The sequence below is a fragment of the Protomyctophum bolini genome (assembly GCF_963924005.1).
Source record: "Protomyctophum bolini genome assembly, chromosome: 12".
In the NCBI taxonomy this organism is placed as follows: Eukaryota; Metazoa; Chordata; class Actinopteri; order Myctophiformes; family Myctophidae; genus Protomyctophum; species Protomyctophum bolini.
In genome coordinates this window covers 786,540-858,628 of record NC_137873.1, presented here as the reverse complement: position 1 = coordinate 858,628, position 72,089 = coordinate 786,540, and the positions used below count along the sequence as shown (strand labels likewise).

At 43.2% G+C, this 72,089-nt stretch overlaps 9 protein-coding genes across 9 annotated transcripts; 1 reads left to right on the top strand and 8 right to left on the bottom strand.

Annotated features, from left to right (window-relative positions):
- Positions 1–10,602: 10,602 nt before the first annotated feature.
- LOC308324926 (histone H2B 1/2-like) lies at positions 10,603–11,029 on the bottom strand (the record flags this gene model as incomplete). The annotated part of the gene is made up of 1 exon (XM_080777271.1): positions 10,603–11,029. One exon carries the CDS (start codon positions 11,027–11,029, stop codon positions 10,652–10,654), a length of 378 nt encoding a protein of 125 aa, XP_080633397.1. The 3' UTR covers positions 10,603–10,651.
- Positions 11,030–18,157: 7,128 nt separating this feature from the next.
- LOC308324933 (histone H4) lies at positions 18,158–18,489 on the bottom strand (the record flags this gene model as incomplete). Its single annotated transcript, XM_080777278.1, has 1 exon — positions 18,158–18,489. The coding sequence occupies one exon, from the start codon at positions 18,487–18,489 to the stop codon at positions 18,178–18,180; it is 312 nt and encodes a 103-aa protein (XP_080633404.1). The 3' UTR covers positions 18,158–18,177.
- A 1,091-nt stretch (positions 18,490–19,580) lies between these two features.
- Positions 19,581–20,198, bottom strand: LOC308324908 (histone H1-like; the record flags this gene model as incomplete). The annotated part of the gene is made up of 1 exon (XM_080777253.1): positions 19,581–20,198. The coding sequence occupies one exon, from the start codon at positions 20,196–20,198 to the stop codon at positions 19,581–19,583; it is 618 nt and encodes a 205-aa protein (XP_080633379.1).
- Positions 20,199–28,013: 7,815 nt separating this feature from the next.
- Positions 28,014–28,424, bottom strand: LOC308324957 (histone H3.2; the record flags this gene model as incomplete). The annotated part of the gene is made up of 1 exon (XM_080777308.1): positions 28,014–28,424. One exon carries the CDS (start codon positions 28,422–28,424, stop codon positions 28,014–28,016), a length of 411 nt encoding a protein of 136 aa, XP_080633434.1.
- A 17,942-nt stretch (positions 28,425–46,366) lies between these two features.
- LOC308325558 (histone H2A-like) lies at positions 46,367–46,750 on the top strand (the record flags this gene model as incomplete). The annotated part of the gene is made up of 1 exon (XM_080778091.1): positions 46,367–46,750. The coding sequence occupies one exon, from the start codon at positions 46,367–46,369 to the stop codon at positions 46,748–46,750; it is 384 nt and encodes a 127-aa protein (XP_080634217.1).
- A 1,442-nt stretch (positions 46,751–48,192) lies between these two features.
- On the bottom strand, positions 48,193–48,570 carry LOC308324850 (histone H2B 1/2-like; the record flags this gene model as incomplete). Its single annotated transcript, XM_080777162.1, has 1 exon — positions 48,193–48,570. The coding sequence occupies one exon, from the start codon at positions 48,568–48,570 to the stop codon at positions 48,193–48,195; it is 378 nt and encodes a 125-aa protein (XP_080633288.1).
- Positions 48,571–55,850: 7,280 nt separating this feature from the next.
- On the bottom strand, positions 55,851–56,774 carry LOC308325387 (histone H4-like; the record flags this gene model as incomplete). Its single annotated transcript, XM_080777874.1, has 2 exons — positions 55,851–56,161; positions 56,762–56,774. The coding sequence occupies 2 exons, from the start codon at positions 56,772–56,774 to the stop codon at positions 55,851–55,853; spliced, it is 324 nt and encodes a 107-aa protein (XP_080634000.1).
- A 1,284-nt stretch (positions 56,775–58,058) lies between these two features.
- Positions 58,059–58,676, bottom strand: LOC308324910 (histone H1-like; the record flags this gene model as incomplete). The annotated part of the gene is made up of 1 exon (XM_080777255.1): positions 58,059–58,676. The coding sequence occupies one exon, from the start codon at positions 58,674–58,676 to the stop codon at positions 58,059–58,061; it is 618 nt and encodes a 205-aa protein (XP_080633381.1).
- A 3,876-nt stretch (positions 58,677–62,552) lies between these two features.
- On the bottom strand, positions 62,553–62,957 carry LOC308325385 (histone H3.2-like; the record flags this gene model as incomplete). The annotated part of the gene is made up of 1 exon (XM_080777870.1): positions 62,553–62,957. One exon carries the CDS (start codon positions 62,955–62,957, stop codon positions 62,553–62,555), a length of 405 nt encoding a protein of 134 aa, XP_080633996.1.
- Positions 62,958–72,089: the final 9,132 nt, after the last annotated feature.

Genomic DNA, 72,089 nt, shown 5'->3' with positions numbered 1-72,089 from the left:
ACAACATGACGTCACTGAGACGCGGTGGTAAGAGACTCACCGCTCACCCAGACACATCTCTCTGTTTTTACTAAAACTACAACATGACGTCACTGAGCCGCGGTGGTATAAGAGACTCACCGCTCACCCAGACACACCTCTCTGTTTTTACTAAAACTACAACATGACGTCACTGAGCCGCGGTGGTAAGAGACTCACCGCTCAACCCAAAACATCTCCTGCAGTGTTGTAAAGAAATATATAGTCAGATAATCTATGAAGTCCAAAACATTACCATTAGTGTTAAATTGGAGTATTGTACTAACATTTTCAGAAAATAGTAGATCTACAAGCTCATAAGCTCATAATATCAGCTTTTATTAAGTATTAAGTAGTTCCAGCTCGTTTGCCAGGCTCGTTCAACAGTCATTAAGACATGTGAATCCCTTGACTCCTTCAAAACCGCTCTCAAAGGGCACCTACGGATGGCTGCAATTCGAAACTGGCCTCTGTAAAATCTGAATCCCCCCCCACCCCTTTCCCCTCACTGTATATTTTCCCTTTTTGCTTCCTATATGATGAATTCCTGTTCTGTTCTCTAAATGTTTTAATTGAACAATGTGGACCCTGTTGTAAACAAGTGTAATGCTTAATTGGGTCGTCCACTCACAGTTAACAGTCTCTGTATTGAGTTTGTGCTTGAAATGCACTGTGATTCTACAAACTGTTAATAAATATTTCAATCAATCAAAAAAAAGCCTGAGCTGGAACACCTGGAAATGCTGGAGGGAGCTAACCTGACTCCGCCAGATGGGGGCAGCAGAGAGTCAGGTTAGGAGGGAGCATTCTCACTGTCATACCCTTTGATCATGAAATGAACGATGAACGAGACAGTGTTTCTGCTTTATCTTATGCCGATATGAATGGCCCAAAGCCTACGTCAAACTGACGAAAAACACAAAGAATAAATCATGATTAACATGAGTATCAAATCAAACACATAACGACATAAATCATAGCGTAACAAACAAATGCTCAAAACAAACGTTATTTACCTCACTGGCTGGCTGCCCATAATTCAAAGGGCATGAGGAAAGGAACAATACAACTTCATCATAACAACCAGGACTGCAAAGAAACATAATAAACGAAAACGATCAATAAACCTTATAATGTTTTGCAATAAGGAACTCAAATGTTGACAAATGACTGAATGACATAACAACCGAAATAATAAAACGAACCTTTCATTGCTACACGCAGCGCTCCATAACAAGCGACTGCTCCCGTCTCAACACTGAACTGACTGACACTAGAACTAGAACTAGAATGCTATCTGGCCCTAAACAGAGAATACACAGTGGCAGAATAGCCTACCTGAGCACCGTGACCGACCCAAAACAAAGAAAAATCTTAACTAGGTACAGACTCAGTGAGCACAGTCTCGCGATCGAGAAAGGCCGTCATAGGCAGACCTAGCTGTATCCCGAGAGAAGACAGACTATGCACCCACTGCACACTAAATGAAGTGGAAACCGAGCTACACTTCCTAACCATCTGTCCATTGTACCAAGACATCAGAGACACATTCTTCCCACAGATTACAACCACACACGGAGATTTTGAAAACATGACCAATGACAAAAAACTCCCATATCTGCTGGGCGAAGTAGCCTACAACAATGTGCAAACACAGCAGCAAGATTTGTGAGTTGCTGTGATAGGAGAAGGATATCAAATGGAACACAACCACCCTAAAGACTAATCATTGTGTATATTCCTGCACTATACCTGCATCGAGTGATCTTGGTACATAGAAGTTGATCTATTGAAGACCTTCTGACCTTCAAAGTACATACTTTTTATTTTGATTGTATTGCTGTATTGTTGTATTGTTCTTTCTGCTTTGGCAATGTAAACGTATGTTTTCTCATGCCAATAAAGCCCTTTGAATTGAAAATTGAATTGACTGACAGACGGAAGCGCCATGACTGTTCTGTGAGGCGCCTAGTCTACGCCCGCCCCTATATGTTGACGTAACGGAAATGGGCGTCATATAAGTGAACTTGTACTCTTGAAGCCTGGTCATTATAACGATAGTGTACATACTATACATAGTAAATACCGGTAGATAATATAATGCATAGTAAATAGATAATATAGAAACGTAGTAAATAGATAATATATAAAATATGGCAGCCAAACTCACAAACAAATGACCAGAGACAAGAAGCAGGTGACAGGTCCTACCCATGGGTTCCAAGTCCAAGGAGGCCAATGGTCAGTGATGTTTGTTTTATTTTCAGTCATTATGTTTACAACACTTATAATGTGTAACTGTGTTTCAATGTTATCTAATGTGTTTAGTATATAGCCTACTGCTAGCTTGGATTGGGAAGGAATTCAACTTCAAGCAGAATTGCTTTCATTTTGTGTTGGAAGTTTTCATTTGTGTTTGAAAGTGTAAAAAGTATACTCTACAAAAGAATAAGCACAAAGTTAGAAATGTTAAAATTATTGACATTTATTTAATAATTTAAAAGACTTTTACTATGTTAGTCAATAAAGTACCATCCTACTATAAATCGCCACGTCTCTGCGTACGTGTGTGTGTGTGTGTGTGTGTGTGTGTGTGTGTGTGTGTGTGTGTGTGCGTACGTGTGTGTGTGTGTGTGTGTGTGTGTGTGTGTGTACGTGTGTGTGTGTGTGTGCGTACGTGTGTGTGTGTACGGTTGTAATGCACGTAACTCGAGAACCGTTCGCCCCGCCGACTTCACATTCAACACACGCGTTCCACACGCCCACAGGGGGTGCAGTGCCCGGTATCGAGTCGGTCGGACCGACGGTTCTCCAGAGCCACCACAAAAGGCTCTGCTCAGGCTCTGCCATGCAGTGGGCCTAATGAGGCCAACTTCAGCCAATTGAGGCTCAACCAATCAGGCTCTGCCAGTGGGACGAATTGATTGCCAAGTACACTTTTCAGTTTGCAGTCTTCACACACAGGCACATACACAGAACTCCATGTGGGACACCGGCTGACATAACAGTTAAAACTATGGGTGCTATGACAACGTATATCATTAGGTTCCCAAGTTGCATCGTTCCCAAGTAGGCCGGTGGCCGACTGCGACTGGCACGTACAGGTCTAGTATCAATCAATCAAGGAAGTGTTCTTAGCCAACCTGCAATTCATTAAAGATCCTATATGTTGCATAGACTATCGGTGAGAAATACTTGAAAACAGCTGATCTGCAAGCTCTGCATCTAAACTTGTAGGTGGTTTGCACTCTAAGGCCTGACTCACACCTTCGCATCTAGCATACAACATTGATGCATGCTAGATGTATACAAAGGTTTTGTTTACATCTTGCCCCAATGCATTTCCAATGGGAGTCACATGGTTTGACACAACATTTGTGTTGTACGGCTTTCGGCTGTGTTTCGACTGCCCCCCCTCCCCCCCTAATACAACACAAATGCTATGTCAAACCATGTGACTCCCATTGGAAATGCATTGCGAGCTTGCATCAGTAAACAAGTCTCATGCATCAGCAATACATCAATCTGTTGTGCATGTGTGTGAGTCAGGCCTAAGGGTCCATTTGGTTACAGACCCGTAAGGGTCCATTTGGTTCCATGTGTTACACTCTCAGATTGGTGACTGTAATACAGACATGCATCGTAAGGTAGCACCTGTGTTTAAGTCATTTAGTCGGTTTTGTGATCTGCATAGTATCAGTCAACCCAACCCACAAGAGTGTGTGATTCTACTCAAACTGTCATTGATCTCATTCTGACCACGGACAAATCCAGAATCTCCAAGAAAGGGGTTAATTGTATGTGGGCTTAGTGATCATTTTATAATTTTCTGTACCCGCAAAAAACAAAAACTAAAGTTTGACTGTCACAAAACAGTCATATCTAGGGACCTCAAAACCTGCGAGGAAACTAGTCGAAGAAGCATGGCTTTGGCTTTAAAACCAAATTTACATCAGTACTAAACAAGCATGGATGAATACGGACATACTGACTGCAATGAAAGCCAGAGACAACAAATGCTGTCCCACTCAAGTGATGCTACTGTCCCTCAAATGAACATGATGTTGGATGTGCTCACCCTACTCTATACATGTGTGTGTTTAAAATAGAAAATGTCTTACCTTTAAGAAAACAGAAGACTCAGCATGTGTTGGAGAAGACGTCTTGACTTCTCCTGTCTCTGTCTGTCTCTGTCTCTGTCTCTGTCTCTCTCTCTCTCTCTCTCTCTCTCTCTCTCTCTCTCTCTCTGCAGTCTGCTGTGTGTGTCACGGTGTGCGTCTCTCTCTCTCTCTCTCTCTCTCTCTCTCTCTCTCTCTCTCTCTCTCTCTCTCTCTCTCTTCCTATAGGTCGAGCAGTCAGTTACCCTGCAGGGCGCCATGAGGGGAGGGGGGGCCACCCACCAAGCATGCAACCCCCCCCCCCCCCCCCCTCTCTCTCTATGTGTGTTCTGAAACCCCCCCCCCCCCCTCTCTCTCTCTGCGGTCTGAACCCATCCCCCTCTTACCATGTGGGGGGGTCTCCCCCCTCTCTCTGTCTCTCTCTCTCTCTCTCTCTCTCTCTCTCTCTCTCTCTGTGTTCTGTGAATCTTATCTGTGTGTATCCTGAGAATAACTTATTGCCCCCTGCCAGGCCTGCCTGTAGCCGGACATTTATTGATTGGTGAGTCGTCTGTGTTTCTTTGTTTTTGAGCAGCTGATATTATGTTTGTTTGGTATATTGACCGTGTGACGTTCACTGACTATTTGGATTTGATCTGCAGACAGTCATTGTAAGCATGTATAGCTCTGCTGGCTGTGATTGTTATTATAACTTTGGATGTGATAAAGTGGCTTTTGTATAATCTCCACTCAGTGGTATAAAGTAACTGAGTAATTTTACTTAAGTACTGTACTTAAGTACAATTTTGAGGCATTTGTACTTTACTGGAATATTTCCAATTTCTACTCCACTACATTTCAGAGGCAAATATTGTATACTACAATTGTTTGAAAACTTTAGTTACATAATTTGATTATTATTAGAAAACATTACCCACTTCAGAATCAGCCCTATATGAGCTAGTAGTAGATCTGCTATTTTCTAAAAAAAAAAAAAAACTACAAAACTTGAAATGGGACATTCTGCATAATGAGTGGGTCTACTTTTACTTTTGGTACTTTAAGTACATTTTGATACCAACACTTTCATACTTTTTACTCAGGTACATTTTTAATTCCTGGAATTCCTACTTGTAAGTAAGTGATAGTTTTACTTAAAACCCATTTTGGGCGAGAACCCCTTTTGGTGTAAGCATTATGCTATGCTTTAGCTATTGAAAAATAGCAGATCTACAAGCTCATAGCGCGATACCGAGTGGCGCTGCTACGAGCTTGTAGGTCTGCTATTTTTGGAAAAATCGAAGAACGACTGACATAGAAACATAGCTTTTTCTAGAAAACTGTCAGGATGTGGAAGACATTTTTAGAATCTGATCTCAGGTCAACCATTAGTCTACGGACCCCCCATTTAATGGCATTTTTATCTCTGGGACCCACAATTAACAGAGTGTACAAATGGAACCAAAAGGACCCGTTTGGACCCTTATGGGTCAGAGTTACATGCAGACTGTCACAGCCCTGGCCACAGTCTGTGCCACACCCACTCATCCACTGCCCTGATGACTACCTGGACCCACCTGTGTGTCTCACCTCACCTGCTCCCTGATTAACCTAGTCTATATATAGCCCTTGATGCCCTCATGTGTTTGTTGGATTATAAGTTTGCTCTGCCTTGTAAATACGTTTATTCTTGCCTTGTACCTTATTTTCTAAGTAAAATACTTTAAGTTATTCCTGGTGTCCTGTGTTCTGCATTTTGGATCCTTACCTGGGAGAGAAGCCTGACAGTATAATCCAACCAAAAAGATGGATCCAGCGGAACTCGCCCAGCTTCGAACTGCTGTCACTTCACAAGGAGTGCTTTTGGGCCAGCACGAAGCTATTCTGGTTCAGATGAATGACCAACTCGCTCAGCTGGCCACCGCCGTTCAGACGCTCACTGCTGCGCCTCCCCCCCCGTCGCTCCAGGGGGGGGGCCAGGCAGCCGATGGCCAGGCTGCCGCCGGGGGTCCCCAGCCCCCCGTTATCACTCCCAGGGAACCAAACGTTCAGCACCCTGAGAGGTACAGTGGAGATCCCGGCTCCTGCCGTGGGTTCTTATCCCAGTGTTCCCTAGTGTTTGCTCTCCAGCCTTCCGCTTTTACCACGGATGGTTCCAGGGTGGCTTACATAATGACTTTATTATCGGGCCGAGCGCTCGCCTGGGCGAATGCGCTGCTAGAGAGACAATCACCATTGTGTCATGACTTTGATCAGTTTATTCAGGAAATGAAGAGAGTCTTTGATTGCCCAGTGAGAGGCAGAGACGCGGCTACGCGCCTGCTGTATCTTCGACAAGGACGCAGCAGTGTAGTTAGTTATTCCATCGACTTCCGCGTCTTGGCTGTAGAAAGTGAGTGGACCGAGGCGGCTTTAATTCCTACTTTTCTGCACGGCCTCTCGGATGAAGTTAAAGATGAGCTTGTTTCCCGTGAGATGAGTGAGGGGCTACCCAGGTGGCGAGTGTTGACGAGGAATTTACCATCCCTAAAGCTCATTGGAATACATTTAAATGAGCCTATACAGACCGAGCTTTGAAGCTCGGAGCCATGCTGTGATAACAACAGAACTTAACACTTTGGCTCTGTTGTCCTGGAACCTATCCTCACCTATATATCACCATCCCCGTCTGGGAGAGCAACAGTCCTCATCCTGTCCTCATCCTGTCTCCCCCCCCCCCCCCCTTTCCCCCCTCTCCCCCTCTCCTTTCCACTCAACTCTCTTCCTTTGTCTCAAAGATTCTCACACCTTGTGGGTGGGATCTATCTGTACTTAAAACTGTATATAAAGTGTACCTCTGTCTGTGATTTGTATGGCATGCTTGCCTTGGAGACCGGCCTGTGCGGGAGCATCCGTGTACTGGCTGTACACGTTAATAAAGATCTACAAAGGGAACTTGCTTGCCTCACGCGTTTAGGTCGCATTCTCACCAGAGAGCTTTGCTGCGATTAAAACGAATCCTGCTGCGCATTTTCAGAAAGCGCGCTTCGTTTGGCAGGTGTGAAGGCTCTTTCGAATCCTAATGCGCAACAAAGAACCGCATTTTACTCCGAGCAAAAACGGGGGTTTCGCTTCGCTTCCAATCACGCTTGACTACGATTCGGTGCAGGTGTGAATGCAATCCGCAGCAAATACAGGAAATGAAGCAAACATATGTGGCGGGTGAGGAGCTGAACACAGTTGGAGACGGAGAATTCATATTTTACGCAGCGCAAAGATGTCCCGTTACCGTGGATAGACGTGGTCGAATGAAGAGAGTGGAGACTGAAGCCCTGATCGAAATGAGGACGAGTACATTAATCAATTGCTTAAGAAAACACAAACACTGCAGTGCAGTGTAATAGTATTATAGCCTACAAAATATTCTGTCTGTCTGTGCGTGCCGTAAACATGGAGTGCTGTCACTGTGTGGGGACTAGTGGGGAGTAGGAACTTTCATCTCGATAAACTTGTAAACATTTTGCGCTGCTGTCTGTTATATCAGTGCGCTCAGCGCTGTGCCTCCATGCCCAAAAGAACAGTGCGTGGCTGCGTGCTTATAGTGAGAGAGCGAGAGAGGGGGGGGGCAGTCCCAGACGGCACGACACATAATGCACGTTATGAGTATAATTTTATCACCATAGATTTATCATTTCACTGTGTAGGCTAGTTTATGAATGTAACACATTGTAACACTTTGGTGGGCGGATGCCGTCGTAATGACTGATATTTCACTTTCCTCAGTGGAAAAAGGTATAGTCGACGAACATTTTTCGTCTTAGTTTTAGTCGACGAAAACAACACTGATCTGTATCGAGTTGTCCTTTCATTTGAAATGTAGCCATTCTGCATACTGTCAATCAATCAATCAATCAATCAATCAATCAGGTGAATCAATTAATCAATCAAGTGAATCATGCAGGAATTAGGCTACCAAATCTGTATAGTAATATGTGGTTTTAGATATTTTAGATTGTAGCAGTGTATAGCCTGTGAACCTTCCTGGACTGCAATTCCCATAATTCTTTGGTGCACTGCTCCTCCTTGTGGATAGGGGGGAGAGCTGTCTTACTGAGACAACATGTAGTCCAGGAAGGAAGTGAGTCCAGTGTCCATGACATTAGAGACACTGTGCTCACTGCTACAATCTAAAATATCTAAAACCACATATTACACACATAAAGACCCCCAGGAAAGTGTTCTAAAGCTCCTAAACGTCATTAACATATTGTTTTGCAAAAGGGGTGAAGTGTCCCTTTAAGTACTGTACTTAAGTACAATTTTGAGGCATTTGTACATATTTCCAATTTCTACTCCACTACATTTCAGAGGCAAATATTGTATACTACAATTGTTTGAAAACTTTAGTTACATAATTTGATTATTATTACAAAACATTACCCACTTCAGAATCAGCCCTATATGAGCTAGTAGTAGATCTGCTATTTTCTAAAAATAAATTAAACTATACATTTGAAAACTTGAAATGGGACATTCTGCATAATGAGTGGGCCTACTTTTACTGTTGGTACTTTAAGTACATTTTGATACCAACACTTTCATACTTTTTACTCAGGTACATTTTGAATTCCATTTTGAAAGTAAGTGATACTTTTACTTAAAACCCATTTTGGGCGAGAACCCCTTTTGGTGTAAGCATTATGTTATGCTTTGGCTATTGAAAAATAGCAGATCTACAAGCTCATAGCGCGGCACCGAGTGGCGCTGCTACACAGAAAAAAGTCTGGTGTTGAATTGACTCTCACAGAGTCAATTTTAACTCTTTTCCAGACTCTATATAGGTCCACACTGTCTAGAGTTAAATTAACACTTTGGTAATAGTTCAACATTTAACACTAGCCCAAGAGTTCCTTGTTTAACTCTTTATCAGAGTTAAAGTGTTTTGACAAATAACACTGTGCTGAGTTAAAGGTTTACTCTATATCAGAGTTAGATAACACTGCTCTGAGTTAAAGGTTTACTCTGTACCAGAGTTAGATAACACTGCTCTGAGTTAAAAGTTTACTCTGTACCAGAGTTAGATAACACTGCTCTGAGTTAAAGGTTTACTCTGTACCAGAGTTAGATAACACTGCTCTGAGTTAAAGGTTTACTCTGTACCAGAGTTAGATAACACTGCTCTGAGTTAAAGGTTTACTCTGTACCAGAGTTAATGAATTGACTCTCACAGAGTCAATTTCAACTCTTTTTCAGACTATAGGTCCACACTGTCTAGAGTTAAATTAACACTTTGGAAATTTAACATTTAACATTTAACACTAGACCAAGAGTTCCTTCTTCTTGAAGTAATTGGACAAATAACACTTTAAATCCGTTTAAAACATTTATTAATTGTCGTTCATTCCAACATTATAAACACTATTTAAGCACTTGAAGCATCACTTATGATCTATTATCCTTCTATTAGGATAATAGGACAGCATAATGTTGTGTATATGAGGTCTGAAGCTAAACACAAGATTATAAAAATAAAATATATAACAAAATCACTGGCTAAAATGCATCATATGGCCATTGCGCATCACGGGGGAAACCTCATTTTTCCCCTCAGTGGTGAGAATGGGGTTAACAATGAAAATATATCTTGTCAAAATGAACAATGTAAAAGTGCTTCCAAAAACCTGCATGTTAGGAGGTGACGCCTACAGCCTGGCTGAGAATAACTTTACCCACTTCAATTCAAAGAATGCCATTATGGTCTGGTTCAGCAGCCGGGCTCTCAGTTCCACAACTCTGTTTGTCTCTCTCATTCTCCCATCATCGTCTTCAGGAATGTGTAGAAGATCACAAATACAGCATAGTAAGACCCAGTACAAATAGCCTGTATCCTGCATCACTAAATTGAGAAAGGATGCAATCATGTCACCCTCCAGGAGTCCTGGGATGCAATACTGTACTCTGTCGTCATTGAAGTCGGACACATGTCCCTGGGAAAAAAGACCACCCCGGGGCCCCGGCACCCATTACATTGAAAACCTATTTAAATCACTGAAGACACATTAAACACAAAATGTGCTTTGAAAGTTCAAATGTCCCGAGTGAACGGTTTGCCTGGCATGGGATGAGGTGCTGATCCATGATGATGTAGAAGCTGTCGATCTTGCTCTTCATGATTGAAGCGTATCGCATGGTAAATGGTGCATTTATATAGTGCCTTTGTCCAATGTGCTTTTATTACATTCACCCATAGCCAAATTAATCATATAGTGATGGAATCTGTAACTGCAATTATTGCAAATAGGTTAAAAGAATACAACTCACTTGATGCAGCATCAGGGTCACTTCCTGGGAGACCTGTGTTGCTGTGGGCATCATAGAAGTGTTCCTGAAAATTAGGGTTGGAATCGTGTTATTCCGAAGAGCGTCAATGACTGACCTGGAATAACTGGATTAGCAGTCTGTAAAGGCCATTTGCTTAGAGTATTTGGATAAACCCTTTCTTGGACAAGATGTGTGGTCCTTAAAAGGACCGTTGTGTTTAGAGCAGACAGAACAGTTTACTTGGAGCTGGTGTACTTGGTCACAGCCTTGGTGCCTTCAGACACGGCGTGCTTGGCCAGCTCACCGGGGAGCAGCAGGCGGACGGCGGTCTGAATCTCCCTGGATGAGATGGTGCGGCGCTTGTTGTAGTTAGCCAGTTTGGAGGCTTCACCGGCGATGCGCTCGAAGATGTCGTTGACGAAGGAGTTCATGATGCCCATGGCCTTGGAAGAGACACCGGTGTCAGGGTGGACCTGCTTCAGGACCTTGTAAATGTAGATGGCGTAGCTCTCCTTCCTGCCCTTTCTGCGCTTCTTGCCGCCCTTCGTAGCGGTCTTGGTGACGGCGCCCTTCTTGGAGCCCTTCTTGGGTGCTGGTTTCGCTACTTCAGGCATGTTTCTTTCTCAGTGGAACGAAGATAAGAAGTGATCTGTGAACGGAGTTGCACCAGTATTTATCGCACACCTATGCAAATTAAGTGTGCGACTCCCATATATTATTGGCTGATCTGATCCTGCCACAAAGAGGGTGGTGTCTTGTCTTTGTTCCTGCACACTGTTTTCCCGCTCGTACAACATGGTGAGGGGTTAAGTAAATTAAGAATGTACAGATATTTTGGGTATTTCCACATTTCCCCCTGATCTATCTAGATGTTCATTAAGATAGTGGCAATATTCCAATTATATTATATCATAATGAGTTAATGAATTGTTATTAATTGATGATAATAATTCTGCTCTTCTGTGCTTATAAAGCCAAAATAGAGAGCTGACAGTGGCAGGCTCACACAGGCTTACAGTGTTTTCATCCTCAATCTGCAGGTACATTATGTATTTGGTTATGGTTATGGCACACACTTTCACTGATACACTACTTCAATGCATATACCATGACAATAATGTGATGATGTGAGCAGACAAATGTGACTTTGGAACATGAATGATGTTGCATGTTGGCATGCATTATTTTACTTAAACTGGTGTGTACAGTAGACTATACTTTTGTATTAATACAAAAGTATTTGTTGTAGTGTCACATTATGGACAACATGGAGACTATAATGTATTTTATGGATACTACTTCATATGTATTCTTTTCAGAGCCACCCACACTTTCTTTCAATATATATTCAGCAAAGTTTCATGATCAATGGGGCCAATAATTAAATACTTATATGTAACCCGTTCTCAACAGTGATATCAAAGTACATTAGTAGTAATGGATGAATTCATTACTGCTTTGAGACGACAAGCTTGGTTATGTAGCGCTATATTGGATCACTCCAATATATGATAGTTCCGTCCGCAGGCGGAGCGTCGAGCGGACTTACCGATGATCCCGTGCTAACAGCCACGGGAAAATGACGTGTGAGTGAGGCACCGCCTCCCGAGGTTACTTTGCTCGCACACGTCATTTCCCCTTCCTCTTTTCTTTCCTCGGCGACGTCGGTAAGTCGGTTGGTAAGGACTGAAGTATTTACCGTAAGAAGCGTATAACTCCCTCTGAGCAGCCAGCTTGGCTCCTCTCTGAGTTGCCTTCTTTGTATCAGTGTATTTGAGGCTAAAGCTAAAAACACCACCGTGCTACGGTGGCACGGGCCGGTCGCCCGTGTCGCGGCGTCAGGAGGTTGCCCTTGTTGGACTAGCTGTCTTTCGTTGTACTGTACTGTCTGTCTGTTTTGCCGGTCCCTACCCTCCCGGCTCTCACCTTCGGGAACGGACGCCTTCCCTATAGACGGTGCGCAGCGTGTCTCGCTAGCCCACTGGGCAGCTATAGTGACTCGTCTCCCAGGGGAAGAAGGAGATGCCACGCGTTCTCTGCTCCCCCCGTCTCGTTACTGTGACTCGCTCTCCGTGAGGAGCTGTGGCGATTTAAATCCGTCAGAATAGCGCGGGTATTAAATCGACCGCTCACATGACGCAGTACACCAGGCACACAGCTGAGATCGAGAGCTCAGTTGGCTGCGGTGCTAATTCACATTGCAGTTGCACAAGCACTACACAAAGTATTGTTACTTGTTTTGTCCTGTCTTGTCCCTCCGTATAAAGCCAAAGGCTAATAAACGGTGTGTGATAAGGTCTTCCTACTATATCATTAACACAAGTGTCTGTATCATATGGCTTTTATCATGTGTGATAAAGCTTTGTACATTTGTAAGTTTCATGAGCAACTGGTTATTTGTATTCTGTCACCCCTGTAAAGCCCAAGGCTACTAAGTGGTGTGACACAGTTTCTCTATACTATACATTGCAACTAAGTGACTGTATATTATACTTATTTACACATATTATGAAGTTAACATGGAAACTACATTTAACTCTTTGTGTGCTGTCACCCATATGAGCCGAGGGCCAATATACGGCGTGTGATACAGCCTTGTATATTTATACATCGCACAGTTGTCTCTTGTTGGTATTCTATCACCCGTATGAGCTAAGCGCCAGTATACGGTGTGTGATATAGTTATATTGTATATACGTACATCATTACATGGGTCTGCGTATATAATGTTTTCTGTGCTGTCACCAGTATGAGCCAAGGGCCAATATACTGTGTGATACAGCCTTGTATATTTATACGTTGCACAGTTGACTCTTGTTGGTATACTATCACCCGTATGAGCCCAGGGCCAGTATACGGTGTGTGATATAGCTACGCTGTATATTCTATATATACACAGGTCTGCGTATATGATGTTTTCTGTGCTGTCACCAGTATGAGCCAAGGGCCAATATACTGTGTAGTACAGCCTTGTATATTTATACGTTGCACAGTTGACTCTTGTTGGTATTCTATCACCCGTATGAGCCAAGGGCCAGTATGCGGTGTGTGATATGGTTATACTATATATTCTATACGTACACGGGTGTCTGCGTATATAATATTTTCTGTGCTGTCACCAGTATGAGCCAAGGGCCAATATACGGTGTGATAAAGCTTTATGTATACATTTGTAAGTTCAATAGTAACTGTTCATCTGTATATTTATCTCTCTGTGCTGCCTGTCACCCATATGAGCTGAAGCTAGGCCAATATATGGTGTGTGATATAGCTCAGAGCTGTGCGCCTAGCTCTATGGGATTTTCCTCAGTGTTTGGAAGGCCGGCATGTGTGGGTCGGGTCAGACAACACTACGGTGGTGGCCTTCAACCATCAAGGTGGATTGAGATCCCGCCGTCTCCACGAGATGACGCGGGAGCTTCTAGTGTGGGCTCATGAAAGAGCCCATCCATCCAAGCCACTGGAAATACCTCCGGTTCGCCTTCGAGGGAGAGTCCTACGAATACCAGGTACTTCCCTTCGGGCTTTCTCTTGCACCACGCACCTTCACAAAATGCATGGATGCGGTTCTGGAGCCCCTCTCCTCCATGGGCATTCAGGTATTGAATTATCTCGACGACTGGCTCCTCTGTGCTCCGTCCATGGAGCACGCAGCCAGGGACACCAGCCTCCTGTTAAAACACATCCAGGAGCTAGGGTTGGTCCTGAACGAGAAGAAGAGCCGTGTGTCCCCTTCACAAGACGTGGTCTTCGTGGGGATGGCTATAAACTCATCTCTCATGAGGGCGAGTGTGCCCGCCAAGAGAGTCGAGACGATTCTGTCCTTTCTCCTCCGGTTCCGCCTGGGACGGACAGTGTCCGTCGGGGACTGCCAACGCCTACTGGGCCTGCTAACAGCGGCCTCGTCGCTGGTCCCCTTAGGTCTCCTTCATCTCAGGCCGCTGCAGCGTTGGTTCAATGCCCACAAGCTGCATCGGCGGCGACACGGACATCGTCGTCTCCTGGTGACGAAGTCCTGTGTGCTCGCACTCACTCTGTGGCGTGCCCGCTCCTTCTTGGAGTCAGGGAGGGCGCTCAGCAGGATGACACGCAGGGAACTGGTGTGCACCGATGCCTCTCTGGAAGGATGGGGTGCTGTGTACAGGGGCATGGCGGCCAGCGGCCGCTGGAGTCCGCCATGGTCTGTCCAACATATCAATGTGCTGGAGCTCAGAGCTGTGTGCCTGGCGCTTCGGCATTTTCTTCTGCATCTGGAAGGCCGGCATGTGTTGGTACGGTCAGACAACACCTCGGTTGTAGCCTACATCAACCATCAAGCTGGGTTGAGGTCCCACCGTCTCCACAAGATGACGCGGGAGCTCTTAGTTTTGGCTCAGGCTCACTTCCCATCTCTTCGGGCCACGTATGTCCCGGGGGTCCAGAACTCTGCAGCGGACATGCTGTCCAGAGACGGACTGAGAGAGGGGGACTGGCGTCTCCACCCTCAGGTCGTGCAACAACTGTGGAACAGGTTTGGGAGGGCACAGGTGGACCTGTTTGCCTCCCAGGAAACCGCTCACTGCCCCAGTTGGTTCTCACTGGCAAATCCTCCAGGGCCTCTGGGCCTGGATGCCTTGGCTCACGACTGGCCGCTGACGCGGCTCTATGGCTTCCCTCCATTTCCCCTGATCCAGGCTGCGCTGGACAGAGTCGGGAGGGACATCGGTTGCTTCTGATAGCCCCACGCTGGCCGAGACGCCTTTGGTTCAGGGTGCTACTGTCTCTGGTCGCGGGGACACCGTGGCAGTTGCCTCAGAGGCCCGACCTGCTTTCGCAGGCTCAGGGAGCCCTGTGGCACCCCCGCCCCGATCGCCTCCAGCTATGGGCTTGGCCCCTGAGAGGCGCAGGTGGTCGGGTCTAGGTCTCCCAGAGGGAGTTCTACATACGTTGCAGAGTTCCAGAGCCCCGTCTACGGTTGCAACATACCAGGTTTGTTGGCGCCGGTTCCGCACTTGGTGCGCGACCTGTGGTGCTGACCCGGAGCACTGTGATGTTCAGATTGTGCTACACTTTCTGCAGTCACTGCTGGACGAGGGCAGGGCGGCCAACACTCTAAAGGTGTATATGGCCGCTATCTCTACATGCCATTCTGAGGGCTTTGACGGACGGCTGGGTAACCATCCATTGCTGTCACGCTTTATGAAAGTAAGGCGCCTCCGCCCAGTGAAGGCTCTTCAGGTCCCCACGTGGGACCTTGGCTTGGTGCTCTCAGCACTCGGGAAGCCTCCCTTCGAGCCCCTGGATACTGCCTCTCTTCAGCACCTTTCATGGAAGACTGCGTTTCTCTTGGCAGTCACCTCTGCAAAGAGGGTTGGGGAGCTCCATGCGCTCTCGACGAGCGCAGAGTGTCTCCAGATGGGTCCCGGTAAATCGAGTATTACTTTGCGACCCAATTCTTCCTTTCTGCCGAAGGTTCTGTCTGTGGGACATGTGAATCGGCCTCTTCACCTGTCTGCCTATGTCCCTCCCTTGAGTGGGGAGGGCTCGGGTGAGGCTCCTCACGTCCTCTGCCCGGTGAGGGCTTTGGACGCCTACGTCGTGCGAACGAAGGCGGTCAGACTGACTGATCAGCTCGTATGTTATGGTGATAGAGTCTTGGGCCAAGGGCTCTCAAAGCAAAGACTCTCACATTGGCTTGTTGATACAATTGCCTGTGCTTACCACTTGGCGGGGCAGGTTCTGCCGCCCGCGGTGGTGGCGCACTCGGTTCGGGGCATGGCTACTTCTTGGGCGCAGCTTAAGGGTGTCCCCCTTTCGGACATCTGTGCTTCAGCCAGCTGGACGTCGCCTAGTACCTTCACCAGGTTCTACCGCGTCAATGTGGTCCCTGAGAACCGGTTGGAACAAGCCGTTTTAGGGGTTGCCTCTGCTCCTTCGGAGACAGTGGGCCCCTCTCTGTGATTGAGCTGGGCTCCCACTTCCACTGGGAGGGCCTGGCTCTTGTTCTCATTGATAGGTCTCCGACTGATCTGGTAGTGTACTATCATATATTGGAGTGATCCAATATAGCGCTACATAACGAAGGTTACGTAGGTAACCATGGTTATGTGAGCGATTGGATCACTCCAATTATAGTCGCGGAGATCTATCACGCCTCGGAAAGGGTACGAGGAAGGGGAAATGACGTGTGCGAGCAAAGTAACCTCGGGAGGCGGTGCCTCACTCACACGTCATTTTCCCGTGGCTGTTAGCACGGGATCATCGGTAAGTCCGCTCGACGCTCCGCCTGCGGACGGAACTATCATATATTGGAGTGATCCAATCGCTCACATAACCATGGTTACCTACGTAACCTTCGTTATGAAGCCTCACACACACACACACACACACACAAACACACACACAGGACTCAAGTTAACATTAAGACATCAATGCAGCAGATCAAACTGTTTTCATTCTCCATTATTGCATGTGCCAGTTCAACATAAAAGGAGTAAATCTGAAGGGTTGTGATTCTCTGGGGCAGAATGTATTTTTTCCCCTAGCAATGCTGATTAAATAGAAGGAACATCACTTTAACCACTTTTTCAAATTAGATAATAGCAAGCAAATCTACAAGATCACACAGAGTCACAGACAAACATGAAATGCCATTGACAATGAATGGCCAGTTTTACGTCATTGTCCCAATACAAACATTCAATTCCATTGACAATGAATGGCCAGTTCTGAGTGTTTGTGTTAACATCTTAAGGCCTATTCATAGTCTGGATTTTCGGTGGTGAGGTGACCACCGCTCCGGTGGTGAGCTGACCACCGGAGCTGAAATAACGTTGAGCGGTGGTGAGTAAAAACAGAGAGAAGGGCTGGAGCGGTGGCGGTGGTTTGCTCTTCACCGCGGCTCGTGACGTCATGTTGTAGTTCGGTGGTCACCCCACCACCGTAAATCCAGACTATGTATGAGCCTTTAGTCTAAGGTTAACACAAACATTGAACACGAGGACATAAATTGTGTCAGAATGAGATGATGTAAAATGACATGATTATAAGAGCGCCCCTCACTATTCAGTATTCTAATGTAATTTCACAAATATGTTTCCTTTGCTTGGTGTTCTGTGTAAAGCACATTGAATTGCCTTGTTGAAATAAAAAATGAATAGTAAGGAGCACGCACATACAGTTTTACTGACTTATTATAGCATTCACACAATGCCACTCCAATTGTAACAATCGCCCTTTGTGTTTGTGTCTTAAGGCAAATTATTAGGATTATAGTTTATATTATTTATATAGAGATGCAGCAAATGTGTATTATCAAACAAACGGTGTACACTTAAATCAATGCACTTGGTAGAGTGCGTCTGTCCCCGTCGCTCTCCCTATAGGTACCATAAAGAAATAAACAGGTAAACAAACTGAAATCAACAAACAATTCTCTTTCAAGTGTGCAAAATCACGCTTTGTAGAATTAAATAAATAATAAAGTCCGTGTCTAATCAAACATGGCTCTATTTGTTGGAGCTACAGATTTTCTGAGGTGCTCAAAATGATCAGAATACTCAAGTTTGTTGAATCCATGGCCGAGACAGCAACCCTCATCATAGTGGCCAAATCGAATACCATCTAAACTTTAGATGGTTCTGTTATGACTGCATGGCATGCTGTATTATTTAGTATAGCATTATCTAATAGAAAAGTATCTGAAAAAAACTCTTTAAAGAAGGTGTGGGTGGCTCTTAAAAGAGCCTTTGGGTTGTTGGTAGATTAGGTCAAGTCAGCGTTATTAACCTCCGAATCCGTACAGAGTGCGTCCCTGTCTCTTCAGAGCATAGACAACATCCATGGCGGTCACGGTCTTTCTCTTGGCGTGCTCGGTGTAGGTGACGGCGTCACGGATCACGTTCTCCAGGAACACCTTGAGGACACCGCGGGTCTCCTCGTAGATCAGACCGGAGATACGCTTCACTCCGCCACGGCGAGCCAGACGGCGGATGGCGGGCTTGGTGATTCCCTGGATGTTATCACGAAGAACCTTGCGATGACGCTTGGCGCCTCCTTTTCCAAGACCTTTTCCTCCCTTGCCTCTTCCAGACATCGTTGCTGTAGCAGTAGTTCAAGAAGTGAATGATTTGAGAAGCAGAGCCTTGCCTTTTTATGTGTGTTCTGAGGACGTAAGGGAGGACAGGCACAGAGAGAGCTGCGTAGGCGTTGCCAATGTGCACCCCCCCCCCACCCACACACATACTCCTCCCCCTTGGTCACATCACCCATTTGTTTTTACAGTAATATTGCTATTCAACTCTATAATCATATAATTGCCACTCCAATATTGCTTTCCCTGTTTTTATTGGTTTTATTCCTTGGCATTAATCTTCTTTTTAACTCCCTAATAAAGTAGATTTTACATGTTGCTTCTTCTTGCCCCTCATGTGTAAAGTGTATTTGGGTGAGTACCCAAATACACTTTACACATGAGAATACACTTTACACATGAGGGGCAAGAAGAACCTGAGAAAAGCGCTACATAAGTTTGAGATATTATTATTAAATATCAAATTGTATTATCATGCAAGAGACAATAAAGACAATAATTTATATGTAAACATTTGTAGAAACCCTTGGAAAGCATAAATAATAACATTACATGACTTCATGGCTTATTTTCCTATGCTGTACTCTCGATAATTCTAAATACTACAGCATGCAGAGGAGAAGTCATAACAGAACCATCTAAATACTACAGCATGCAGAGGAGAAGTCATAACAGAACCATCTAAATACTACAGCATGCAGAGGAGAAGTCATAACAGAACCATCTAAATACTACAACATGCAGAGGAGAAGTCATAACAGAACCATCTAAATACTACAACATGCAGAGGAGAGGAGGGCCGCTAATTGGGGAACCCTAGTCCTTTATTTTATTTATTTGGAACTACCGTATGTCATTGTACACTATTTAAAATTGATTGGAACCAAACTGATTCATGGTTTATCAGTGTGAAGATAAATGCCAGATTAGAACTGGCCTTTTAATAATTGCGTGGTGTTTGACTTCTAACAAACAGGTATAAAGTGCCTGCTGCTCACATGAACGCCATTATAGTGAGGATAGGATACTCTTATAAAACAATGTGGTTGGCTCTTAAAAGAGCCTTTTGTGGGTGTAAATATGGAGCAGACAGTTTACTTCTTTTTGGGCGCTGCCTTCTTTGCTGCCTTGGGTTTGGCAACCTTCTTGGCTGGAGCTTTCTTGGCTGCTGCGGGCTTCTTAACCACTTTCTTGGGGCTCTTGGTGACCTTCTTCGGGCTTTTAGCTACTACTTTCTTTGCGGCAGGCTTCTTGGCTTTCTTGGGTGATTTCTTTGCGGCTACGGGCTTCTTTGCTACCGCCTTCTTGGGCGATTTCTTAGCCGCTGCAGGTTTCTTGGCTGCAACGGGCTTCTTTGCTTTGACTGCTTTCTTAGCTGCAGGCTTCTTTACCTTCACCGCTTCTGCCTTGTTAATCTTGAAGGAGCCAGACGCGCCGGTGCCTTTGAGCTGGACCAGGGTGCCTTTAGTGACCAGGCTCTTGACTGCGGTCTTAACACGGACCTTGTTCTTCTCCACATCGTAGCCGCCGGCAGCCAAAGCCTTCTTTACCGCAGCGAGAGACACACCGCTCCGCTCCTTGGAGGCGGACACGGCCTCGACGACCAGCTCAGCGACGCTGGGGCCGGTCTTCTTGGGTCGGGGAGCTGCTGCTGCCTTCTTCTTGGCTGCCTTGGCCGGAGCTGGTGCTGGTGCTGGAGCGACTTCTGCCATTATTCTCTCGGATAGTAGATTGCTGTTCCTTCTCGAAAGTAAACTCCCACAGTGTGATGCTGAACGCTCTGAAGGGGCTGGACTTAAACGCCACATGAGAACCATCTAGACTCAACACACACAGCAGCTCTTCTGTAGTATCTTAATGTGACACTTTTGTGTTTTCTCCTCAATTAAAACATCATATAACTATCTACTGGGTATATTATTTAATGCAACAAAGAGCTGATCAGTTAACACACATGCTCCTTTGTTACATTAATACATCTGATATGAAAACAGCACTCTAGTTTTTAAGTTATATGATAAGAAACACCACCCTTCCACAGTCCGACACAAGTGTTTCCTATCATTTGTATTCTAAAACAATTTAAACTATGATAAATTGACAATGATACTCAAACTCCTCTTAGCAGACATTCATGGCGAAGCAATAACATAAACTATACTTTTGTTTTGTCTTCCGTTTTTCTATAAAAAGAAGGTTTTCTGACACAAGTAAACACACTCCAGTTGACAACAGCATGGTGGAGTTGATACCACATTCCAATGCCAGAGGTTGTAATACCTTTGTGGTCAAAAACATATTGCTATCAAAATACAAAAAATATGTTTTCATCTTCAATTAACTGCAGGTACATTATGTATTTGGTTATGGCAAACATAAGCTACACTTATACACTACTTCCATGCGTGATGATGTGAGCAGACAAATCTGACTTTGGAACATGATGTTGCATGTTGGCATGCATTATTTTACTTAAACTGGTGTGTACAGTAGACTACACCTTTGTATTAATACAAAAGTATTTGTTGTAGTGTCACATTATGGACAACATGGAGACTATAATGTATTTTATGGACACTACTTCATATGTATTCTTTTCAGAGCCACCCACACTTTCTTTCAATATTTATTCAGCTAAGTGTCATGATCAATGAGGCCAATAATTAAGTACTTATAAGTAATCCGTTCTCAACAGTGATATCAAAGTACATTATAGTAGTAATGGATGGATTCATGACAGAGGTGGCAGTGCATATTTAGGTGAGGTGACTCTTAGACAAGCTTGGTTAAGGCCTATTCATAGTCTAGAATTTGGGTGGTGAGGTGACCATGCCCCATGCCAGACTGTGAAGAGTTGGAGACCATATGACACTTGCTCATAGAAGACTGCAAGAGGTCAAAAGCAATCTGGAGCAAGATGCACGATATAGGCGTGAGGGTGCCATGTCACAGGGACATTTTGTACTGTATTTTTAACTGCAGAAAATATTTTTTGGATATATTTTGGGTTTGTATTTGTGTAACCATTTTTAAGATTTGGAAGACTCGGTGCAAAATGGACAACGTGGTAATAGACGCAAACACTGTTTTTAAACAAATGAACTTAAAAGGAGAAAAACAATGGACCTGAAGAGACTGCACACGCACTTAAACTGGCCCACTTTGGCACTGTAGGGTTAGTAGTAGTAGTGATTTTAGCACAGCCCAGACAAATGTACTTTGTAACATATGTATATATATTTTTTGCCCTTATTCTGCCACAGTGAGTAGTATTCTGATGTGAGGACTCCCGGTCGCGGTATGTCTACATGTTTTATACTTTTAAATGTTTATACTGAGTGTGCGGTTCTGGGGGTGTTGTTGCATGCCAGCGGATAGACACACATGGCACCAAAGCATGGTGCTATTTGTTGGCGAGTGGCGAGACCTTCAGAACAGCACATGCAGGTGCAGGCATTTGGGCGTTGGGGGGTGCTGCGGATAGTACACATGGCACCCAAGCATGGTGCTGTTTGCTCGCGCTCTCTGGCGCCTAAAAGCCTATTCATAGTCTGGATTTCCGGTGGTGAGGTGACCACCGCTCCGGTGGTGAGGTGACCACCGGAGCTGAAATAACGCTGAGCGGCGGTGAGTAAAAACAGAGAGAAGGGCTGGAGCGGTGGCGGTGGTTTGCTCTTCACCGCGGCTCGTGACGTCATGTTGTAGTTCGGTGGTCACCTAACCACCGAAGATCCAGACTATGGGCCGATTCATACTCCTATTTTACCGCTGTTTCGGCGCTGTAGTGCCGAAATGATTTCGGCTCGTCAGAAATTTTCAGTAGCACCGAAGAGCCGACATTAGGACGGTACCCGCCCCCCCGAACCTCAAATGACGTCAAATTGTAGGCTCTACAGCGCCGAACCGACTTTTATTCGGCTCTAAAATAGGAGAATGAATCGGCCCTATGAATAGGCCTTTATGGTTATGGAGCCTCACACAGCTGGACTCAAGTTAACATTAAGAAATGAATGCAGTGATGTGCAGATCAAACTGTTTTCATTCTCCAGTATTGCATGTGTCAGTTCAACATAAAAGGAGTAAATCTAAGGTTGTGATTCTCTGGGTCAGGATGTATCCCCCCCCCCCCCCCCCCCCCCTAGCGATGCTGATTAATAGCAGAATAGCAGATCTACAAGATCACACAGAGTCACAGACTTGCAGTATTGTTATTATTTGCGGGGCACAAGCCCCATCTATGTCGAGCCTTTAGTCAAGTCAAGTCAAGTCACCTTTATTTATATAGCACATTTAAAAACAACAGAAGTTGACCCAAAGTGCTTTCCATATAAAAATTACATCATAAAATACAACATTAAAATAAACGTTTAGCAATACTTCATATAAGAAAAATACAATATTAGAACATTTAAAGAGCATGAAACAACAAAAAAGTCTACTGATTACAAAAAGGTTTAAAACATTTACAGGACTAGGAGCTGAAGGCAATTAGTGTGCACGTAAACAGTGTGTCCTAAACACAAACATTTAATGCCATTGTAACCCCACTAAATAAATAGATCGGACAGGATACAGGAGTATGGAACAAGCATAATAGTTTTATTTATAAATATGGTACAAAAAGGCTTTTATTTGGATATCAAAAAGTATTAAAACGTAGTGTTTGAGTAGACTTATAAAATGTGGAAGAATGGTAGTTTCACACAATACATCATGAATAAATAACAAGGAAAAGGGACAACAGTCCTTTACAGGGCTGTTTCAACTTGAACCAGGTCTCGTAACTCTAACCACACGCACTGTCTTTCACTGGCTCATACAGGCCAACATCTCGACCTGTAGATTCCTCACGTTAATGTCCTACACCGAATGGAGAAGCCACACCCCAAACATTACTCTGTGAACCTCCCAGGCTATACACTACAGCGCACTGCAGCAGTGTGGTGTAGACCAACTGACAAGTCTGCCGCTGATATGAGCGTACCTCTCACAACGCATGAACGTTACGGTGTGGGTACAAGATCTCTGTGGCTGCAGGATGTCTGTGGGGTCCTTCGCGCATGAGACCCACGTCATCACGTATCACGTACGCTCAAAACAGCATCACGTATCACGTACGCTCTAGCCTAACAGATGTCGTTGGTTAGCCAAACAGAGCTAACCTGTTAGCTCTGCCTTGTCTATCTTCTATTTAGCATAATCGTTTCAGGAATTTAACATCACAATGCAACGTTTGGTAGTCCGATATCATGTATTATTAGTCAGTTAAATTAACAATGATTTTACAATATAAATTGTGGTCTCAGAGATATAAATGCCATTAAATGGGGCTCCGTAGCCTGTTGCATGTCAAACTGGGGTTGCTTCTTTGAAATTAAACTGGTTGAGAATCACTGCTACAACTGTAAAAATCTTCTCTTATGGGGGTCCCTGCAATATATTTTAAAAATGGGGGTCCGCATGAATGATAAGATCAATGTGGGGGTACTTGGCATGAAAAAGTTTGGGAATCACTGGTCTTGAGAACCTATTGAATATATTTTCCCATAAATTGGTTATTGCTAACGGTGGCTTTCTAAACATAATTGAGCTATAGATAGTCAGTCAGTCTGGTCAAGCTGGTCAGATAGACCTATTTGTTACAGCAGATCTGCTAGCTCACAATGTTGTGATCTTGTAGATCTGCTCATTTCATATAGGCAATGTATGTAGGGTAAAAGGTTAATAATTAGATGTCATACTGTGCAGATTGTAGATTGTACTGCTGATTGGACTGTAGGCCTATTCACATGCAAGTAACTTTAGGCAAAAGTGTCACAAAGCAACAAAAAAAAGCACTGGTGGTAGTACTATATGAGTGATTTGTAGATTTAGAGATGAATTATGGATCTGTCTGTCTGTCTGTCTGTCTGTCTGTCTGCCTGTCTGTCTGTCTGCCTGCCTGCCTGCCTGTCTGTCTGCCTGCCTGCCTGCCTGCCTGCCTGCCTGCCTGCCTGCCTGCCTGCCTGCCTGCCTGCCTGCCTGCCTGCCTGTCTGTCTGTCTGCCTGCCTGCCTGCCTGCCTGCCTGTCTGTCTGTCTGTCTGTCTGTCTGTCTGCCTGCCTGTCTGCCTGCCTGCCTGCCTGCCTGCCTGTCTGTCTGTCTGTCTGTCTGTCTGTCTGAAAGTGCCACTACACTCTCCAGTTGGAGGGTCAGCAGTGATTGACCAAGTGACTCCTCCTCCAGGCTTTCAGCTATAGACGAATCCACAGAGTGACGCCCCGGGCGCATTACACTTATTACACTACACTATTACACGTATTACACTATGCTATTACACTACGCTATTACACCACCACACTTATTACACTACGCTATTACACTACTACACTTATTACACTACACTTATTACACTACGCTATTACACTACTACACTTATTACACTATGCAATTACACTACTACACTTATTACACTGTGCTATTACACTTATCATAGTTCATAGTATCATTACACATGTCATAGCAGCATCCACCCACCTGGTAGGTACCAACATGGATCATGAATCGTTCAATAAATGAACGATTAAATAAAAGAAGCAGAAAGTGTGCTACAATGTGCCACAACATAGTGAAAACCTTCTTTTTTATTGATGATGTGTTATGCCTCATTCATACTTTGTCACACCACAGCGGCGCATGACGACAATAGCCAACCTACAAGCTCACAACACCTCCATTTGATATGCATTGTGAGTTTGAAGGTCTGTTATTTTTGCGTGCGACAGAATACATTAGGCAATTCTTTTCAACAGAAATTCAAATACATATTTGAGGTGCAGCAGGAGGCACCAGGACTGGAGGTGCAGCAGGAGGAGGACTGAGCTGGTTGAGTGGCAGAAATGGCTGAGAATAAGCCGGGCTTAGCTGGGGAAGAGTAGGGTGTGAATGCACCACCTGAACCGGTGTGCATATGACATGTGTAATGATACTATGAACTATGATAAGTGTAATAGCACAGTGTAATAAGTGTAGTAGTGTAATAGCATAGTGTAATACGTGTAATAGTGTAGTGTAATAAGTGTAATGCGCCCGGGGCGTCACTCTGTGGATTCGTCTATAGCTGAAAGCCTGGAGGAGGAGTCACTTGGTCAATCACTGCTGACCCTCCAACTGGAGAGTGTAGTGGCACTTTCAGACAGACAGACAGACAGACAGACAGGCAGGCAGGCAGGCAGACAGGCAGACAGACAGGCAGGCAGACAGACAGACAGACAGACAGACAGACAGACAGACAGACAGACAGACAGACAGACAGACAGACAGACAGACAGACAGACAGACAGACACCCAGGCAGGCAGACAGACAGACAGACAGACAGACAGACAGACAGACAGACAGACAGACAGACAGACAGACAGACAGACAGACAGACACCCAGGCAGGCAGGCAGGCAGGCAGGCAGGCAGGCAGGCAGGCAGACAGACAGACAGGCAGGCAGGCAGGCAGGCAGGCAGGCAGACAGGCAGGCAGACAGACAGACAGACAGACAGACAGACAGACAGACAGACAGACAGACAGACAGACAGACAGACACCCAGGCAGGCAGGCAGACAGACAGACAGACAGACAGACAGACAGACAGACAGACAGACAGACAGACAGACAGACAGACACCCAGGCAGGCAGGCAGGCAGGCAGGCAGGCAGACAGACAGACAGACAGGCAGGCAGGCAGGCAGACAGACAGACAGGCAGGCAGGCAGACAGACAGACAGACAGGCAGACAGACAGACAGACAGACAGACAGACAGACAGACAGACAGACAGACAGACAGACAGACAGACAGACAGACAGACAGACAGACAGATCCATAATTCATCTCTAAATCTACAAATCACTCATATAGTACTACCACCAGTGCTTTTTTTTGTTGCTTTGTGACACTTTTGCCTAAAGTTACTTGCATGTGAATAGGCCTACAGTCCAATCAGCAGTACAATCTACAATCTGCACAGTATGACATCTAATTATTAACCTTTTACCCTACATACATTGCCTATATGAAATGAGCAGATCTACAAGATCACAACATTGTGAGCTAGCAGATCTGCTGTAACAAATAGGTCTATCTGACCAGCTTGACCAGACTGACTGACTATCTATAGCTCAATTATGTTTAGAAAGCCACCGTTTCTGGCAGTGTCCAGCAATAACCAATTTATGGGAAAATATATTCAATAGGTTCTCAAGACCAGTGATTCCCAAACTTTTTCATGCCAAGTACCCCCACATTGATCTTATCATTCATGCGGACCCCCATTTTTAAAATATATTGCAGGGACCCCCATAAGAGAAGATTTTTACAGTTGTAGCAGTGATTCTCAACCAGTTTAATTTCAAAGAAGCAACCCCAGTTTGACATGCAACAGGCTACGGAGCCCCATTTAATGGCATTTATATCTCTGAGACCACAATTTATATTGTAAAATCATTGTTAATTTAACTGACTAATAATACATGATATCGGAGTACCAAACGTTGCATTGTGATGTTAAATTCCTGAAACGATTATGCTAAATAGAAGATAGACAAGGCAGAGCTAACAGGTTAGCTCTGTTTGGCTAACCAACGACATCTGTTAGGCTAGAGCGTACGTGATACGTGATGCTGTTTTGAGCGTACGTGATACGTGATGACGTGGGTCTCATGCGCGAAGGACCCCACAGACATCCTGCAGCCACAGAGATCTTGTACCCACAACGGCGTTTGTGAGACCCACAACTGACGTCCTGTCATCTGCCTGTCCAGAACCTCTTTAAATATACGTCTCACTTAGGACTCTACTACCCTCTAGGGGTTACACCATTGACAATGAATGGCCAGTTCTGAGTGTTTGTGTTAACACAAACATTGAAGACAAGGACATACATTGTGATTGGCCAGAATGAGATGATGTATGATGACGTATAAGAGCGCCCCTCAATTCACACGGGTGTGATTTGTTTGCATATTCAGTATTCTTCTAATGTCATTTCACAAATATGTTTCCTTTGCTTGGTGTTCTGTGTAAAGCACATTGAATTGCCTTGTTGAAATAAAATTGGCTTTGCCTTTCATAGTAACCCAAAAAAGTGATTATTACTTACAAATGAATGCTAATAATTTAATGTGAATGGGTGTCTGAGATAATTAATAATAATTTCATGTGAATGGGTGTCTGAGATAATTAATAGTAAGGAGCACACACAGGTACCAGTTTTAATGACTTATTATAGCCTTCACACAATGCAACTCCAATGATATACAGCATTTGTATTGTTTTATTGTGCAATGGCATTGATGAATAAACACTTAGAATTTTAATGTGCACATGTGAGTTAGTCAAATTTTCTAAGCACACATTACCAAATGAATAGTCATTTTTGGCTCATTGTTCAGTTAGTTAAAAGTGCATAACTAGTCAATATCAAAGGATAATAGCTCTTTAAATAACAAATTTGGTGGCTCTTAAAAGAGCCGTTTTGGGGGTGTGGCAGTGACAGATGAGTTTATGCACGTTCTCCGCGGATACGACGGGCCAGCTGGATGTCTTTGGGCATGATGGTCACCCTCTTGGCGTGGATGGCGCACAGGTTGGTGTCTTCAAACAGACCGACCAGATAAGCCTCTGCGGACTCCTGCAGAGCCATGACGGCGGAGCTCTGGAAGCGAAGGTCGGTCTTGAAGTCCTGTGCGATCTCCCTCACCAGGCGCTGGAAGGGCAGCTTGCGGATCAGCAGCTCGGTGGATTTCTGGTAACGACGGATCTCCCTCAGAGCCACTGTACCGGGACGGTAACGGTGAGGCTTTTTCACTCCGCCGGTGGCCGGCGCGCTCTTACGAGCTGCCTTGGTGGCGAGCTGCTTTCTGGGCGCTTTGCCCCCGGTGGACTTACGAGCTGTCTGCTTAGTTCTGGCCATTGTCTGTTCACTCTGTTGTATAGAGGTCTAGAATAGAATGACTAAGCAGAGCAAACTGCTGATTTTATTAGCGCCACGGAGACGCCGTCGTCCTATGATTGGTCAGTGTTCTGAAACCTCCTTGTTTGGGGAGGTACCATGCATCACTGGCACCGATTGGAGGGGAGCTCTTTACACACGTCAATCTGACTGGGACTGCTGTAATATAGCTAATAAATACTATGGAATACCAGTTTCCAGCAAACTGAAACAAATAATATACATGCATTGCTCTATGACACGGGGCAAATAAATAAACATTTCTACAAGAGCACTCAAAAGGTTAAAAATGAGGAGAGAGTGGATAGAATGTATTATTATTCCAGTCCCATTGATCTTCGAAGAACCAGGGGCCTATTTCACGAAACTTGGATTAGAGATTAAGCCGGGCTTTAACACATATCCTGCCTTAATATATCCCGGATCAGTGCTTAACCGGTTTCATGAAAGCTGGTTGATCTTGCCAGATTAACTTAACCAGTTAACCTGGATATGTTGAGGCTTGATTCGGTTTCATGAAAGTGATGCTACATTAGTTACCATGGAAACTTATGCTTTGGATTTAGCCTGCTCCGGACCAGGCTAACAGCCAGGTTTAACCTAATCCTGATGTCTTTACTGTTCATTAAGCAGTCAAACTGATCACAAACCAATGATGTTTTCCAGATTTATTCAATTATTATGGGTTAATGTTGCCTTATTTGTATCGGTCTGCATTAAAGGACTAATTTAAGCACTATATAAAATCAAATAACCAAAATATATAGGCTGCACAACATCATGACAGCTTGTGAGCTTGTAGATCAGCTGCTTTTGGTGAATGTTTCCCATGAATAGGTTTGCTGTCGTGCAAGTGCACGGTTAAGAATAATTATTATATTATATTATTATTCTTTGTAAAAGTGAAAACTACTAAATATTACCATTACTCATTGTTTTACATATTGTAACGTTTCACCCACTACTAGTCCTACATACTTACACCTAGAAACCCCATTCAAACCTATTTAGGTTCATCCTACGGTGGACATGTGTGCCTGAAAAGGAATCTTTAAAATGTTTCATAGTTTTAGAAATATAGTGCTTTCAAATTTGAGACATTTATAGGCAGATAGTGGCACTTCAAAAAATCACTTTCACCTAGAAACTCCATTCACACTTTGTAAAATTCAGCTTACTGTGGAAACACATGCTGGAACTTTTTACTTTGAAATGTTTTGTCGTTTCTGAGTTATTTAACTTAAAGCGGGGATGACACGCCCCTCGGGAAGCTATTAAGGCTATTAACGCTAGCATCTAGATTGTGACGTACTTACGGGCCAGCTCAATTTGACCAATAAAATTGATCTTGTATCTGGTCTAAATGTCAGAGCGGCTCTGGGCTCTGCGAGTTAGCGTTCCTGGTGGCTATCAACTCATGCTAGTGGTTTTGAGGTCACTTTTAGCTTCATAGCTGGGTAAAAGTTTGGTGGAAAAATTAATTTCTTGCTCTAAAATATTCATTAGAATGATATTGAGTTGACGTGTAAGTTTTGGCGTAAACTGTTGCATAATCGCAATTTCGCGTGACGGGTTCCATCGTACCTATCTTGTCTATCTGTCTCCCCCGCTCCCCATGCGCTCAACCACGGCTAAGTGCTGAGCCCGGAGCCCTGGCCAGTTTACCACTGGTCTGCCTGTCTAGCGACACTGCGCCAGGCTCTCTCTCTCTCTCTCTCTCTCACACACACACACACACACACACACACACACACACACACACACACACACACACACACACACACACACACACACACACACACACTCTCTCTCTCTCTCTCTCTCTCTCTCTCTCACACACACCGATATGGGGGGGGCGGTCTCTCTCTCTCTCTCTCTCACACACACACACAGGTTCAGGGAGGCATGGCCGATTATCGCATGGGTGACAATTTGACAAAGCTTTGTAAATAATAAACACAACTATTCGCGTTCACAACAGCTATACACAGGCTAAAACATATCGATATAATCCATTTGGTATTAAAATGAACGTCACCCCACTTGATCTAGTAAGAGTATAATATCTGTTCCAACGTGGGCTTTGTGACATACTGTACAAAGAAAATGTGTGCTGTAAGCCCTTACTTTTCTATGGAGATAAAGACTAATCATTGTGTATATTCCTGCACTATACCTGCATCGAGTGATCTTGGTACATAGAAGTTGATCTATTGAAGATTCTGACCTTCAAAGTACATCATTTTTGTTTTGATTGTATTGCTGTATTGTTCTTTCTGCTTTGGCAATGTAAACGTATGTTTTCTCATGCCAATAAAGCCCTTTGAATTGAATTGAGAGGCACAGATTCTGTGCGCGGGTAAAGTGCGCTGGGCAGTACTAGTGAAAGTGTACTGCAGGAGGCGGGACATAGCTTGGGGGGAGGGCTGTCAGTCAGTCATCGATAGTTTTGATAGGCCGGCCTGCCTACAGCATTTTACCACCGCATTTTACTACAGCAGTCTAGTTTCACGTCAGGAGTAGGCGTGGCAGGCAGACGAGAGGCGCGAATATACAGTCGTTTTATGTTTGAGCACAGTGACACACATAGAGAAATACAAGATCCCAGGATTTTTTCCCAACTTCGGACTCGATCGACATTATGCCTCAACATCGTCGCTGTGTGTTTGGTTGTGCGAATTTCTCCACGCTGTTCCCCTTTCCTCATAAGGAACTGTATCCGTGGCTTCGGCAAAAATGGTTGGAGTTCACACATTTTGAAGAAGGGGGGGTTTTCAACAACTCACGTTTGTGTGATAAGCACTTCTCAGACGGCAGCTTTGAGAACAAACTTCGATTCACGGCGGGATTTGCAAGCCACCTTTTCCTGTCAAAGGACGCAATACCGTCCACTTACACGGTTGGAAACTCTCCTCCACCAAAGGTAATTAATTCTACTCTCGTTTGTAGCTAATATAGTCGTTTCAGAGGTTATATGAACGATGTAATGATTTGATCATTATGTGTTTTCAGCCAACCACTAGAGACTTTGGATGCCAGTGCGTTGTGGTGACAAAGACAGTCAAATCTCAGGCACATCTGAAACCAAAGATGCGAAGTGCAGGTGTGTGTGTGTCTGTCTGTCTGTTTTTCTGCACCAAGGTATAGACCAGTCAGTCGGTCGGTCAGTCTGTCTGTCTGCACCAAGGTATAGACTGGTCGGTCTGTCCTGTAATTGTGTGTGTGTGTGTGTGTGTGTGTGTGTGTGTGTGTGTGTGTGTGTGTGTGTGTGTGTGTGTGTGTGTGTGTGTGTGTGTGTGTGTGTGAGTGAGAGAGAGAGAGAGATCGCTAAAGTAATATGGGTACCAATATATGGCTGTATACATTAGGCCTATGTTATAAGAAACTGAGTTGGCTAATGTGGTAATAGTGGTAGTAAACTAAGTATCTTGAGATTATATTGGTCCATACATCACAGCATCACAGCAGCTGTTTTTGACAATCTTTGCATATTATGACATGCCCAAAATAGTGTCAACAGGTCAGTGTGATCTTCATATATTATGGAGAAGGCCATATATGGAGACATGATGTCACGAGACTCCATATATACAGATTACTACATCGTAGTTACATTATTACAAAACATTATGCCAGCATTGTTTTTGAGTCGTGCAACCACTCCAAGGAACAGTTTTGTCCCTATGGGACTATGTGACTGTTACTATGGGACTATGTTACTACCGTATGTTTAGAGTACCAATAGGCGGTGCTGCACCACTCGCTTCAGACTGGTCTGATTTTCTAAGTTACATGCTGTTTTTTATTGTCTAAGTTTTGTAATTTGTTTCTTTGTGTGAATTAGGAATCCAGGTGCGTCCAAACACAAGGAGTGCTTCAACATGGATGCCTGACCAGTGTGGCATTGACTATCCAGAGACACGGCACACATCCACACCCACATCCACACCCACGTCAACACCAACGTCCACACCCATGTCGACTCCCACATCCACACCTGTAAAAAGGCCACGGATTTTAGCTGCAGCAGCAGAGAACGTGGAGAGCATGGACAGCACGGGGACGCAGACGTATGTGCCTGATGACTCTGTCTCTGAAGATGTCGGTGCACAGGATATTCGCAGGTAATAATAATAATCTAATGCTCTTTGATGAGCCCCTGCCCTTTGTGTTTGTTATGAAATCATATATCTGTTCTAACATGTTGTAATATCTTCTCTCCAGTACTCCAGCTTCCAGTGCAAGGAAGTACATCGTGTTTGAGGACAACTTGCTTCAGCTGCTCAACACATGTCCTAATTGCACCCGCAAATGTGGACTGCAGAAGCACGTGCTGGGAACTTTCCTGTCTGTCACCCAGGTAATTAAATCATGTGTAAATGGTGCATTTATATAGTGCCTTTATCCAAAATGCTTTACATAGATTGTGCATTACATTCACCCATTCACACACGCATTCATACACTGATGGCGGCGGAAACCATGCAAGCTGCTCATCTGGAGAAATTAGGGGACAGTGTCTCGCTCAAGGACACTTCAGCACTAACTCTGGGGAAGCCCAGGTTCCTTCCGGTTGCCATGTGGCCGCTCAACCTCCTGAGCCACAGTCACCCCATGTATAATAACTATAGTTCATGTGTAATTCTTTCTCATTTCTCTTTGTATCATTTCTGCTTTTGCTCTTTATCCATTAGACCTGCTTCCACTGTGAACATACCGCTAAGTGGCAAAGCCAGCCTTATCTTGGTAGCATCCCAGCTGGGAACATTCTGCTTTCCGCAGCTGTGGCTTTTAATGGCGCCTCATTTATTCAGGTCCACAAGGTAAGTTGATGTGTAGATCATCAACAACTACAGTTGGTACTAAACACATTGGTATAGTATTAGTGACCATGTTCTTCTTGTTGTAAACGTAGGTTCTGTCATCACTGCGGCTCCAGTCCTTCACTCCGAGGACTTACTACCGCCACCAACGGTCATACCTTCATCCAACCATTCTTCACCATTGGAAGATGGAGCAGGCCAAGGTTTTGGCTGTTGCGAAGGCAGCTGGCAAGCCCATTACTTTGGCAGGCGACATGAGAGCTGACTCGCCGGGTTAGTATAACTACGTTTAGTTCACCTTCATTGCTATTTTCTTGTGGAAATGCCGTAATAACCGTCTCTCTCACCCCACAGGCCACAGCGCAAAGTATGGATCATACACTATGATGGACGTGGACCTAAACAGGATCTTGGACATCCAACTTGTGCAGGTAGGAATTATGTAATGGTCATAGTCTTCACATCTTTGTCCAGAATTAACCTGTACATTAGCAAACTCATTGTTTTTGTTGACAGAGCAATGAGCAAGGCGTCCGCTACAGCAACAACATGGAAATCGCAGGTTTCACCAGGAGCCTGTCATTTCTGGAGTCAGCTGGCTTGACAATAGGTGCCATTGTAACTGACCGTCACCTGCAGGTACAGAAGTACATGAAGGAGCAGAAAAAGGACATCCAGCACTTCTACGATGCCTGGCATGTAGCCAAAGGTTGTTTATTGAGCCAAGCAATCGCAGTAAATTAGTGATATTATTATTAGTGTTATTATTCACAAGACATTTTTTGTCTATTTGTTATTACTTAGCATGTCTAAACTAATTATTTTCTTGTGAACTCTTTTTTTATTTTCTTCTTTCTTTCTCTTCTCTCTCTTATCCTGTTCAAAGCCCTGTCCAAGAAACTGGAGGCTCTTGGGAAGGAGCGTGGCTGTGATGAGGTCAAAGTGTGGAGAAAGAGCTCTGTGAACCACCTGTACTGGTGCACATCCACGTCGCAGAGTGGGGAAGAGGCCGTGGCTAAGTGGAAATCCATCACCAACCACGTGCAGAACGTCCACGCCCACGCCAATCCACTGTTCCCCAACTGTGTCCATGACTACCTTGCACGGAGAGCATGGCTGTTACCAAGTGAGAAATTTACATTGTCTACTCTACATCTTATGCTGAAATCCTACAAATGTACTTCTTCATTACTTTATTCTAAACATGAATTACATAATTTATATTATTAAAAATAACCATTTATGCTATCTACAGCTATTTGTGACACTTAGGCCTGGGCTATACCTATATGGAATTAAAAAAAACTGCCCATACGACAAAGATATGTGTCCACACAAACTCGTTGAACACAGGAGAACATCAATGCAATAGCAGGTTTCAATTGTAGGCTATATTTGATTTTATATTTACACGTATGAGGTGCCAAATACAAATACATAGGCCTATCACATTTGTAATGAAGGAATAAGTACAGCATTTTAAAAGCCACCTAAATTGTGAGTGGAAGTGGAACACGTTTCTTGCATTGTCTGTCAGGCGTGGCAGCATGGCTTTGTAGTGTTAGCACAGTCTTTGGCGGTACATTTGGCAGCTTGTATCTGTAGAAATGAATATTTGATAAATAAACACAGATGCTGCCAATGGTCAGTAGAGGGCAGTGCAGTCTTCATATTGTGAGAACATGCGCAGTAGCAGATAGACATGTCAGTCACTCCATGTCTTTCCAGTTTGGGAACTGTTCTATTAACAAACATTACAGTCGTCATAAATAAATGTCGTCATCAGTTGTAATTGTCATGACACTTTTGTTCTGATTTTTAAACTGATAAGTGGTGATCTTTACATCCTCTGTTTTTATCATTCCTCAGACACCAAAGCCTGTGAACGGTTTTGTGACCTGGTGCTGAAAGCTCCATTGCTGAAGGACATTGCCAAGATCAGTCCTCACGCACAGACCTCATCCTTGGAGAGTTTTCACGCTCTGTTATTGCGTTGGGCCCCCAAGAATGTGGTCTTTCCGTTCATTGGAATGCTGTGCAGGTTGGTGAATTTAGTAAGAATGCTTGCAGCTTAGTATAAGATGTAAAACATTTTTTTTGATTATTATTATTACTTTTTTTTTGTTGCTTTTCTGCCTTTGTTGATAGTATCAAGTGAATGCACTGTGACGCTGTCAGGCCAGAGCCTATATGTGGCATGCGCCTGGACCACTTGTTGGTGCCCCAACTGTAAAACATTCCCATGGCCATGAAATTCCTGGATTTTTTTTTAAATTAGAAAAACACATTTCCGGGCCTTGAATTACTCTGTATGTATATACATTGTTTTTGGCTGTTGACATTGTTCATAAAACATGTCTAACATCTAACAGAAATGTGTAATGAGCTCCGTGAGTGCGGCCTAATGTATACATCACGTCACAACGAAAAGAACAGCTTCACAAGCTCACAACACGTTGCACTGTGTTACTCGTGTTGCACCGTGTTATCGTGTTATGCGATACTCGATAGCATGTGTACAAATGTGTGGGAACCCTGTTTAATTGAAAATGTTCCAAAATGTATGTACTGGATGTAATTCAGGCCTAGAGTACTAATTGCCCCCCCCTTATATTTCAGATTGCTTTTGGCTTGCCTGCATTACAATGAGAACGCAGCACGTCAGCGTCTTCTGGGGCCAGATGGAAAGCCAAAAACCACTGTGCGTTTCCCCAAGTTCAAGAAGGGCGAATACTCCAGGGCCTTTGTGAAGGCCAAGCCGACATTCGGTACGTTCCAATATGGATTGATTGACTGGTTTGATTATCATATATAAACAAAAAATAATTCCAAGAAGAACTGCTTTGTTTCCCTGGTGGTGAATGCTGCAGACTAACAGGGAATTTGTCTTGGTCAAGAGCACTGCAATAACTGATACATACAGCACCACACACACAATCATAAGTTGCATGTCCTTTTCCAGTTCAGATTCCCATAGATTTTTATTGATTGGCTCGGCAGCATTTGAATACGAAACAAATGACACCTTTATATATTTCCACATAACCCATTGGCCTGACTATTGGCTCACACCCTATAATAATAATAATATTATGCAAACAATATGATGCCTGAATTTGTGAAACAAGTTTTGAGTCTGCATGTCTTGTTCTGTATTAGTCTATGTGGACGCCTTACAGCAGCTCTTGGTGGTGGTGGTGAAGGACCCACGTCCGTATCAGGAGATGATTGAGGCCATTGAAGTCCCACCAGCTCTTTGTGCCGAATACGAGAGGCCCGGCCCAGATGAAGATCTGTCCAGATGGTCCCGTTTTGCTGCCGAACCGTGATCAGTGATCACCACCAGGGCAGGTCAGTAGTGTTTATTGTGAAGCTTGGAGCTATCTTTGCGGAGCACAAGTCTTTATAATGAACACTCTAAAATCATTCTAACATGATTTTAGTTGTTTAGTTGTTTTGTATCATCTGTTTCATGCTGTCTCGAGATCCTTTCCCATTGTCGTCGTCCCCCCGTCCTCTGTCCCCACTCTTGTTTTGTTTTTTGTATCATCTGTTTCATGCTGTCTCGAGATCCTTTCCCATTGTCGTCGTCCCCCACCCCCAACGCACACACACACACCTACCTGCCTGCCTTGACAGGCACACACACACACACACACACACACACAAAATTAACTTTGGATGGCTGCTGTCGCCCCACTAGTGAATAAGTTGAGCCCAGATGTTCCTACACTACTGGTAAAATTGACAGGCACACACACACACACACACAAAATTAACTTTGGATGGCTGCTGTCGCCCCACTAGTGAATAAGTTGAGCCCAGATGTTCCTACACTACTGGTAAAATTGACAGGCACACACACACACACACACACAAAATTAACTTTGGATGGCTGCTGTCGCCCCACTAGTGAATAAGTTGAGCCCAGATGTTCCTACACTACTGGTAAAATTGACAGGCACACACACACACACACACAAAATTAACTTTGGATGGCTGCTGTCGCCCCACTAGTGAATAAGTTGAGCCCAGATGTTCCTACACTACTGGTAAAATTGACAGGCACACACACACACACACACAAAATTAACTTTGGATGGCTGCTGTCGCCCCACTAGTGAATAAGTTGAGCCCAGATGTTCCTACACTACTGGTAAAATTGACAGGCACACACACCCCCCCCACCCCCCACCCCATGTGTCTGTCCTCTGTCCCCACTCTCGGCCTGCACCTTGTCGTGGTGAGTGGGCTTTTAAACTAAGCCAGGCCATTTAACCCATTTATACCGATGAGGCCGATTCTGAAAACGTTTACAGTTTATTCTGCCAGTTTGTTCTGCCAGCTGATTAGTTTATTGGAGGTTATCAGCGACAACAGTCATGGTATTGCATGACCTTTAGTATTTTGTGATATAATTTGTATTATTTACTTCATGATATATTTAGTATAATGTTTATGGTCAGACGGTGACAAGAAAACAAACACTTAAACACACTTCAAGAGTTTATGCCATGATACGTCTGTGATTTTTCTTTTTTCCATGCTAGGTATGGCTGCTGTGTTGTGATGACTTCATCTTCTGGTTTAGTTTGAGCTGGACACCTGTGACCTTCAAGCTAAAGTTTACATTATAGCTAGTAGATATATTTCTCATCACAGCATGTATTTCACACATTTTGACATCAATTTAGTTTTTTTTGTTCTATTTTCTCATTCTGTTCTCATAATATTATTGATATCACATATCAAACGTTTATCCATCTTTATGATATTTTGTGTTGCGTAATTGAGTCTTTGCAACACAATTACACACTTGCAAGAAGTGTCCAATATTGCTAATCACCCCAACACACACACACACACACACACACCAATTTCATCCCAGTAAAGAGAAGTCCTGCCCAAGAGAAGTCCAGCGCTTCAGCCAGAAGAATTTAAAAGGCTTCGTCAGTGCTCAACAGGGACAACTTGCATCAGATGCACCCAATTTCATCCCCTCTCTCATCACCATTTCTCCACCACTGAGAGTAACATAAAATGGCAAACAGCAGGTGTATACAGCAGATCTACAGTAGCACAAGTTCAGCAAGTGACCTTTCCAGTTTAGCTATTTAACGTATCAAGTGGTTATTGAAATATCTACAGCATCTGGTGTCTTTTCATTTATGCCCATTCAAATATTTTAGATAAAGTTGTTAGTTTAGACTGGTTTAGACTGTATTCTATCTCTATCAAAGTGTTCTGGCAATTTTTCTATTTTGTAATGCTTTATCTTGACAGACATGTGGCCTGGAACGCATAAAACCTTATTTTTCACCTGCAAGTCTGACTCATGTCCAGTATGTAATTTACTGGCAAACAGCCGATCTACAATCCCACTTGGTAACAGTACCATTACCAAAGCATGTGGCACTTATTATCTATTCTTTTATATCTAAAATAAGTAAATAACAAGTAGTCCATCTTTTAGAGCAGTGTTTTTCAACCCATACCAAGGCCCATTATTTATTTGGCATTTGAGACACGGACCACCACTGAATGATATTTAGCCTGTCAGATTGTTATCTTTGGATATGATTTTCCACAATTCCATGCTGTATTGATGTGGTACCACAACAGGTAAACGTTGATCATAACAATTCTACATTTTCTCTAAATTCACACTCAATTAACAAAATATAAGGGTTCATTTGGTTACAAATCTTGCATAATTTAGTATTCTAGCACTTCTTGTGCCCCCCTCAGTTTTACTTCAACCTGTACATAGATTTAATGTTTTTGAGATGTCTCAATTTTGGGTGGTGGTACTCTGCCTTTTTCATGTCAAGGACCACCAGAATTATCTGTATTTTGCCAAAAGGGCTCCCTGTCCTGAATGGGTTACAACTGTGTATATACTTCCCCATATTGTGCCCTAAATCTAAATTGTTTTAGCACATTAAATCAGACTTCATTGCAATCTATGCCCGGCATCCATCCACATGTGACATGTGTTATAATTTAGATAAGTATTTTATTGTATGCAGCCATACATCCATTAACCACTTCCAACGTGGCATCACTATTTTGGGAATGTCATGTGAACATTTTCTCTTTTCGCCCGCCCCCAAACAAATAGTGAAAATAGTTGATCTACAAGCTCTGAATGCGTCGCTTGGCAACGCGTTGAGAGCTTGTAGATCCACTATTTTTGTTTTTTAGAAATGGGGCTGTGGTAGGTTATTTATTTTTGCCACACTCTTTCTGAAATTACGCCTCTGTGAAGGTGTGACTGTTTCAGTGAATTCTTTGGAAATTGACATTCCAAAAATACGCACACCAGGTTGAAAGTGGTTAGGTCTTGCGAGTGATATAACTGCACAATTACAATGCCACTAACCTGAGCAACGATGGCCTATGGATAAGGCAAATGTATAGGCCTGTACTTTGTATGTCGCTTGGTTGTATGACCAGAGTTTTACTTATTTTCATTTCGTACAACAAAGTATAAATTAGACTTGTACTACAAACTCCCCAAGAGACCTGGCTAATGTCATGGTTACAGATATCTTACAGGCACAAGATTTAAGTAGGGGTGTTTGTGATGATGCAAAACATCTAAGGAGCATGTATATGCCATTTCAACAGCATCTGTGGTAGGGCCATGTGAAATAAGGGCAAAAGGTCATTTGAACCTGTGCACAATGTTTCCCCAGAGAACTAAACTTTCCTGCAGCATGTGAAACTCTTACTTGAGTGCGGGTGTCAGACACTGAAAAGATGAAAGCTACAAGCTCACAACTCGTTTTGCTGCAATGTGTTGTCAGCTTGTAGATCAGCAATATCTAGTACATCTAATATAGTGCATTACAAAACCCAACCAGAAACATGTAATGTGTTACACATGAACAAGCAGCTTTATTTCAGTAACACTGAACCCCAAATTTCTCCTGATGTGCTGGTCGGTACCTTGCATGGCTTCCGCCGCAATCGGTGTATGAATGTGTGGGTGAATGTAATGCACAAACAAAATAAAGCCTATATAAAATTATCATTACCACCTAACATAAAAATAATAAAAAATAGGCAGAAAGACAATAGGCATCAGGGACAACAAGCGTGTGTGCCTGTTGGGAGGACGTGGCGTGTGGAGTGGAGGCAGCCGGAATCCTCTGTACTGCCCATCAGGAGAGGGATAAGCACCCCTAATTTGGGTGACGGCACACGATGGGATGACCCTCCGGTTCCCTTTTCCCAAATACCCCCAACACCACCTCACGAAGGAGCGGTACGCTGTGTACCGGTAACGCCTAAAAAGAATCAATGACATGCGAAAATGATTTACTACAAATACTCTTGCACATGGAAAGGAAAGGACATAGCATTTTGATTACATCATAAAAGTGAAAGGGTTTGACAAGCACTGATGCCAAGAGGAAATTGACAACAATGGAAATACAAGTATAAGAAATACAATTATTTATTTATAGTATACTTACTCGTGCTCTGAGAAGTCCGCTTCTCCTTCGAACCCCTCGCCGAACCGCTGAATCATAACACTGTATGAATGAATGAATTCAATATTTATTTCCGTGTCATGCCACTTTGGCCCATCCCATATGGGATTATATGATACATATACAGGTACATTGAAAACAACTGACATTACAGTCCTTCCTGTTCATATTCCGAAATGCATTATTAAATACATGAATACACATTTGGAGAATAAATAAACAAGGCCATTTTACATTTTACATGGCCCTAAATTTAAATTCATGATTTGGATCTATCTTATTAAAAAGTCTCTCCCTAATAGAGTTGTAGAATGGACAACAAAATGCATTTAATTTTCAATTTCCTTTAGATCACACAGACTATAATAAGTTGATATACACGTCTCAGCCTGAGAGATCCCAGACTCACCCAGCTGGCAGAATGCAAATGTTGTCCAGCAGGGAAAGTGGTTCTACCAGGCTAGGGGTTGTGCAGCATTTGCATAACATACAAAGTTGTCCATTATTTGGACATATGACGTACACCATGTGACTCCACCACTGACCTATATGTTAGCTGTTGTACCCACGGGTTCAACGCAATACCCGCAAAGCCAGGGTGCAGAGTGATGCACTCAGGGACAGGCTCTTCTTCTTCTCTAATTTTGTCCATAACCTGCAGAACAGAGCAAAATAAACAATATGCAACAATGCAGAATGTTCAGCACATACACATTGGTGGCCGGAGGTATGGGGAGAGAGTATGTTTTTGCACACACGTCTCACACACACAAACACAAACACACACACACACACACACACACACACACACACACACACTCCCTGGATGCCAATGATGAAACTCTGCCCCAAATTTTCCAGAACGTCCTGTGCACAGAGGGGCACTTTTTCTAGTTGCCTATATCTTTACCTGAATACATGATAAACATGCAAAATGTATGGATAATGTGAGGGGACATTTTGGTGTAGATACGTTGTATGTACATGTATGTATGTATGTATGTATGTGGGTTTGTTAGAGACACAAGCTTATGTCTAAACAGTGAATTATAACAACATAATGTTATGCATGCTATTGACAGTCATCTTGATGTACTAACCCTGTCATGGTCTTTACAGCATACCCTGTCTATAGCGGCATCCATATTCTGGCAGTGACCACAGGTACACCTGAATGATAAGCAGAGAAACAATAATGTGAGGGCTTGCACTGATTTGTGTGAATGAAAAGTGCAAATAACTTCACGACTAAAGAGTATAACAATCAGGTCAGAAAATAAGAATCATCATACATTTCACAGTGTTCAAGCTGATATTCCATTACAGTAAGCTAACTTTCACAACTGCTAAATTAACGTACAGCAATTCTCTCTAGTTATTACCATGCAATAATACACATTATTGGTTATCCCACTAAGGTACAAACTCATCATGCATGATGCATAGGCAATAAATACTTGATTATAAAGGAACGTACCAGCTAGACGCTTCAAGATGCTCCCGTGGGTGAGGAGTTTCTGCTGCTGCTGCTGCTGCTCCAACTCCCTCCTCCTCACCGTCGGCCAGCAGAGGCTCGAACATGTAGGGCCTGATTCCGTGGACGTCATGGAACTCCTGTTCTTCCTCCACCTCCTGCTCACCGTCTGACTCTTCCTCTTCATTCTCCTCCTCCACCTCCTCAAACTCGACAGTGGACACGAACGCTTCCTCCTCCTGCGAGTCATTAATTTTCTTTCTCTGAGTGTGTTCAACTTTCTGTTCAACTTTCTCTGTGCTGAGGGCGGGGTTGGCTCCGATTGGATCAGTCTGTGTTTTTTTCCGGGGTGGAAAGCCTGGTGACGCGAGGGGGTGGGATGGGCACAAACAAAGGGACGCTAAAATTCCCCGTGCACTTTACCCGCGCGGCGCGCACAGAATATGTGCCTCTCCATAGAAAAGTAAGGTCTTACAGCACACATTTTCTTATATTATGGCGACGAGTATAGTCACTCATGACGGACAATCGGACATATAGGCAATGAAACGGTCAGTAAAGTGGAATGAATCACAGCATTATATCGCCCCTTGCTGCAGAATGGAAAATAATGCAGAATATTTTCATGGCTTATAATCTAGGACAGGTCAGACGATCAGTTGAGGCAATTTATTATTTGGTACAGAGTCACACTCAATTCAATTCAATTCAATTCAAAGGGCTTTATTGGCATGAGAAAACAAACGTTTACACACACTCAAAGAGTACGGCAATTTCCCCGTTTTGATGTGCCTTCTCATCAATTCATTATGAATAAACAAACATTTCACATGAACAAACAATATTGGTAAAACTAACACATTTGAGTACGTTATATACATTTTATTTTCACACATTTAGAGTCCGACCGGCTGAGAGCAGCCTGCATGACTACCAGAGGCTATACCGTGTGCGCACTAGGCTGTGCCCCGGCGGTGAGAGGGGACAAACGGACGTGAGCAGGGCTGCATCCCAGCTCTCTGCCGCAGCATGGAACTCCGAGTGCGAAATAGCGATTATGCAACAGCTTACCCTAAAACCTACACGTCAACTCAATGTCATTGTAAGGAAGCTTTTCGAGCAATAAAATATTTTTTTTATGACAATTTCACCTAGTATGACGCAAAAGGTTACCTCAAAACGAGTAGCCTTTAATGCGCTAGCCACTCAGCTCGGCTAGATGCTAGTCACGTCAGAGCCTGAGATATAGTCACGTGTCGTTTGAAACTGTTTTCATTCAGACCACGTGATGTACCTTATCAGCAATGTTAATCTCGGGCTTTGACACTCCCCCTTTAAACGCCCAATGCATTCTCAATGGCAATAGCACAAACTTTGGCATGCTAAATTAACCCATTAACCTATGAACCTCACCAGTCTGGCCCCTGTCTGGAAAACAACCCCCTTCCCCAAAGGTAGCTCCCTCAGAGGAGGGAGTTATGGCCAAATATCACAATGCGACAATATCATTATGCTTACAATATTAAGAATTCTGTTTTAAGTTAATAGTAGTGGTAAAATGTAAACTATATTTTTGGGGTAGTTAATCATTCAGTCTATCCACTATTGAGAGTATGTTCTCTCTTTAATTACAGCAGCAGTATTTATTTTAGAAGCTTAAGTCCTTGTATCAGTAAGTCTTGAATAGATTAGTAAAGATAATGAGATATACAGAAGGGGGCTGTAATGCAACTATTAAGGATGCAAACTGCCTTAATACCCAAATCTCGCCAAATCCGCCAATTCTGAACCTCGCTTGGCTTTAGTGGAACGGAATAAACCAGGCTGTAAAGATCAGGATTTAAAAAGCCTGGTTTTGGCCTATATCCTGGATTAGTTAATCCAAGATTCGTGAAATAGGCCCCTGAACCTACTTTACATTATTATTATTATTATTATTGTCTCCACCAGGCAGAAGGCATGGGGAGAGTATGTTTTGCACTCAGTTCGTCCATGTGTTTGTGTGTGTGTGAGTGTGAGTGTGAGTGCACACTAAACGAAGTGGAAACCGAGCTACACTTCCTAACCATCTGTCCATTGTACCAAGACATCAGAGACACATACTTCCCACAGATTACAACCACACACGGAGATTTTGAAAACATGACCAATGACAAAAAACTCCCATATCTGCTGGGCGAAGTACAACAATGTGCAAACACAGCAGCAAGATTTGTGAGTTGCTGTGATAGGAGAAGGATATCAAATGGAACACAACCACCCTAAAGACTAATCATTGTGTATCACTCCCATTGATGTCTTAAAAACGAGTCACTTGTTTCTCTGGTACTGGTGGCTTTATTTCTCTCACGTCAATCAACAACAAAGCATGAAGCACATAAACATAACGAAAATATAGTACAAACAATATTCACCTCACTGGCTGCACATAGGGATCAAGGGAATGAAGGAAGGAACCCATATGAACAAAAACAATCAAGACTGGAAAGAAACACAATCGATCAATTAGACTCAAAACAAAACATAAACATAAATATTGACAAACAACACACAGAAACCAAAATAACCTGAACTGCCTTCACAACCCTCCTGTCTGCATGCTGCACAGGAGGAAGTGTACAATGCTTGTCAGCCATGCTGACTTGAACCCATATATGGTCATGAGACCGGAAATGACGTAGATAAATGGCGCAACAAATAAAATACTCTTTACCAAAACATTGAATAATGCAAAGTGGAAGGTAGAAAATAAGAAATAACAAAAACATAATTCTGGCAGCCAAACTCTGTGGACAGCTAATCTCCGGCACCGTTGGTTTGATCGCAGCCATACTCTGCACACACACTCCCTGAATGCCACAGCTGAACCTCTGCCCCAAGGTTTTCACATTGGTCTCTTATAGCGCCACCACCAGGCCGCTTTGTGCAAAACTCTTTTTTTGGACAGTACACCTACAGATGTCCAAACATTATGAAAATGTGTGCACAGTCTCTAGAGCCATTCAATGAAACATGTCTTTCAGATTTGAGATTTTTAGGACTCCATCCTGATTGGCTTCCAAAGTTCACAGGAGTGCTCTGTTTCAAACAAAATGCCACAAATCATGATCTTGTGATTTCAGTGAAATTGCACATTCCCACTAGGCCAAGGAAGAAATGCCACTGGAACATTTTCAACTCAGCCTCATGGTGGCGCTATAACTGGCCGATTAGTGTTTTCACCTCTAACTGCATGGATCTGTGTAAAACTTTGTATGCACAAGGGATAACCTTTGCCTGGAAATGTACAAATAAACAATAAACATCTGCCCTTTATAGCTGCACCAGTAGGTCGGAAAATCACCACAACTCCTCAACAGCTTCAGCAGTGTTGGATTGCAGTGAAACTGTACGCGCACGCACACACACACGAAGGGCATTTGTTCTAGTTTGCATCTCCATGGACACCTTTCCTTTTGTTACTAAACACAAGGATGTATGTGTGTAAAATACGTGGTTATCTCTTGTCTTAATGCATAATTAACCCTCATTCACGTACAAAATATTAATGTGATCAATCTTACATGTAGGCCTATGTGCTTTTGGCACAGAAGTGATGATTGTGGACTAGAACTAAAACGTGTCTTGCACTTGAATATTATATGCAGGCACTGAAATCCATGCTGTGACACTGAATGTATTATGTCAGCTGGGGTTTCTTAATCTTATTTACATGTGGTCTGTTTGTATGGTTCTTAACATTTCTCTCTGTAAAGCAGTTGTACCGACATGTAACTTGTCGCAAAAAGGGAGCAAACTGCTGCATTTTATCTCACTAGCTCTGAGAGGCAGCAGTGCAGCACACACACTTTCAGTGTTGTTGAAGATGTGTGGTCAGGAACCTCCCTATTTGGGAGGAGTCAGAGTTTACACTGGGAGGAACCGATCACTCCACTAGCAGTGATTGGTGGGAAACTCATACACACTCAGCCCGCGCTCTCATCCGTCTCTATGATTGGTGGGGCGCACAACCCCACACTATACTTTACTAAGCTGAATATATAAAAGGTCTCGCACGCCTCTACCCCAACACATTTCTTCAAGTGCTTATTATTCTACAAAACGAAAATGAGTGGGCGAGGCAAAACCGGAGGAAAGGTGAGGCAGAAGGCCAAGACCCGCTCATCTCGTGCCGGGCTCCAGTTCCCCGTGGGTCGTGTCCACAGGCTGCTGCGTAAAGGCAACTATGCCCAGAGAGTCGGTGCCGGCGCCCCGGTCTATCTGGCGGCTGTCCTCGAGTATCTGACCGCTGAGATCCTGGAGTTGGCTGGAAACGCTGCCCGCGACAACAAGAAGAGTCGTATCATCCCCCGTCACCTCCAGCTGGCCGTCCGCAACGACGAGGAGCTCAACAAACTGCTGGGTGGAGTGACCATCGCTCAGGGCGGTGTGCTGCCTAACATCCAGGCTGTTCTGCTGCCCAAGAAGACCGAGAAAGCCGCCAAGAAATAAACCTTCATTTCGACTGACCAAACCACACAAAGGCTCTTTTAAGAGCCACCCACTGTTTCTATATGAGGGTAATTTCTGATATCTTCCACATTATATAAATGTATCAATTACGCTATTTAACTTCCTCGTTAATTCCTTTAGTATTATTTAAATACGTAGTAGTAAAATTAACCTATTGTCTCTAAACATTGAGGTTATGAAGAGATTACAATTATACATTTATTATTTAAAGATCATGTGTGCCATGCTTGCAGCTGTTTTGACACACATTGGCCTATGACAAGTCTTAATTTGACAAGCTTCTTTAAAGTTCATACACAAATACCACTTACAGCAATCATTACCTGGTACTTATAATTAAAACAAGCCTTGTATTATCATTCAGCGTCAGACGTCTGACCTGGTTTAGCTGACAGGCTGTGAAAAGGCCATTTGCTTATAGTGTTTCGATAAGATCTTCAGTGAAGTCAAGATATGAAGAAATTAGACGAATTATATATTTTTTAGATCATGTGCCATGCTTGTAACTGTACAGGTTCAAGTATGTCCACGCATCATACAGATGTCTGATATTGGTTTTATTTGTATTGCGACTTTCAACTCCTCCAGTGACCAAGACACCGTGAAAACTAGAATAAGGAAACAATGACATTTGTTCAGTTTTTGAGTCATTACACGTGTGCATTCAATTGATTAAACAAAGTCTATAGTTCTACATTACAGAAATATTGAACAATCCACAACAACACATCACAATGAAATCACAAAGAATATACCGTGTGCGCCTTTGAACCATGTGCAGATTGATTAATATCGTCTCTCTCTCAGACGTTCCCAAAACATACAGCTTTTCTCCAGGAAGTCCGTTCAACCTCTGACCCTTACTGACAGGTGACGTCATGTGAATGACATGCCAACTCTGATCATGTGACTCCCTTCAAAGGGTGTATTTTTACCTTGTAATATAACCCTTTGACATATTTGTTGCCATTCTTAAATTCTATTTATTCATAATGAAATCAACCTTTTTATCCAAGTATGATCATCATAAAAACCATATTTTATATAATTGAAGTTTATACCTGAAACCACTGTCTCTCATTCTGGGACAGTTACAATGCTTGCAGCTGTTATGTGTGTATTTTATATACGTTTTAACTTGTGGATCATAATATGTTCATTTTACATGATTGCTAGTGTAGTAGAGTAAATTAAATTAATTTCAACAGGCTTATGAATTAATCTGCAGTACTATTAAAAACTTTACATGCCCAGTATTAGCAGTTATTCAGAACAGCGTCAGAAGACTAAACTGGACTAACTGGTTTAGCCTACACTACAAGGCTGTGAAAAGGCCATTTGCTAGTATTTGAATGAACTCTTTCTTGGAAAAGATGAGTGGTCCTTAAAAGGACCGTTGTGTTTAGAGCAGACAGAACAGTTTACTTGGAGCTGGTGTACTTGGTCACAGCCTTGGTGCCTTCAGACACGGCGTGCTTGGCCAGCTCACCGGGGAGCAGCAGGCGGACGGCGGTCTGGATCTCCCTGGAAGAGATGGTGCGGCGCTTGTTGTAGTTAGCCAGTTTGGAGGCTTCACCGGCGATGCGCTCGAAGATGTCGTTGACGAAGGAGTTCATGATGCCCATGGCCTTGGAAGAGACACCGGTGTCGGGGTGGACCTGCTTCAGGACCTTGTAAATGTAGATGGCGTAGCTCTCCTTCCTGCCCTTTCTGCGCTTCTTGCCACCCTTCGTGGCGGTCTTGGTGACGGCGCCCTTCTTGGAGCCCTTCTTGGGCGCTGGTTTCGCTACTTCAGGCATGTTTCTATCTCAGTGGAACGAAGATAAGAAGTGATCTGTGAACGGAGTTGCACCAGTATTTATAGCACGCCTATGCAAATTAAGTGTGCGACTCCCTATTATTGGCTGATCTGATCCTGCCACAAAGAGGGTGGTGTCTTGTCTTTGTTCCTGCATACTGTTTTCCCGCTTGTGCAACATGGTGAGGGGTTAATTATACATTTAGAGTAAATTAAGAATGTACAGATATTGTGGGTATTAGGCTATTATGTTTTTCCACATTGATAAAGTTCTATCATCTATCTATTCTAGATGTTCATTAAGAAGTGGTTGATGTGATAGTAAATGTATATATGATAAAATATGTGATGACTTATATGGTGGCATTTTCCCCTTCAAGTACCTCGACAATATGCAGAAGCGGGTATGCATTAAAAATAATAGTAGTAAAAATATCTCCGAAAAGAAGAGAGACGTCATGTGGCTGGTCTCTGTGAGGAGACTAGCTGTACGAGCAGTAGTAAAATTGAGCTGCTTCGTTAAAACCGTTAAATGCCCAATTTTAAATTGTGGTGCAGATGAGACTATTGAACACCTGCTAGTGGACTGCCAAAGGGCCAGCCTTGTATGGGGGAAAATGCCACAAATTGGTTTTAAAATTAAGATAAACTATAATGCTGCCATGTATGGGGTGTTCGAGGAAAGGATGTCTGCCCTAGAACAGGATTTTTACTGGACTGTTGTTTGCACCGTAGTAAACAAACTGTGGACAACCAGGTGTGCCATGGTAATTCACCAGGAGGCCATCTCGGGAGAGGTGGTCTTCAAACAGATCCAAACGGAGCTAAAAAGACAAAGAACTCTTGACACAAAAAAAAAGAAACTGACACCATGGCACCTATTAACATTGTAAAAAAAACAAAAAACAAACAAAAAGAAAACACACTTTTGTATTGAAATGCATTGATTGATTGATTTATTTATTAATGTAACTTATGTATATATGTAATTCTGCATGAATTGTAAACCTGAATAATTTCTCAATAAAGTATATATAAAAACGTGAGGGGTTAATATACATTTAGAGTAAATTAAGAATGTACAGATATTAGGCTATTATGTTTTTCCACATTGATAAAGTTCTATCATCTATCTATTCTAGATGTTCATTAAGAAGTGGTTATTTCACAAAAGAACACAAATCTAATCTAAAATGGAAGGGAAAGGGACAGCGGTCCTTTACAGGGCCGTTTGTTCAACCTATTGTTTATTGTTTATCTTTTGCCTTTTGCCTTGACAAAAGCTAGTCTTCCACAGACAAACATTTAACAAAGGCAATACTTACAATTGTTTACAAACACTAACTCAAAATAAAACATAACATAACATAAAATAATAAATAATAAACAAAGAAAAACATAGCAAAAAATCACTTTCAACACAATTATTATTTTCCCAGGGTTACTGCAGTGTGGTTTACATAAGGTGTTCTTTTAACTTGATTTTAAAGATGAATTTTGTATTTGTATTGGTTATACACTTTGGTAGTGCATTCCAACCAAACAGGTCAGTGTCGTGCACAGATAATATATAGAGGGTATGCGCGTGACATCATCATCAAACCCCAAAGTTATGCAGGAAGGCCTACTGAGTGACAAAAAACTAATTTCTGGCCTTGACAGCCTTGACAAACAAAAGTCCTTTCTGGTTGCATTAAACATCGTCAAACAATCGTTAAACAATGTTAAACTCACTTTGCCACTCGATTTGCCATTGACTTCATGCATGTGCATACCCTAGTCCAGTGTTTCCCAACCTGTGCTACGGGGAGCTATGGTGCTCCTCTTGATGTCTCCAAGTGTTCCGCCTGATTTTAACTAAATTAACACTATCCCTCCCCCGAAAGCAAAAGCTATTGAGCTGCAGGCTTCCTATTGTTGCGTCGTTGTTGTCACACATCTAACCATTAAACATGCGATAACTACAACACGGAACAATAGACTCTAACGACCCTCGGCCATTGAAATGTTAATGCTTAGATGCATGCAGAAGACGCTACATTTCGCTCCCTCCAGAAAGACTGGAGCGCGCAGAGTGCATATGCACGTAGACGGCAGACACACACAGTCCCGACCCAAACACTGAGGAGCTAAAGTAAACGTGACGTTGTTGTGATTAAACATAATGTGCCACGAAAAATAGCTGTCCAAAATAGCTTTCCATAGATGTCCAAACATGAACGCCTCGTTCGGCCAACAAAATATATCTCCCTCCCTTCACAGAAGCGCAGCGATGCCTGATTTATTCTTCGTCGTACACGTGTTATGCTTGCGCGCAGCGCAACGCGTTGTGAGCTTGTCGATCAGCTATTTTCAGCACGTGGAAATAAGCAGGCTGTGAGAACTGAGACCCTTCACAATAAAAGCATGCAGCATTCACAAGTTGGCTCATAATAAAGAAAGGAAAAGGATTAGGTGGCATTTCACATTTCATATGAGCAATTTTTTTTTAAACTGAGGCTCTGTCTCTGTCCTTTTCTTTCTCTTTGAAGTTATTTGATGAGTGCTGTGTTTTTAAAAGTATATTTACTTTTACGTTTTACTATATATTTAATATATATATATTTAATATATATATATATTTAATATATATATATATGTGTGTGTATATATATATATATATATATATATACAGAAGCGCAGGATATATATTGGATATATATATATATATATACACACCCCCCCCCTAGGTGTTCCCCGAGATTTTAGGGCTATGAAAAGTGTTCCCTGGGACAAAAAAGGTTGGGAAACACTGCCCTAGTCTATAGCAGTGGTTCCCAAATTTTGCCATGTCAAGGACCCCCAAATTGACACTAATGAGCCCACGGACCCCCATTTGAAAGATATATGCCATAAGAGAAGATTATGACAGCTCTAGCATAGCCGCAATTTGCAACTCTAGATTTTACTCTAGAGTTGCAATACCCTCCATTGACTCCCCACTCATCTTTTTTGTTTTGCGATCTGCTTGTCTTAAACGACGTTAAACTCACCAACATTGCAGCTGTAGTACAAACTTGAATTATCCTCTTTCAATCTGCCGAGCTTGTTTTTCATAAAAATCCACCATAGATGACTCTGAGCTACTTTCTGTCAAGACATCCTCTGCAACTTTTTCTAAGTGTTGCAGTTTGGAAGCACTCGTTTTTTTAACGGGTCGCGCTGCTGCCTCCTGCATTATGTGCAAATTCGAAACAGGTGGTACGCAGGGCCGTTCAGTGACATACGACGAGTGCTTCCAAACTCCAGCACTTAAAAAAAGAATCACTTGCAGAGGATGTCTTGACAGAAAGTAGCTCATAACATCTCTACGGTGGATTTTTATGAAAAACAAGCTCGGCAGATTGAAAGAGGATAATTCAACCTTGTACTACAGCTGCAATGTTGGTGAGTTTAACGTCGTTTAAGACAAGCAGATCGCAAACCAAAAAAGATGAGTGGGGAGTCAATGGAGGGTATTGCAACTCTAGATTCATCCCATTATAAAAAAATCTAGAGTTGCAATTTGCGGCTAGCTTTAGCAGTGATTCTCAACCAGTTTAATTTCAAGGACCCCCAGTTTGACATGCATTAGTCTACAGACCCACATTTAATGGCATTTCTATCTCTGGGACCCCTGATTTATATTGTAAAATCAATGTTGATGTAACTCTGAGAGTGTACGAATGGAACCAACGGGTCCATTTGGTACCATTCAGAGTTACAGAACCATAAGGGTCCATTTGGTTATAAACTATCATTTAGCTGGGTACCCCCTCAAGGACCCCTGGGGGTCCCCGGACCCCACTTTGGGAACCACTGCTCTATAGCATGCACCCATAAGCAATGACCCAACAGTTGAATAATATACAGATTACAATATCAGGTATGCCAAATCTATAATGTAATGCACAACTGTCACAATTCAATGTAGCATTTAATATATAAACACAATATAAAGCACACGTCAGTGAAATAATAATATATATATATATAATAATATATATATATATTAATTTAGTTTAGAAGATTTAGAACACTTTGCTGGGGGGTCTTTATGTGTGTAATGTGTGGTCCAGTGCCTACAGATAGTACTGGGGAAGCCATGCCCCAAACATAGCTTTAGAGAACTGTATCCGAGTACAGCACAAGTGTGGTGTAGACCTGACAATATGAAAATACTCTCACTTTAGATTATACAAAACCCATGACAATCCATAGATACATATAGCCTACAAAACGAACATATAGGCTTACCAAATGACCAAGTCAGCAGCCGAGCATACCTCTCTCACACCGCGTTAACGCTATGGGGTTGTGAGGACCCACAACTCACGTCCTGTCAGCTGCCTGTTCAGAACACCCTTAATAAACGTCTCACTCAGGACTCACCTATTGTATTATTAATAGACCTTTTTAACTTGTGATCATATGTGTTCATTTTACATGATTGCTAATAGTAGTAGTGTGTAGTGTAGATAATGTAATATCAATCTACATTTTGACAAGCTTCTCTAAAGTAGTAATGTTGAACCCCATTTACAGCAATATTTGTGTTTATGAATTAATGCACAGTAGTTCATAAAAAAAAATAGTTTTATCATTATAATTCAGATTAGCGTCAGACGACTGACCTGGACTAGCTGGTTTATCTGGCAGGCTCTGAAATGACAAATGCTTATAGTATTTGGATAAAGACAGAACCGTTTACTTGCAGCTCAGTGTTTCCTGCAGGAAAAAGCTTTGGCATGGTGCTGGGTGCGGGGGGGGGGGGGCTTCTGGCGCACGGCCCCTGGCCGTGCATCGAAAATTTGGATTAATTAATTAATCAATTTAATTCATTAATTAATAAGATTAATAAAGTAAGATTAATTTGTATTATTGCTCTTGTAATGCTATTGGAGACACTGGGGGGACACTAGGGGACACTGGGCAGGCACTGGGGAGGCACTGGGAAGACACTGGGGAGGCACTGAGGAGACACTGGGGAGACACTGGGGAGGCACTGGGGAGACACTCAGGGAGGCACTGGGGAGGCACTCAGGGGCAAACTGGGGAGGCACTGGGGAGACACTGGAAAGGCACTGGAGAGGCACTGGGGAGACACTGGGGAGACACTGGGGAGGCACTCAGGGGCAAACTGGGGAGGCACTGGGGAGGCACTGGGGAGACACTGGGGAGACACTAGGGAGGCACTGGGGAGACACTAGGGAGGCACTGGAGAGACACTGGGGAGGCACTCAGGGGAAACTGGGGAGGCACTGGGGAGACACTGGGGAGGCACTCAGGGGCAAACTGGGGAGGCACTTAGGGGGACACTGGGGAGGCACTCAGGGGCAAACTGGGGAGGCACTTAGGGGGACACTGGGCAGGCACTGGGAAGACACTGGGGAGGCACTGAGGAGACACTCAGGGGAAAACTGGGGAGGCACTGGGGAGACACTGGGGAGACACTCAGGGGAAAACTGGGGAGGCACTGGGGAGACACTGGGGAGGCACTGGGGAGACACTGGGGAGACACTAGGGAGGCACTGGAGAGACACTAGGGAGGCACTGGAGAGACACTGGGGAGGCACTCAGGGGCAAACTGGGGAGGCACTCAGGGGGACACTGTGGGGAGGCACTTTTTTTTTTTAAGCTTGGCATGGCGCGATTTATTTCAAGCATGGCGCAGCGCCATGCCAACAACATTGTGCAGGAAGCTGGTGTACTTGGTCACAGCCTTGGTGCCTTCAGACACGGCGTGCTAGACCTCATGGGGCAGTTCCTTTACAAACAGTTACACATTACATTACTTTATAAATACGGTAGTTGCTATAGTACAGGGGTGGGCAATTATTTTTTTCCCAAGGGGCCGCATTAGCCCTCCAAATATGTTGGAGGGCCGGGCCAAAAGGCTGAACTTAATTATGCATAATATCAATTTTATTTTGTATATAAAAAGCAGTAAATGGCCATTTATGATGATGTACAATAAGTGTGCCCCTCATTTCACATGGGTGTGATTTTTTTACTTTGTACTTGCATGCTTGAGACGTTTCCTTTCCCAGTTAAAAACTATGCTTTCGTTTAAGCAGCAGTGGTGGTGCCACTTTCACAACCCACATGGCGCACTGCTTACTATCAGCGTGAGATGAATGTTGAGTCACTCACAACCATTAAACAATAACAAGCCAAGCAGTGATGATATTGTTGATGTAGATGGTTCTGTTATGACTTCTGCTCTGCATGCTGTAGTATTTAGATAGTTCTGTTATGACTTTTCCTCTGCATGCTGTAGTATTTAGATGGTTCTGTTATGACTTCTCCTCTGCTTGCTGTAGTATTTAGATGGTTCTGTTATGACTTCTCCTCTGCATGCTGTAGTATTTAGATGGTTCTGTTATGACTTTTCCTCTGCATGTTGTAGTATTTAGATGGTTCTGTTATGACTTCTCCTCTGCATGCTGTAGTATTTAGATGGTTCTGTTATGACTTCTCCTCTGCTTGCTGTAGTATTTAGATGGTTCTGTTATGACTTCTCCTCTGCTTGCTGTAGTATTTAGATGGTTCTGTTATGACTTCTCCTCTGCTTGCTGTAGTATTTAGATGGTTCTGTTATGACTTCTCCTCTGTATGTTGTAGGATTTAGATGATTCTATGACTTCCCCTCTGCATGCTGTAGTATTTAGATGGTTCTGTTATGACTTCTCCTCTGCTTGCTGTAGTATTTAGATGGTTTTGTCGTGACTTCTCCTCTGCATGTTGTAGTATTTAGATGGTTCCGTTTTGACTTCTTCTCTGCATGCAGTAGTATTTAGAATGGTTCCGTTATTAGTATAGGACCTGATATGTATGCACTTCATTTAGGAGAGATTATCGCAACTGTTCTTGACTAATGTGAACCCAGCGAACAACTTGGGAACTGGGAACAATTATCTATCCGGGGCGAAATACCCGAAGATGAATACACCCTATTAAAAATGGCCGCTACTTCAAACATGGCTCTATTTTCTAAACCGTTGGAGCTAGATTTTCTGAGGTGCTCAAAATGTTCAGAATACTCACGTTTGTTGAATCCATGGCCGAGACAGCAACCCTCATAGTGGCCAAATCCAATATAATCTAAACTTTAGATGGTTCTGTTATGACTGCATGCTGTAGTATTTATTTAGTATAGCATTATCTAATAGAAAAGTGTCTGAAAAAAACTCTTTAAAGAAGGTGTGGGTGGCTCTTAAAAGAGCCTTTGGGTTGTTGGTAGATTAGATCAAGTCAGCGTTATTAACCTCCGAATCCGTACAGAGTGCGTCCCTGTCTCTTCAGAGCATAGACAACATCCATGGCGGTCACGGTCTTTCTCTTGGCGTGCTCGGTGTAGGTGACGGCGTCACGGATCACTTTCTCCAGGAACACCTTGAGGACACCGCGGGTCTTCTCGTAGATCAGACCGGAGATACGCTTCACTCCGCCACGGCGAGCCAGACGGCGGATGGCGGGCTTGGTGATTCCCTGGATGTTATCACGAAGAACCTTGCGATGACGCTTGGCGCCTCCTTTTCCAAGACCTTTTCCTCCCTTACTTTTTATATATACTTTATTGAGAAATTATTCAGGTTTACAATTCATGCAGAATTACATATATACATAAGTTACATTAATAAATAAATCAATCAATCAATGCATTTCAATACAAAAGTGTTTTTTTTTTTTTTTTTTTTCTACAATGTTAATAGGTGCCATGGTGTCAGTTTCTTTTTTTTTGTGTCAAGAGTTCTTTGTCTTTTTAGCTCCGTTTGTATCTGTTTGAAGACCACCTCTCCCGAGATGGCCTCCTGGTGAATCACCATGGCACACCTGGTTGTCCACAGTTTGTTTACTACAGTGCAAACCACAGTCCAGTAAAAATCTTGCTCTAGGGCAGACATCCTTTCCTCGAACACTCCATACATGACAGCATTATAGTTTATCTTAATTTTAAAAGCAATTTGTGGCATTTTCCCCCATACAAAGCTGGCCCTTTGGCAGTCCACTAGCAGGTGTTCAATTGTTTCATCTGCACCACAATTTAAAATTGGGCATTTCACGGTTTTAACAAAGCAGCTCCATTTTACGACAGCTCGTACAGCTAGTCTCCTCACAGAGACCAGCCACATGACGTCTCTCTTTTTTTCAGAGATGCCATCCTCCCTTACCTCTTCCAGACATCGATGATTCGATGCTTTAGCAGTAGTTCAAGAAGTGAATGATTTGAGAAGCAGAGCCTTGCCTTTTTATGTGTGTTCTGAGGACGTAAGGGAGGACAGGCACAGAGAGAGCTGCGTAGGCGTTGCCAATGTGCACCCCCCCCACCCACACACATACTCCTCCCCCTTGGTCACATCACCCATTTGTTTTTACAGTAATATTGCTATTCAACTCTATAATCATATAATTGCTGTTATGTTTTCCACTCCAATATTGCTTTCCCTGTTTTTATTAGTTTTATTCCTTGGCATTAATCTTCTTTTTAACTCCCTAATAAAGTAGATTTTACATGTTGCTTCTTCTTGCCCCTCATGTGTAAAGTGTATTTGGGTGAGTACCCAAATACACTTTACACATGAGAATACACTTTACACATGAGGGGCAAGAAGAACCTGAGAAAAGCGCTACATAAGTTTGAGATATTATTATTAAATATCAAATTGTATTATCATGCAAGAGACAATAAAGACAATAATTTATATGTAAACATTTGTAGAAACCCTTGGAAAGCATAAATAATAACATTACATTACTTCATGGCTTATTTTCCTATGCTGTACTCTCGATAATTCTAAATACTAGCCTACAGCATGCAGAGGAGAAGTCATAACAGAACCATCTAAATACTACAACATGCAGAGGAGAAGTCATAACAGAACCATCTGAATACTACAACATGCAGAGGAGACGTCATAAAAGAACCATCTAAATACTACAACATGCAGAGGAGAAGTCATAACAGAACCATAAATACTATAGCATGCAGAGGAGAAGTCATAACAGAACCATCTAAATACTACAGCATGCAGAGGAGAAGTCATAACAGAATCATCTAAATACTACAGCATGCAGAGGAGAAGTCATAACAGAATCATCTAAATACTACAGCATGCAGAGGAGAAGTCATAACAGAATCATCTAAATACTACAGCATGCAGAGGAGAGGAGGGCCGCTAATTGGGGAACCCTAGTCCTTTTTTTTATTTATTTGGAACTACCGTATGTCATTGTACACTATTCAAAATGTATTTGAACCAAACTGATTCATGGATTAGCAGTGTGAAGATAAGTGCCAGATTAGAACTGGCCTTTTAATAATTGCGTGGTGTTTGACTTCGAACAAACAGGTATAAAGTGCCTGCTGCTCACATGAACACCATTATAGTGAGGATAGTATACTCTTATAAAACAATGTAGTTGGCTCTTAAAAGAGCCTTTTGTGGGTATAAATATGGAGCAGACAGTTTACTTCTTTTTGGTCGCTGCCTTCTTTGCTGCCTTGGGTTTGGCAACCTTCTTGGCTGGAGCTTTCTTGGCTGCTGCGGGCTTCTTAGCCACTTTCTTGGGGCTCTTGGTGACCTTCTTCAGGCTTTTAGCTACTACTTTCTTAGCGGCAGGCTTCTTGGCTTTCTTGGGTGATTTCTTTGCGGCTACGGGCTTCTTTGCTACCGCCTTCTTGGGCGATTTCTTAGCTGCAGCGGGTTTCTTGGCTGCAACGGGCTTCTTTGCTTTGACTGCTTTCTTAGCTGCAGGCTTCTTTACCTTCACCGCTTCTGCCTTGTTAATCTTGAAGGAGCCAGACGCGCCGGTGCCTTTGAGCTGGACCAGGGTGCCTTTAGTGACCAGGCTCTTGACTGCGGTTTTAACACGGACCTTGTTCTTCTCCACATCGTAGCCGCCGGCAGCCAGAGCCTTCTTGACCGCAGCGAGAGACACACCGCTCCGCTCCTTGGAGGCGGACACGGCCTCGACGACCAGCTCAGCGACGCTGGGGCCGGTCTTCTTGGGTCGGGGAGCTGCTGCTGCCTTCTTCTTGGCTGCCTTGGCCGGAGCTGGTGCTGGTGCTGGAGCGACTTCTGCCATTATTCTCTCGGATAGTAGATTGCTGTTCCTTCTCGAAAGTAAACTCCCACAGTGTGATGCTGAACGCTCTGAAGGGGCTGGACTTAAACGCCACATGAGAACCATCTAGACTCAACATACACAGCAGCTCTTCTGTAGTATCTTAATGTGACACTTTTGTGTTTTCTCCTCAATTAAAACATCATATAACTATCTACTGGGTATATTATTTAATGCAACAAAGAGCTGATCAGTTAACACACATGCTCCTTTTTTACATTAATACATCTGATATGAAAACAGCACTCTAGTTTTTAAGTTATATGATAAGAAACACCACCCTTCCACAGTCCGACACAAGTGTTTCCTATCATTTGTATTCTAAAACAATTTAAACTATGATAAATTGACAATGATACTCAAACTCCTCTTAGCAGACATTCATGGCGAAGCAATAACATAAAATATACTTTTGTTTTGTCTTCCGTTTTTCTATAAAAAGAAGGTTTTCTGACACAAGTAAACACACTCCAGTTGACAACAGCATGGTGGAGTTGATACCACATTCCAATGCCAGAGGTTGTAATACCTTTGTGGTCAAAAACGTATTGCTATCAAAATACAAAAAATATGTTTTCATCTTCAATTAACTGCAGGTACATTATGTATTTGGTTATGGCAAACATAAGCTACACTGATACTGACTACTTCCATGCGTGATGATGTGAGCAGACAAATCTGACTTTGGAACATGATGTTGCATGTTGGCATGCATTATTTTACTTAAACTGGTGTGTACAGTAGACTATACCTTTGTATTAATACAAAAGTATTTGTTGTAGTGTCACATTATGGACAACATGGAGACTATAATGTATTTTATGGACACTACTTCATATGTATTCTTTTCAGAGCCACCCACACTTTCTTTCAATATTTATTCAGCTAAGTGTCATGATCAATGAGGCCAATAATTAAGTACTTATAAGTAATCCGTTCTCAACAGTGATATCAAAGTACATTATAGTAGTAATGGATGGATTCATGACAGAGGTGGCAGTGCATATTTAGGTGAGGTGACTCTTAGACAAGCTTGGTTAAGGCCTATTCATAGTCTAGAATTTGGGTGGTGAGGTAACCATGCCCCATGCCAGACTGTGAAGTGTTGGAGACCATATGACACTTGCTCATAGAAGACTGCAAGAGGTCAAAAGCAATCTGGAGCAAGATGCACGATATAGGCGTGAGGGTGCCATGTCACAGGGACATTTTGTACGGTATTTTTAACTGCAGAAAATATTTTTTGGATATATTTTGGGTTTGTATTTGTGTAACCATTTTTAAGATTTGGAAGACTCGGTGCAAAATGGACAACGTGGTAATAGACGCAAACACTGTTTTTAAACAAATTAAAAACTTAAGAACTTAAAAGGAGAAAAACAATGGACCTGAAGAGACTGCACACGCACTTAAACTGGCCCACTTTGGCACTGTAGGGTTAGTAGTATTAGTGATTTTAGCACAGCCCAGACAAATGTACTTTGTAACATATGTATATATATTTTTTGCCCTTATTCTGCCACAGTGAGTAGTATTCTGATGTGAGGACTCCCGGTTTGCGGTATGTCTACATGTTTTATACTTTTAAATGTTTATACTGAGTGTGCGGTTCTGGGGGTGTTGTTGCATGCCAGCGGATAGACACACATGGCACCAAAGCATGGTGCTATTTGTTGGCGAGTGGCGAGACCTTCAGAACAGCACATGCAGGTGCAGGCATTTGGGCGTTGGGGGGTGCTGCGGATAGTACACATGGCACCCAAGCATGGTGCTGTTTGCTCGCGCTCTCTGGCGCCTAAAAGCCTATTCATAGTCTGGATTTTCGGTGGTGAGGTGACCACCGCTCCGGTGGTGAGGTGACCACCGGAGCTGAAATAACGCTGAGCGGCGGTGAGTAAAAACAGAGAGAAGGGCTGGAGCGTTGGCGGTGGTTTGCTCTTCACCGCGGCTCGTGACGTCATGTTGTAGTTCGGTGGTCACCTAACCACCGAAGATCCAGACTATGGGCCGATTCATACTCCTATTTTACCGCTGTTTCGGTACCCGCCCCCCCCCCCCCGAACCTCAAATTACGTCAAATTGTAGGCTCTACAGCGCCGAACCGACTTTTATTCGGCTCTAAAATAGGAGTATGAATCGGCCCTATGAATAGGCCTTTATGGTTATGGAGCCTCACACAGCTGGACTCAAGTTAACATTAAGAAATTAATGCAGTGATGTGCAGATCAAACTGTTTTCATTCTCCAGTATTGCATGTGTCAGTTCAACATAAAAGGAGTAAATCTAAGGTTGTGATTCTCTGGGTCAGGATGTATCCCCCCCCCTAGCGATGCTGATTAATAGCAGAATAGCAGATCTACAAGATCACACAGAGTCACAGACTTGCAGTATTGTTATTATTTGCGGGGCACAAGCCCCATCTATGTCGAGCCTTTAGTCAAGTCAAGTCAAGTCACCTTTATTTATATAGCACATTTAAAAACAACAGAAGTTGACCCAAAGTGCTTTCCATATAAAAATTACATCATAAAATACAACATTAAAATAAACGTTTAGCAATACTTCATATAAGAAAAATACAATATTAGAACATTTAAAGAGCATGAAACAACTAAACAAAATTAGTGTGCACGTAAACAGTGTGTCCTAAACACAAACATTTAATGCCATTGTAACCCCGCTAAATAAATAGATCGGACAGGATACAGGAGTATGGTACAAGCATAATAGTTTTATATATTTATTATTTATGGTACAAAAAGGCTTTTATTTGGATATCAAAAAGTATTAAAACGTAGTGTTTGAGTAGACTTATAAAATGTGGAAGAATGGTAGTTTCACACAATACATCATGAATAAATAACAAGGAAAAGGGACAACAGTCCTTTACAGGGCTGTTTCAACTTGAACCAGGTCTCGTAACACGCACTGTCTTTCACTGGCTCATACAGGCCAACATCTCGACCTGTAGATTCCTCACGTTAATGTCCTACACCGAATGGAGAAGCCACACCCCAAACATTACTCTGTGAACCTCCCAGGCTATACACTACAGCGCACTGCAGCAGTGTGGTGTAGAGTAGACCAACTGACAAGTCTGCCGCTGAGCGTACCTCTCACAACGCATGAACGTTACGGGGTTTGTGAGACCCACAACTGACGTCCTGTCATCTGCCTGTCCAGAACCTCTTTAAATATACGTCTCACTTAGGACTCTACTACCCTCTAGGGGTTACACCATTGACAATGAATGGCCAGTTCTGAGTGTTTGTGTTAACACAAACATTGAAGACGAGGACATACATTGTGATTGGCCAGAATGAGATGATGTATGATGACGTTTATTGTTTGCATATTCAGTATTCTTCTAATGTCATTTCACAAATATGTTTCCTTTGCTTGGTGTTCTGTGTAAAGCACATTGAATTGCCTTGTTGAAATAAAATTGGCTTTGCCTTTCATAGTAACCCAAAAAAGTGATTATTACTTACAAATTAATGCTAATAATTGAATGTGAATGGGTGTCTGAGATAATTAATAGTAAGGAGCACACAGGTACCAGTTTTAATGACTTATTATAGCCTTCACACAATGCAACTCCAATGATATACAGCATTTGTATTGTTTTAATGTGCAATGGCATTGATGAATAAAAACTTTGAGTTAGTCAAATTTTCTAAGCACACATTACCAAATGAATAATTGTCATTTTTGGCTCATTGTTCAGTTAGTTAAAAGTGCATAACTAGTCAATATCAAAGGATAATAGCTCTTTAAATAACACATTTGGTGGCTCTTAAAAGAGCCGTTTTGGGGGTGTGGCAGTGACAGATGAGTTTATGCATGTTCTCCGCGGATACGACGGGCCAGCTGGATGTCTTTGGGCATGATGGTCACCCTCTTGGCGTGGATGGCGCACAGGTTGGTGTCTTCAAACAGACCGACCAGATAAGCCTCTGCGGACTCCTGCAGAGCCATGACGGCGGAGCTCTGGAAGCGCAGGTCGGTCTTGAAGTCCTGTGCGATCTCCCTCACCAGGCGCTGGAAAGGCAGCTTGCGGATTAGCAGCTCGGTGGATTTCTGGTAACGACGGATCTCCCTCAGAGCCACTGTACCGGGACGGTAACGGTGAGGCTTTTTCACTCCGCCGGTGGCCGGCGCGCTCTTACGAGCTGCCTTGGTGGCGAGCTGCTTCCTGGGCGCTTTGCCCCCGGTGGACTTACGAGCTGTCTGCTTAGTCATTCTATTCCTCTATAGAACAGACAATGGCCAGAACTAAGCAGACAACGAGTTAGTCATTCTATTCCTCTATAGAACAGACAATGGCCAGAACTAAGCAGACAACGAGTTAGTCATTCTATTCCTCTATAGAACAGACAATGGCCAGAACTAAGCAGACAGCTCGTAAGTCGTAAGAGCAAACTGCTGATTTTATTAGCGCCACGGAGACGCCGTCGTCCTATGATTGGTCAGTGTTCTGAAACCGCCTTGTTTGGGGAGGTACCATGCATCACTGGCACCGATTGGAGGGGAGCTCTTTACACACGTCAATCTGACTGGGACTGCTGTAATATAGCTAATAAATACTATGGAATACCAGTTTCCAGCAAACTGAAACAAATAATATACATGCATTGCTCTATGACACGGGGCAAATAAATAAACATTTCTACAAGAGCACTCAAAAGGTTAAAAATGAGGAGAGAGTGGATAAAATGTATTATTATTCCAGTCCAATTGATCTTCGAAGAACCAGAACCTACTTTACATTATTATTATTATTATTATTGTCTCCACCAGGCAGAAGGCATGGGGAGAGTATGTTTTGCACTCAGTTCGTCCATGTGTTTGTGTGTGTGTGAGTGTGAGTGCACACTAAACGAAGTGGAAACCGAGCTACACTTCCTAACCATCTGTCCATTGTACCAAGACATCAGAGACACATACTTCCCACAGATTACAACCACACACGGAGATTTTGAAAACATGACCAATGACAAAAAACTCCCATATCTGCTGGGCGAAGTACAACAATGTGCAAACACAGCAGCAAGATTTGTGAGTTGCTGTGATAGGAGAAGGATATCAAATGGAACACAACCACCCTAAAGACTAATCATTGTGTATATTCCTGCACTATACCTGCATCAAGTGATCTTGTTACACAGAAGTTGATCTATTGAAGATTCTGACCTTCAAAGTACATACTTTTTGTTCTGATTGTATTGCTGTATCGTTGTATTGTTCTTTCTGCTTTGGCAATGTAAACGTATGTTTTCTCATGCCAATAAAGCCCTTTGAATTGAATTGAGTGTGTGTGTGTGTGTGTGTGTGTGTGTGTGTGTGGACACACATTGGCCTATGACAAGTCTTATTTTGACAAGCTTCTTTAAAGTTGTTCATACACAAATACCACTTACAGCAATCATTACCTGGTACTTATAATTAAAACAAGCCTTGTATTATCATTCAGCGTCAGACGTCTGACCAGGTTTAGCTGACAGGCTGTGAAAAGGCCATTTGCTTATAGTGTTTAGATGAGATCTTCAGTGAAGTCAAGATATGAAGAAATTAGACGAATTATATATTTTTTAGATCATGTGCCATGCTTGCAGCCTACACTACAAGGCTGTGAAAAGGCCATTTGCTTATAGTATTTGAATGAACTCTTTCTTGGAAAAGATGAGTGGTCCTTAAAAGGACCGTTGTGTTTAGAGCAGACAGAACAGTTTACTTGGAGCTGGTGTACTTGGTCACAGCCTTAGTGCCTTCAGACACGGCGTGCTTGGCCAGCTCACCGGGGAGCAGCAGGCGGACGGCGGTCTGGATCTCCCTGGATGAGATGGTGCGGCGCTTGTTGTAGTTAGCCAGTTTGGAGGCTTCACCGGCGATGCGCTCTTAGATGTCGTTGACGAAGGAGTTCATGATGCCCATGGCCTTGGAAGAGACACCGGTGTCGGGGTGGACCTTAGAGTATATATACAATAGAGAAGACACCCAGAGGAAATCCTGAAGCGCAATGGACATAGTGGCCGAAGAAGGTATTGCAGTTTGGTAAGGTTTTGCCCTCAAACACATGAACGCGCACTAGGCTCCGCCCACTCCAGCAAGTTTCAGCCAGCTCTCTGAGCTCTGCCCCAGAGCGGAGCGCTGAGAGACTGACCGCATTAAAACCAGGAAATGTCGCATCAGGACTTTTGCTCATTACTTATTATTCTGTGTATATAAAATATAGATAATTTGTCTAATCTCTAGTTACATCAATATTGTTCTTGTAAAATAGTTGGTTTGTGACCAAGTATTAAGATTATAAAGATCGCTTATGTCATTTTGACGGCCAGGGACTTCCCATTCACTTACCATAGGCTTCTGCTGTAGAACTCCCGAGTCCGAATTCTTTTTTTTTTTTTTTAAATAGCAGCTGTACATGAAATGTTAATGTTGATTTAGCATCAACATGATTATTTACCGATATAAATACATGGTTTGATAACCTACAAGTAGGCGAAAGTCATTTTCTGCCAGGCGTATGTCTCTCCATCTACCCCGTCTTCAAGCCTCCATCCCTGGGCAGAGGTTGAATGATTGACTGGTGGTCGTGGAGCTCTGTGCAGTGCCGTCTCTTTACAGTCTAAAATCAATGGTTAAATTATTCCATAACACTGAAAATGATCAATTTTCCAATTAAAATCAAATTATGGTTAAGTGTGTAAATTACATTTATTCTGTTTGGACAAAGTGCAGTAAAGAAAAGGTGGAGATCAAGGAAGAATTTCTCTATGTCACATGTGAAGTGTAAAACTGGGAATTTCACCCAAGGAATCCATGATGAAGTGCTAAGATAACCACAATAATAACCCAGATTCGTATTGATGTGCTTACCGAGATAATCAAAATGCTTTCATTTTAAACCAACCTCTGAATTAAAACATTGGGTTCTGCAAAAGTCACAGATCAAATTGCAATGATTTTTAAAATAATCTATTATTCACACTGGATAAACAACAGTGGGACTGGAATACTGTACATCCAAGGTACTCCTTCCTGATGGGATGCTATGGCAATGCTTACTATCAGAATATTTAACGTTTTCTTTTAAACATTTTTAACTAAATATCTTCCTTGGGTCCTATTAACAGAATAAGTGAACTTGGACACTAGGGGGGGTCAGTGCCTTAGAGTATATATACTCTAAGGTCAGTGGAGAACACATTTCCCTTAGGCACCATTTACACTGACAGCCAAATCTAGCCTGAATCAGATCTATCTGTGCCACATCCAGATTGGAATCTGATTTGTTTAAATAAGTCTAAATGGACAGGTCACATGGAATCTGTTTTTTTTTCCAATCCCCATTTAACATTCAGAGGTGAATTGTTAAAACCTGGTTCAGGAACATGACACCATATGCTGGATATATTTCATTAACCACTTTGTTTTACATTAAATAGCTAAAGAAAATGGAAAGCTCACATGCTGTGAGCTTGTACTCGTTTGTTTAGATAATCGATATATTTCATTAGGCACTTGTACTATATGTTCACCAGATTAGATTATGTAATATATTTTAGAATATTTCTATTATTACCAGAATTAAAATACCTAAAAGACAAAACACATTATTTTTTTATAGTCCATGTGATTCCACAAAAATGATCATGAAGACGCATAGGTTTGACATGATGATATCCAGTTCTGATATCCAATGAGAACAGAATGAGAATGAAACAATAAATGTATGTCTTAACCGATTGAGTAGGCTGCATGTTGTGGTAAGATTGTCTCCCTGTAATTTAAATTTTAGCTTGAAGGTCACAGGTGTCCCAGCTTAAACCAGAAGATGAAGTAATCATACAATCATCATCATACAATCATACAAACATCAACACAGTATGGCTCTATTCTGGATAGAATTATCCAATTATCCATTGGATAGAATATACATTGAAGTGAGGGGCACTCTTATCATCATACATCATCATACATCACATTCCGTGCTCAGTCAATGAAATCATCACTATGTGGTACACACAAACACAAAGCTGGGCATAGGAGGGGCTGGCACCCCTTGAAAATACCAACAAAACACAGACACAGTATTTTGGCTTAATCTCTTGAAGCGAGTTTAAGTGTGTTTTTGAGGGGTGCTATAGCCCCTCCAATGCATGTTTTGAGAGTGACATAATGAAGATATGTACCAATGCTAGGGTATAACTGGCTCTCGATGGTGACGTAACATGTACATGTATGTAATCAGATTACATACATGTGTTTATGCCTTGCTTTTCTTTGCTTTCTTTCTTTTCTTTCTCCATTGCTCTATAAAGCAAATCATGCAGCTACGGCATATGCATAAAACAACCCAAGTAACCACAGTGTACTACTCATCAACTTACAAATTACATATACATATATAGGCATTCAACTGCATGTTGAAATTCAACATGCAAGTAGGTACTCGACAGTGCAGTTCTAGTTATACTAAATATTTCACGAATAAAATCATACAAATTATTTATCACAAAAAAAAGTCATGCAATACCATGACATTGGTATAGTGGTTTTCTGATGACACAATATTGTTTAAATTGCTTAAATGGCCTGGCTTAGTTTGAAGCCCACTCACCACGACAAGGTGCAGGCCGAGAGTGGGGACAAGACAGACACAAAGGGGGTAGGTAGGGGAGGTGGATAAAGCTGGGCAACGCACGCCAGTAGGCACAGGATACCTCTACTGTGCTCTACTGGTGGGGCAGCAGCAATAACCTGACAGCAGGGGTGGGGTGGCTGTGCATAGCTATCTAAAGCTGGGCAACGCACGCCAGTAGGCACAGAATACCTCTACTGGTGGGGCAGCAGCAATATAACCTGACAGCAGGGGGGGGGGGTGGGGTGGCTGTGCATAGCTATCTAAAGCTGGGCAACGCACGCCAGTAGGCACAGGATACCTCTACTGGTGGGGCAGCAGCAATATAACCTGACAGCAGGGGGGGGGGGGGGTGGCTGTGCATAGCTATCTAAAGCTGGGCAACGCACGCCAGTAGGCACAGGATACCTCTACTGTGCTCTACTGGTGGGGCAGCAGCAATAACCTGACAGCAGGGGTGGGGTGGCTGTGCATAGCTATCTAAAGCTGGGCAACGCACGCCAGTAGGCACAGAATACCTCTACTGGTGGGGCAGCAGCAATAACCTGACAGCAGAGGGGGGGGGGGGGGGGGGGTGGCTGTGCATAGCTATCTAAAGCTGGGCAACGCACGCCAGTAGGCACAGAATACCTCTACTGGTGGGGCAGCAGCAATATAACCTGACAGCAGGGGTGGGGTGGCTGTGCATAGCTATCTAAAGCTGGGCAACGCACGCCAGTAGGCACAGAATACCTCTACTGGTGGGGCAGCAGCAATAACCTGACAGCAGGGGGGGGGGTGGCTGTGCATAGCTATCTAAAGCTGGGCAACGCACGCCAGTAGGCACAGAATACCTCTACTGGTGGGGCAGCAGCAATATAACCTGACAGCAGGGGGGGGTGGGGTGGCTGTGCATAGCTATCTAAAGCTGGGCAACGCACGCCAGTAGGCACAGAATACCTCTACTGGTGGGGCAGCAGCAATATAACCTGACAGCAGGGGTGGGGTGGCTGTGCATAGCTATCTAAAGCTGGGCAACGCACGCCAGTAGGCACAGAATACCTCTACTGGTGGGGCAGCAGCAATATAACCTGACAGCAGGGGGGGGTGGGGTGGCTGTGCATAGCTATCTAAAGCTGGGCAACGCACGCCAGTAGGCACAGAATACCTCTACTGGTGGGGCAGCAGCAATATAATCTGACAGCAGGGGGGGGGGGGGGGGGGGGAGAGAACAATGAGGGGGGGGAGGAGTGGTCGAGACAGCATGAAAAACAATACAATAGACAACTATGTGCAAAGTTCCCATAAAAAATTGATGCAGATGTCTCCGATAAACCAATGTAGCCTACATGTTTTAGAATTTAGACAGATTTTGGAGTGTTCATTAATAGTGAATGCAGTTGTTTGGTATTGGACATTAGTCAGATGTTCATTAAACACTTGTGCACCGCCAAGATTGCTCCAAGGTTTACAATGAACATTGTCTTAATGTCATTTTACAGGCAGGCAATATTTGGTGAATGATTTTGGCATATCAGGAGGGAGGTTTGACATTGAGTGTACGGTTGCTCAAGTGATAGGTAATAAATTATACGGGACACAAACAGATAAATGACACAGATACTGTATTTGTCATTGTACATTGTATATACAAATACATAAATACATACACAGGATACATAAATGAATACAAAACTCAACTGAAATCAAATCAAATTTATTGATATAGTATGTTTAACATGACCAGGTCAACCAAAGTGCTGTACAGGTCAAAATAAATCAAAGAGCAAACATAAATAAATAATATATAAAACTCAACTGAAACCAAATCAATCTTATTGATATAGCATGTTTAACATGACCAGGTCAACCAAAGTGCTGTACAGGTCAAAAGAAATCAAAGAGCAAACATAAATAAATAATATATAACATATAATGTAAACAAACATAAAATCATACATACAAAACACTTAGGTACATAAATATTGTAGGGGGAATACAATAGGTCATACACAACAAATATAACTCAGGGAATTACTTTTCTACTTGAGCAAACCTCTCAATACGGGTACTATATAGCTACTGGCCACTTTGTTGAATAATGTTGGTGAGTTTCTGTCTAATGGGTGCTTTTGCTATCTTTTCTGTTTCCCGTTTTGCCAAATGGTGCATCCTAATTTTGCAGTACAAGGAGGCTGCCATTTTCACCAAGCTATGCACATGGTTGTCTTCAACGGTTGTTTCGAACATGTGATCTAGCAGCCCCGGGAACCATGTCTCACCAGCACTGCGTTTCAGTACTTGATGGACAATCTCTGCTGTTGTGCCTGGTCCCTTGGGAAGCTCACCAGATGTTGTAAACAAAATCCGTTGAAAACAACGCTCTGCTTCCTTGCACACAGTAACTATTCCCGCTGATGGTTTCTGCAAACCTCCGCGATCCTTCAACATGACCAAGGGATGTACAGTGGTAGTAGATGTCAGAGCATCATTGCAAGTAAAACACTTATGCTTCTCCTTGATTTTCTTTACCACATATCCAGCAATGTAGGCAATTGCTGCGTTCTTGAACGTTGAGAGATTATCGACATTTGCAATGTAAGCGTGTTCAAGCTCCTCAGACTCAACAGCTGGTTCCAGGTCAAACCTACGTGCGATGTTAACTGACGCAGGTGTCGCCTCCATGTAATCGTGGTCAAGCTCCTCCTCCTCAACAGGTGCCGATGCAGCTGTCACTGCCAAGATGCTGGTATCGTCGAGTAGGAGACAATTACCTGTTGCCTTCACCTGTTGCTTAACCAGAAGACGTTTGTATGCAGCTGTGAACTGTTGTGCAGTTGGATTGTTGTTAAATCCACCACGTGCTCTGACCGCAGAGAAGAAAAGCTCAAGGTGATCTTGACTGAGCTTGTATGTGAGGAGGTAACGGCATTGGGCATTGGGCTTCTCCACCAGCTCATGGAAGATGTTTCTTATGCTTATGGAACTAGCCACGAAGCCAATTACACAAGTCTTTCTCCTCCCAGAATGCAACAATTTGCCTTTGTTGTCTTTGAGTTCCAGGAGCATTTTTTCCACTTTTTGCAGGATTCCTACTGCACTCTCCTTGTTGGATGTCCTCATTGGTGCTTTGTGTCCCTTTCCCAGGGGGTTCCTACTGTTGAGAACATCAAAAGCGGAATCAATGGTTCTCAGGAAGTCGACAGTTGCCTCACATCCTCTAAACTCTGGTAGCTTGAGGTGTACGTTGCAGCACTCCAGAGCATCAGCCACACTCTTACTGAAAACCTGAGCTGCTAGTTTTACCTTCATCTTTTGCCTTTCCCACTGCACGTGCGCCTGTTTCACCTGGGTTCCAAGGCGCAGCCCTTCCTCATCTTGCATTTTGACTAACTGTGCAATGTATTGCCATTTGATCTTACCTGCTGGACTTTGCAATTCACCCATATCTGCCAGTGCATTCCTGAGCAGCTTCAACATGTGACACACATCCAAAATCACATGCACCTGCCTTTTCTCTTCGTCTACCTGTTGTTGTTCCTCAGGATGTGGAAATGATGGACGCATGGTTTGAACATTAAGATCAGCACCAAGGGCTCTCAGCATGGCAAAATGGCATGATGGACCATCACATGTCAAGGAGACTGTGCGGACTCCAATTTTACGGAGTCTGATAAGGCATTCGGTGACGAGGCTGGCACGCTCTGCACCAGTCAATCCATTGACAAGGAAATATGCCACTGGAATTTTCCAAGATGCATCGATGGCAACAACCATGAAGACCAAGGCATCTTTGGCTTCTGGCAATGAGTCATCCACATTGCCACAGCCAAGGTCCACATAGCCATGAAACCTTCCAGCAACATATTGCACATGCTTTCTAATGGCCATTTCGTCCATCATTAGCGCACACAAGGTTTCTTTCCCTTCATCTTTCCTGTCTTTCACATGAGACTCTAGAGCATTAAAGGCAGGTGTTGTGAATCCAGGCTCTGCAGAGATGTTGGAGTACCATCTCCGGATAGTGTCAGGGGAGGGCAAAGCAAGGTCAAAGCTCTGACGCACATACTCATAAGCTTTGCAAGAGTAGAATTGGAGCGTCATGGCAAATGATTTTAATTCCTCTGACACTTTAGATTTATTCCCTAGCTTCATTCTCTGAAGGATTTCCCTTGTCACTCCACCGTACTGGGTCTCCAACATGTCTGCACAACCTGTAGAAATTAGCATTTTCTGCTTCAGCTCAGTGATGACCTCTGACAAGCTGAGTAATCGTTTTTGAAGCCTATGGGTCTTCTGTTTTTCCAATTTCAACCTCTTTATGTACTCATCCAGTTTTACCCCTGCTTGTTTCAATTTACGCTTGAGTTTTCTGGGAGAGTCATACAATTGGTAAGTGTGTTCAGCATGCGTGCCTTTTACGGATGAAGAACAGTACTTGTGCTCAGCATGTGCGCCTTTTACACATGAAGAACAGTAATTGTGCTCTATGTGCTCAAAACCTCCTCGTCATTTTGAGGCAGGAAAATGCCGTCATGTGTGTTAACATGGCTTTCCATGTCACTCTCAGGATTATCGGAGACATCTACATGATGTAAGCCTACCCCATCATCAACAGCACATACAAACCTCTCACCTACCAAAATCTCTAAGGTGGGAACAGCATCATCGGTGAGGCGCCTCCGATCGCTGAATGGATTGGACTCAAAACAACACTCTTCGAAGTGTAGGGAACACAGCTTGGTGTT